Consider the following 52,105-nt stretch of genomic DNA (forward strand, 5'->3'; position numbering starts at 1 on the left):
GGTCACACTCGGCTTGTTGAGTCTTAAGAATTTCCGGGTTTCAGACTCCTGAGCAGATCTTTACATTCACCACAAAAGAGGAAGAATGCCTCACTCATACGTGTTGTTGATCAGAATCTCCGTGAGTTGCTTCCTCTGTCAGTGTGTAATGTACAGAACAGGCAGTGATAAGACTGAGCACTGAGCACACTGACTGTAGCTGGGGGTCCGCCTGCCATGTCTACACTGTGGTCCTATCTATTGATCGCCGTCTTTCTCCTCCACCAAGTTACGGCAGAGGGCAACCCTCCAATGGAGGAAGGTAAGATACAACGATTTATATTTTCACCGGCTAAAACCAGTTCTTTATATATTATTTTTAGTGATCATGGAATTATATGTGTATGTAGCGCTACCCCCGGAGGAGCTGCTGAGTAATTTTGGGTGGCACGTTACCTCTATGTTCTCGCTGTCCAGGGTAAAGTGAGAATCTGAAGAATTTTAATGTCCACACAATGCACTTCCTTTTCTGGGATTTATTTGCAGAACTTCAACAGAAAGAAGTGGAAAGGGGTCGAAAGGGTAGGTAGATTAAGGTGTATGGTCACAAATAGGAAACACTCCTGCTTCCAGCAAACAGTTCTCGTTGCCACTCCAGCCAGAGTGGGTATTGCTCACCTGGATAGGTCCCTCTCACTGGCCTAGCAGCCAGAATGGCGCACGGAATAAAGTACAGTCTCTGCCACAGACCTTCCTTTATGAGGAGACACTTTTGGTCCAGAATCCCCTGCCACAGGATTCAGCACCCGGAACTCTCCAGTAGAAATTTAGACCCAACAGGCGACACTGTCAGGCCTCTCAGTGTATGGTGCATCCATCGATGAAGTCTCCAGGCCTTCTCCCAAGGTACCAGCCTCTTGCATGGCCCTCTCCAGGATAGGTCCTCCCCTGGGTTCCTTCATCAAATGGCTTCCTCCCGCAGGACGGACAGCACAGGATCACCTCTGAAAAAGAGCAGGCACCCCGTCTGACTACTGGGCCTACCAGGCTGAAGCCACGCCCCCGGACCAACGTGGTCCCTGAGCCAGGATTCAGGACACCCAGCCCAGGCGGGCCACGAGGCGCGTGGGACGACAGACCCCCACCAGTGGCGTCTGTCCCTTAAGTACCCCTCCCCAGCATGCAAAGCGAGGCAACCACTCCCACTGATTCGCTGCCGAGGGGGACACCCAATACACCCTGACTTTGCTACTGCCACCCTTGGCCTGGGGGGGTAATGGTATAAAGGCAGTGTCTTTAAGTGACGTGTCCGAGATAAGATGGGCTTCCGCCTGCTCATTAATCCTGCAGATACACGGGTTCTTGGAGACAGTATGTCCCTGCAAAGGCTCTTAAATGTTTGCAACCAGGTGTGAGGTGCCCAACTGGCAACCTGTAAAACCAAAAGTCCAGCGATAAATGCGTGGGTGTAATGTAGATATAGACGCGATCAGCAATGCCGTAACAGGGACAACAGCCCTGCACCCAACAATGCGGCTGTCAGGATGAGAGGTTCCCAGCTCTGCCTAGGCCTGCCAAACAGCACCCATAGTGACAACCTCTCACTCTTGCAGCTCTGAATCCTGGGTACCAAGAGAGCGAGACAATGTATCTGCTCACCCAGAGTTCCTCAGAATTCTCAGCACACTAGAACTTGCAGTTTTTAACAGTATGAGGTCTAATATAAATCCAGGTGACCGGACTATGTGTGCCACAATCCTCTGCAATCAGTAATTGGTTTCTCCTCTGCAGTCAGGAAGTGATGCGATTGTTCTCAATGTTGGGCACTAGGAGGAAGGAGCTCCATGCATAGCCCACGGAGGAGTGTCCCTGAGTGAAGATAAAATAACAGTCAGCATTTGACTACATATAAATATCTAAACACAGCTTTAGTTTAAAGTGGATGGGCTACATAAGTAGAAGAACAAGTCGGGTTCCACTCCTATCGGCTAAAAACACAAAGCTGAGGCCACAGTGAGCACAGGATCACACAAACCAAACAGTGGAAGATTGGAAAAATGTAACCAGGTCTGGTGAATTTCCACTTCTGCTGAGGCCTGCAGATGGTAAGGTCAGAATTTGGTGTCAACATCATGATTCCACAATATGGAAAGATGTTTTTGGCCAAATTGGCCTTTTATTAACAAACATTCAAAGATAGCATTCTTTAAATCAGAAAACAATAATAATAATCAGATAACCATGCCATAAAGGTTGTTTACTGTTACCAAAAATGTTAACACCTCCGAAGACCCCAACCGCCAAGGCCCTATTGCCATCACTAAAACAGATCCAAACTCAGGGCAGGAAGGTGGAAGATTCCTTCACGTCCGTTGGCTCCACCTGCTTTCCGCCTTTTGGGCTCCACCCTATATATCCCCTGCAGGCCACCTCCTCAATTTAAATTAGCCAATCAAGGTACATAACTACTCCTCCTATGCTTTTTCTGCTTTAACCCTATCCTTCCTTGTTTCTCCTGCCCCCCTATGCTTATTTTTTTTTTGCTTCAGGCCAATCTGAATGCCACAATCAGTTTGAAGTATAAATGCTGACCATGTATGGCTACAAATATACTATAGTGTTTCTAACAAAGCTCTTGGTAAGTGGAAGTACTTTTGTGGTTAGTTTATTTAGCAGAAAAGTCATGTTGAATGATGTAAATGGCCATAAACCAAGGAAGTGAATGGTGAGAAAATTGCATAAAGACTGAGACCAAAATTGTATCTTTTGCTGCTTTCTTCCATATGCTTCCATGAGAAAATTACTCAGATGTGAATTAGGCTTTAGTTTTAGTTAGCAATACAGTCTTATAGGTGATGGTCAGATATTGCTACAGCCTGGAAGGGTAGGTGATGGTAGGAGATAGCTACAGCCTGGAGGGGTAGGTGATGGTAGGATATCGCTACAGCCTGGAGGGGTAGGTGATGGTCACTGATCTCTAGAGCCGGGAGATGTAGGTGATGATCCCAGATCTCAGCTGCCAAGAAGGGAATGTGATGGTTACCAATCTCTAAAGCCTGGATTGATAGGAGATGGTCACCGATCTCTGGTGCCTGGAGAGGTAGGTGATGGTCACTGATCTCTACAGCCTGGAGAGGTAGGTGATGGTCACTGATCTCTACAGCCTGGAGGGATAGGTGATGGTCACTGATCTCTACAGCCTGGAGAGGTAGGTGATGGTCATTGATCTCTTCAGCCTGGAGGGGTAGGTGATGGTCACTGATCTCTACAGCCTGGAGGGGTAGGTAATGGTCACTGATCTCTACAGCCAGGAGAGGTAGGTGATGGTCACTGATCTCTACAGCCTGGAGGGGTAGGTAATGGTCTCTTATCTCTACAGACTAGAGAAGTAGGTGATAGTTCCAGATCTCAGCTGCCTAGAAGGGTAGGTGATGGTCACCAATCTCTGAAGCCTGGAGGGATAGGAGATAGTCACCGATCTCTGGTGCCTGAATTGGTAGGTGATAGTCACTGATCTCTACAGCCTGGAGAGGTAGGTGATGGTCACTGATCTCTACAGCCTAAATTGGTAGGTTATGGTCTCTTATCTCTACAGCCTGAAGAAGTAGGTGATGGTCCTAGATCTCAGCTGCCTGGAAGGGTAGGTGATGGTCACCAATCACTAAATCACCATTCCTTGGTTCCACCCCCTACCCACCTGTGAGCATCAGCATCAATAGACCCTCCAATACACTCCATCACTCCTTGCAATTACATATATTCAGAGCTGGAGGTGCCAGAACTGCGTTCCTGCTGAAAAAAAGCCCTGGCTATAGGTATCACTACAGTAAGTTATATTCCCTGACCACTTGTATAGAGGCTACCATTACTGTAAATTGGTTTTGATCCAATTGGTTGATTTTTGTACTAAACAAAATACAATATCCAGAATATAATCTGTAGTATCCCCATACTAAGGAGGAGTAGCAGAATGTATTTTGGGGTACAATTATAGATATGCCTAAGCTTTGTGTGAAAAATATTTGATTACATTTGACAACTTTGCGTATAAAAATTAAATTCATTTTTCTTTCCGTATTTACCAAAATCCTGTGGCAATAAAACCGAAGTCTTCAAAAGACTCACCATGCCTCCTAGAAAATAACTTGGGGTGTTACTCTGAGGTCATTTTGTGGGTGTTTCCTTGTCCTCTTTTGGCAGTGTACCGATTTTCTCTACACCATATAGCCTGGAATTCAACAAAATCAGACAAATTGTTACCAAATACCTTCCCATTTTGTACAATGACGCGGCTTATCAAGAAATACTGTCCGAGGGCATCAGAACAGTGTCGCATAGGGCACCCACATTGAGGGGGGGGGGGGTACCCTTTCACCAAGTTAATTTTAATCCAAACCAACGGAGGCAAATTGGCTACATTTCAAGGGTACCTTCAAATGTGGAGTGAAGGGGTGCAATTACTGCCGTCACATTACATCATGGGCAATTTGTACACTCACATGCCAGTGATAAGAGCTTTAAAATACAGCGGTTCATTAACTGCAATACCAGATACATAGTATACGTTATCAACTGTGATCTGTGTAAGATTCAGTATGTGGGTCGCACCATTCGAAGACTTAGAGACAGATAATATAACCATCTGTACGATATAGAAAAGAACCACAATACTAATGTGGCAAACCACTGGAACACCGTACACTCAAAAGATACATCTAGTCCAAGGTGTAGAAAAAATTACTGTTCCAATAAGAGGGGGAGACAAAGTCAGAAGGTTATGTAAGCGTGAGGTCTATTGGATATTCTTTTTAGATACTCGTATACCGAAGGGGTTTCCCATTGTTATGATTAGTAGTTCAGTGGACCCCGCGCTTACGATGCCTTCATATTCTCTCTTTCTCTCTTTTTTCCTTTCTACATTTTTCCTTCATCTCCTTTTAACATAGATACAAGCGTCATTTATTTATCTACAAATATATACCAACCAGCACTCTAAATATTCTTGGATTTTTTCCATCTAAGTTTATTGAATCGGGATTAATTCATCAGACTTTGCATAAATATATTGTCCTCTACAGGGCCGGCCTTTGGGGTGTGCGAGCTGTGCGGTCGCACAGGGCGCCATGGGCAACAGAGGCGCCGTGCGGCTATCCAGAGGCGTACTAAAGGGGGGGCGAGCCGCCCCCGGGTACCACACACTGGGAGGGTGTCAGACTGGCACCCCCCTCCGCGATTGTATTACACCCGCGGTGGCAGCGCCGCGGGTTTAGGCAGCGGCACACTGGCACAGGCAGGGAGAGGCGAGCTAGCTACAGTGGCGAGGGGGATGGGGTGTGTGAGGGGGTGGTGCAGGGTGACACCGCTGCACCTACGATCCCCTCCTCAGGCACAGCCGAGTGAAGCCACCTCCCCCTCCTCTCTGTTTATGTGTAAACAGGGGGAGAGGACCTGCTGTGCATGTGCCGCCACGCTGATCTGAGGTACTGAAGGGGGACTGCACTGAACGGGGAGGGGCTACACTGAACGAGCTTTAACACTCTTTGCAGTTGAATATAAAAGGACTAGCCACGTCGGGTCGTGTATGCATATGTTGGGACATTTATATCGCATTTATATCGCATAGCTAGGTCATGCATCACTGTGATCCCTGATTACACGATCACGAGGCTCTAACATGAAACAAAGATGTTGTTTTTCTATGCGCTCTCATCCATCTGTGCAGAGTTATGTGTTATGTTTTATGTATAGAAGAAATACGTATTTATGATCCTTTTTATTTCATTTTGTCAGGTATTGTACATGATTAGATAGGTCTAGATCTGTTTTAGTGATTTGGTCGAACCTCCACATGCGATCCGGATTTTGGGCACAAGTGGAGGTTTCTTACGATTTTAACAAACTTATACTATGTACACTGACACCTATCTCGATTTTTCCACATATAAGCACAGAGATATACATATATATATATTTTATCTACTTCTATATATCTGCTTATGTAACGGTATGGCCCGTGGTCAATAGAGTGTGTCCTTCAATGTGGAACATAGACTGTTGAGATGTTAATTGATGTTAATCGCCTCCAGCTACCTGGCTGTAGTGATGAAAGCTTGCTGTGATTGCATTCTATTGTCTATTGTGTTAATTAAGTCTGGCTCCTAAGATATTTCATGGTGCTATGCTAACTAACCCTGTATTGTGTGAAAGTTCTATTGATGCTAATATGTGTTGTGAGTTAACACACTCTAAGGCCCCGTACACACGAGAGGATATATGCTGGAAACGGTCCGCCGGACCGTTTCCAGCGGATAAATCCTCTGGCGGATTTGGATCTGATGGCTGTACACACCATCAGATCGAAATCCGGGCGGAATACATCCGCGGTGACGTGTCGCGCCGTCGCCGTGACAATGACGTGGCGACGCTGGAAGGTAAATACTTCCACGCATGCGTCGAATCATTACGACGCATGCGAGGGAGGGGAGCGGACGGTCTGATCCGGTGAGTCTGTACAGACGACCGGATCAGTCCGCTGGACTGGATTCCAGCGGATAGATTTCTTAGCATGCTAAGAAATTGTTATCCGCTGGGAATCCGTCGGCTGGATTTTTATCCGCCGGGAAATGTCCGCTCGGACGTACACACGACCGGATCTATCTGCTGGAACTGATCCCCGAATCAATCCCAGCGGATAGATCCGGTCGTCTGTACGAGGCCTAAAAGTCATGATGTCTGCCATGTCAGCTATAGTAATTGACTCATGTAGATTCGGTACCAGAAAGTCTGACTTACATCTAAAGGAATGTGTATTAAAGTTCCTTGTGTCATGTTGTGGGTGGAGTTGAGTCATTGTCCATATTTGGTTGCTAACTGTATAAAAAGAGCTGAGTTTACCATTAACCACTTAAGCCCCGGACCAATATGCTGCTAAATGCCCAAAGGCATTTTTACAATTCGGCACTGCATCGCTTTAACAGACAATTGCGCGGTCGTGCGACGTGGCTCCCAAACAAAATTGACGTCCTTTTTCCCCACAAATAGAGCTTTCTTTTGGTGGTATTTGATCACCTCTGCAGTTTTTATTTTTTGCGCTATAAACAAAAATAGAGTGACAATTTTGAAAAAAATTCAATATTTTTTACTTTTTGCTATAATAAATCTCCCCCATAAACATATATAATTTTTTTTTTTCCTCAGTTTAGGCCGATACGTATTCTTCTACATATTTTTGGTAAAAAAAATCGCAATAAGCGTTAATCGATTGGTTTGCGCAAAATTTATAGCGTTTACAAAATAGGGGATAGTTTTATTATTATTTTTTTTTACTACTAATGGCGGCGATCAGCGATTTTTTTCGTGACTGTGACATTATGGCGGACACTTCGGACAATTTTGACACATTTTTGGCATCATTGTCATTTTCACAGCAAAAAATGCATTTAAATTGCATTGTTTATTGTGAAAATGACAGTTGCAGTTTGGGAGTTAACCACAGGGGGCGCTGTAGGAGTTAGGGTTCACCTAGTGTGTGTTTACAACTGTAGGGGGGGTGTGGCTGTAGGACTGACGTCATTGATCGTGTCTCCCCTATAAAGGGGATGACTCGATCGATGCAGCTGCCACAGTGAAGCACGGGGAAGCCGTGTTCACATACGGCTCTCCCCGTTCTTCAGCTCTGGGGAGCGATCGCGACGGAGCGGCTATAAACGAATAGCCGCGCCGTCGTCCCGGAACGCTCCCCGCGGGAATCTGACCGCCGCATGTAGCAGAGGGGTTCCCGATCTGACCCCCGACCCGCGGAAAGGCAAGGACGTACCTGTACGCCCATTTGCCTGTACGTGCCATTCTGTGGACGTACATATACATGCAGCGGTCGGGAAGTGGTTAAAGTAGTCATTCTGTTTGGAACCAGAGAACAGAGCTTGTGTCTCGTTATTCTGGGAAAATCCATATGGATCGTGTCTGCTGGATTGTGGAGTGTCGGATAAGCTGTCTTGGGTTGGTGGAATGGAATATCGTAAACAGCGTTAACCCCTGACCGTTACAGCTTATTTACATGGAGATTGGTTTATCAGTGACATATTTTTGCCTTTAAATTACTAAATATAAACTATATGTTAATATAAGGCTTTAAAATTAACATATTCTAGACACCACAATTTATATCACGCTGACATCAGAGTCACGCTATACATTACATCTAGTACGTTTTTACAGTGAGATTATAGCCATTAAGCCAATCTCTCACATAACACACTACTAATTAATTAATTTGTTTAAATTTAACTAAATCTTTATACATTTAAAGCAGGGCTCCACCCTCCCCCTGATCAGAACCCCCCCTCCGGTGTCACATTTGACACCTTTCAGGGGGAGGGGGGTGCAGATACCTGTCTAAAGACAGGTATTTGCACCCACTTCCGGCCACACAGTCTGCGGGAAGACTGCGGGCAGGACGTCACCTCCCATCCCCCCATCCCCCGTTGTGTTCTGGGAACACTCGGCTCCCAGAGCACAGCGGGAGCCAATCAGCAGGCGCAGCACGACTCGAGCATGCGCCGTAGGGAGCCGGGCAGTGAAGCCAGAGCGCTTCACTTCCTGGTTCCCTCACGGAGGATGGTGGTGGGGGGGGCAGCAGATTGGCGAGCGATCGCTCATCCTCTGCTGCGGATGGCGCTGGACTCCAGGACAGGTGAGTGTGCCGATATTAAAAGTCAGCAGCTGCAGTATTTGTAGCTGCTGACTTTTAATTTTTTTTTTTTCAGCGGACATCCGCTTTAAGATATATTTCTTTCTCATTATATAGATTTGCACATTTTGCTGTATTAGAACTTTTATGTATTCACATGTCTCACATATATAAAGATCACAGTTGTATCTTTATTCACCGTCATGTTTTACCACGGATACACATTTATGCTTTTATAGTTGATGATAATCTTTTTATAGGTATCACCTTCTGATATTTATAGGCCAAGGGGTAGATCCACATACAACGGCGCATTAATTGCGCCGGGCGTAGCGAATCTAAGATACACTACGCCGCTGTAACTTACTTTTTTTTGTTTGAATCCTCAACGAATTTGTGCCGTAAGTTACGGCGGCGTAGTGTATCTGTTGCGGGGTAAGGGCGCGGAATTCAAATGGAAGTGATGGATGCGTGTTTTATGTAAATACGTCGTGACCCGTCATAAACAAAGTTTTTTTTAAACTGCGCATGCGCCGTACGTGGGGGTATCCCAGTGCGCATACTCGAAATTAACCCGGAACAAGCCAATGCTTACGACGGTGACGTCATTCTACGCAAATTCCTATTCGCGAACGACTTACGCAAACGACGTAAAAAATTCAAAATTGTACACGGGAACGATGGCCATACTTAACACTGAGTACGCCTCAGAACAGCAGCTTTAACTATACGCCGGAAAAAGGCGAACGCAAACGACGTTAAAAAATGCGCCGGGCCGACGTACGTTCGTGGATCGCCGTAACTAGCTAATTTGCATACTCGACGCGGATTTCGACGGGAACGCCACCTAGCGGCCGCCGATAAATTGCAGCTTAGATCCGACGGCGTACTAAGACGTACGCCTGTCGGATCGATCCCAGATGCCGTCGTATCTTGTTTTGAGGATTCAAAACAAAGATACGACGTGGGAAATTTAAAATTACGCCGGCGTATCAGTAGATACGCCGGCGTAATCCTTTTGTGGATCTGCCCCCAACTGTTTAAGTGGGTTACACTTCCAGTTTTATACACAGATTTCATTCCACACCAATATACAGTCATGCATTTTTGTATCATGAATGTTAATATAACACTTATAATTTGTTTTATATATAGATATATATTACACAAGGATTTATTCCTTGCTTTTTACACTATTTTCACATCTTTCCATAACCTTCCATATTTGTGAAGGGTTAATGGTTTAAAGTATGTTCACACCCTTAAGTGTTATCTAATCAGTGAGCATTTTTGATGTTCATTGATTGGGTACAATTTTCCATTGGTCGGGGCTGACTATATGGTCTTTGTTTGATACTGTAATGGTCACCACCGTTTACGATATTCCATTCCATCGCCCCACGACAGCTTATCTGACAATCCAGCCGGCAGGACCCATTTAATTTCCCAGAATAACGAGACACACGCTCTGTTACTGGTTCCAAAATGAATGACTACTTTTAATGGTAAAACTCAGTCTTTTATACAGTTACAAGCATGTGACAGTTAATCACAGGAACAAAGACACACTCCACCCACCACATCACACAATGGGCTTCATCTTTTAGATAATGACATTCAGATGAGTTAATTATCCCCCAGACGTCCTGACTCCGACAATAAGCTATTCACCTGCATAATACACATTCCTATGTCAGACGTTCTGTCTCCGACAATAAGCTATTCACACCTGATACACAATGCACAGACGTCTGACCTTTAGAGGGTGCTCAGTCACATTCCACATCTTATCATTAATAGACTTTTCAGACCATACAGTGTCATTAGCATCCACAATGAAAGGTCTTTCAGAAGCCAGACCCAATTAACACCTCAAAGTTACAGACTTAATTAGTACAATAGACACAAAACAGTATTAGGATTGAAAGAGACACTCTTATTGACCGGTTGGGGGTCAGAATGAAATCACCTGTAATATTTCCAGATCTCCTGCAATACATGAATTATGAGTAATGTCCCATCTCATGTAATTTATGATATCATTTCTCAGTCATCCTATGCCCAAAAGGGACATAGGATGACCCTAGACCCAAGAGCCATTAGTGAAGCTGGCACAGGAGTACCCCACATCCTTCAAAAGTCTCTGGGTGTCACGGGCCATTCCGTTACAGATACAATATATTTGTTGTGCATTTTCTTATATGTTAGCTATGACTAAGCACTAACCAATAGTGTGAAACGCGTCAGCTGCATCCCCTATTTTTTTGCTGTGACATGTGGTGTTTTAATTTTTTTTACCAATAAAAGGCAACCGAAAGGTTTTTCCAGAGTGCGGCTGTCCAAACATTCTTTCTAATTTTGCTTCGTGCATTGCTGGTTACCTGGGCTTTTCTGAGAGGACACGGGTTGTTTCAACACACCCATCTGGAGCGGTAACTCTATCTCTCTATTTTGTTTCCTTGTCCTGGTGCTCCAATGCCACCAAAAACGTGTCAGGTAGTCCGGAAATTGGATGCAACATTTATGCTCCTTGGAAGCCCAAAGGTGCTCCTTGGATTTTGGGTGTTCGGTTGTGAAAAAGTCTCACACATGTGATATCCTCATACTCAGGAGGCATAGCTGAATGTGCTTTGGGTTCTAATTCTAAGTAAGCCTATGCTGTGTGTGAGAAATAACCTAAGAAGGGAGGACCTCCACCATGCCATCATCCAAATGTTGGAGAATAAGGATTGAAAGAGCAGCTAGGACTCTCTCAAAGAAAAGCAGACTTTCTGGGCACAACACGGGGCAATAAGTATAAGAAATATGTCTATTACAAAAATGTTAAAACCACACATATATTCTAAAACAAAAAGAACACTATCTACTAGACAAAGGACAACAGATATCCAATTACAGACATGGAGGCATGGATCCTTTCATTGAAACAGTGAAAAGTCCATCAATGCGCAGAAAAGAGGTGTAGATAATTATCAAAATGTCAGGTCCATGAACTCCTCCATGCTTGCTTGTCAACGTGTTCCACATCCAATTGCCTAGTAGAGGGCGTTGTTTTTGTTTTATTATATGTGTGTTTTTTTAAAAAAATTGTAATAAAGACACATTTCTTATACTTAGGCCCCGTACAGACGAGCGGACAGTCCGATGAAAACGGTCCGCCGGACCGTTTTCATCGGACATGTCCGCTCGGAGATTTCGGTCTGATGGTTGTACACACCATCAAACCGAAATCCGCGCGGACAGACAGCGCGGTGACCTGGCCGCGCCGTCGCCGCGACGATGACGCGGCGACGTGCGCGACCCTGGAAGGTCAATACTTCCACGCATGCGTCGAATCACTTCGACGCATGCGAGGGCTTTCGGTCGAGCGGACATGTCCGGTAAGTCGTACAGACGACCGAACATGTGCGACGGACAGGTTTCCAGCGGACATGTTTCTTGGAAACCTGTCCGATCCGCCGGAAAATTGTCCGGTCGGACGTACAGACGACCGAACATGTCCACTGAAACTGGTCTGCGGACCAGTTTCAGCAGACATGTTCAGTTGTGTGTACGAGGCCTTACTGCCTCGTGTTGTGCCCACAAAGTCCGCTTTTCTTTGAGAGAGTCCTAGCTACTCTTTCAATCCTTCTCTGAGAAAAAAATTAAATGACAAACTTTGTGAAAAAAATATAATTTAATTTCTTCACTTTCCCAAAAATTTGGACAAAAAAAATTTCAACTTCAAAAAACTCACCATGCCTCTTACTAAATACTTTGGACTGTCTACAAAAAAGGGGGGATATTTCTCAGGTCCCTCACCAGCGTTCCTTTCCCCTCTTTCTCTCCAGTGCCCCCATGGAAAGCCACTTCGCATAGGGGCACGCGTGCCTTCTCGCCCCTGAGCCCCGCTGCTGCGTCCATTGAGAGAGACAGTGGGACTCGGCCCCTCCCCGCTCTCTCGTCACTCATTACTGGCTTTGATTGACAGCACTGGGAGCAAATCAGCCAATCCTCAGTCAATCCCTTTTTTTAAAAATGAGATTAAGAAATTGGTGAAAAACCACATAGAAAAAAGTCTATGAAGACAAATCCAATAAGGTCTTGAAAGTGAGATTACGTCACAGACTTGAAGGTGCCATCAGAAATACTGAATATAATTTCACACCACAAAACACTCGTGATCCACCACCGTAAGGATTTTGGGCCAGATTCACAAAAGGGATATGACGGCGTTTCTTCTGATACGCTGTCGTATCCCTGTTTCTATCTATGCGACTGATTCATAGAATCAGTTACGCATAGATATCCCTAAGATCCGACAGGTGTAATAGTTTTACACTGTCGGATCTTAGGATGCAGTACCGTGGCCGCCGCTGGGGGGAGTTTGCGTTGTAAACCAGCGTCGGGTATGCAAATTAGGAGTTACGGCGGATCCCCGACTGATTTTCGCGTTCGCTACGTCGCCGCTAGTCTAGTTTCCCGTCGCAAAGTTAGTCGTCGTTTTAGGTGCCCTAACTTTAGTCAGCAAACGTATTGCTGTCTAAAGTATGGCCGTCGTTCCCGCGTCGAAATTTAAAATTTAACGTCGTTTGCGTAACACGTCCGGGAATACGGAAGTACGCTACGCATGTCGCCGTTCGAAAAAATGACGTCACAGCGTGCAAAGCACAGCGGGAGTTAGGAAACGGAGCATGCGCAGTAGGTCCGGCGCGGGAGCGCGCCTAATTTAAATGGCACACGCCCATTTGAATTGGCCCGCCTTGCGCCGGAGGCCGCGGGCGTAGTTTTCATCGCAAGTGCTTTGTGAATCAGGCACTTGCGATGAAAACTTGCGGCGGTGTAACGTATCTACGATACGTTACGCCGCCGCGATTCTACGTGAATCTGGCCCTTTGTGCTTACCAGAACAAACTGGTAAAACAGCCTGTATAATTAGACCTGCGGGTACCAGTCACACTCCTCCGATTCAGACAAAGGCTGCATAATAGTTGAACTGCTAACAGAGATCACCGCCATTCCACCAAAAAAAATTAAAAAGCTCACATAGCGTAATACAGTTAAAACCAAAGATATTTATTCAAATGACAAAATGTGCACTTACAAACTGTCATTTAAAAGAAGCGTATTGTCAAGAACGTTCGTATGAAAAGCCGGCCGGCATACAATCGCCCGTCTCTTTTGCGATGACGTCAGCACGTCTATCCTCCCGACGTACGTTTCGTCTCAATTAGACGTCGTCACTGGGAAACAGTCTACACTTATCCTGTAATGGTCGGTCACCATGATAAGTGAATATGAAGACTCACTACTGCAAATTAAGATCTCTGTGCATGTAAATGGCCACATGACTCCATAATCTCTGTATATAAGATACAGCCATTTCTATTACTGCAACACTCATGGTATGCGGCCCCCAAACTCCAACAACAAGACACATGAACATAAATATGAATGATTTGCTCTTCTGTATACATCGCTATACGTTCTCCTTCTTCTCATGATGCAAAAATTCAAATCTTCACATTTGTGTTTCTCTCTCACACATCATCACATAGCAGGAAAACCACAAGTTTCAGAATCACTTCACACCGGAGAAAAGCAAAGCTCATGTCTGTAGATTTACAGTACAGCCGTAATTCTATGACTGTATCAGGAGGATCAACGTTTACAAGTTCTAAATACAGAATATTAATTACATAAAAGTACAGTGCCTTGCAAAAGTATTCACCCCCCTTGGCATTTTTCGTGTTTTGTTGCCTGGAATTAACACGGATTGTTTGAGGATTTGCATCATTTAATTTACAGAACACGCCCACAACTATGAAGATGTTTTTTTTTAATTGCTCAACAAACAAATAGGACAAAATAACAGAAAAAGTCAATGCACATAACTATTCACCCCCCTAAAGTCAATACTTTGTAGATCCACCTATCACAGCTCCAAGTCTCTTTACATAAGTCTCTATGGGCCATATCCTCAAAAGAGATACGACGGCGTATCTACTGATACGCCGTCGTATCCCTGTTTCTATCTTTGGAACTGATCCACAGAATCAGTTTCCCATAGATAGGCAGAAGATCCGGCATGTGTAAGGGACTTACACTGTCGGATCTTAGGATGCAGTACCGCATCCGCCGCTGGGGGCATTTCGCGTCGAAATGCCGCTTCGGGTATGCAAATTAGCACTTACGGAGATCCACGAAGCTTTTCAGCTTCGTTTTTTCTCCGTAAGTATTAAGTTGCATGTGTAAAATTAGGGCTGCTTTTACAAAGTGTAAACTGTTTACACCTTGTAAAAGCAGACCCTTCTGTCCAGCGACGCGTTTTTTTTTTTGTTTTGAATTTTTTTTTTTCGCCGTATCTTTTTTTTTTCCCGACGCAACTTTATTGACCCATCGCGATCCACAAAGCACGGCGTAACGTAATTTCACGCTATGCACGTCTGGAAAATGACGTCACGAGCATGCGCAGTACGGCCGGCGCGGGAGCGCTCCTAATTTAAATGGGAATCGCCCCCATTTGAAGAGGAACGCCTTGCGCCGGCGGAATTTAAGTTACACAGCCGAAAATTTCTAGGTAAGTGCTTTGTGGATCGGGCACTTAGGTAGAAATTTTAAGGCAGTGTAACTTAAATGGGAAATTTTAGGTTACGCCGGCTCTTTGTGGATCTGGCCCTATGATCTTGCCACATCTTACCACTGGGATTTTTGCCCCATTCCTCCTCCTTGCAAAACTGCTCCAGCTCCTTCAAGTTGGATGATTTGCGCTTGTGAACAGCAATCTTTAAGTCTGACCACAGATTTTCTATTGGATTGAGGTCTGGGCTTTGACTAGGCCATTCCAACACATTTACATGTTTCCCCTTAACCACTTGCTTACTGGGCACATATACCCCCCTCCTGCCCAGGTGAAATTTCAGCTTTCGGCACTGCGTCGCTTTAACTGACAATTGCACGGTCGTGCGACGTGGCTCCCAAACAAAATTGACGTCCTTTTTTCCCCACAAGTAGAGCTTTCTTTCGGTGGTATTTGATCGCCTGTGCGGTTTTTATTTTTTGCGCTATAAACAAAAAAGTGCGACAATTTTGAAAAATAATACAATATTTTTTACTTGTTGCTCTAATAAATAGCCCAATTAAAAAAAAAAAAAAAAAAAAATTCTCAGTCTAGGCCGATACGTAGTCTACATATTTTTGGTAAAAAAAAAAAAAATCGCAATAAGCGACTGGTTTGCGCAAAAGTTATAGCGCCTACAAAATAGGGGACAGAATTGTTTTTATTTTTATTTTATTTTTTTTACTAGTAATGGCGGCGATCTTCGATTTTTATTGGGACGGTGACATTATGGCGAACACATCGGACACATTTTTGGCGCCATTCACATTTATACTGCGATCAGTGCTATAAATATGCACTAATTACTGTATAAATGTGACTGGCAGGGAAGGGGTTAACACTAGGGGGTGAGGAAGGGGTTAAATATGTTCCCTATATAGTGTTCTAACTGTAGGTGGGGGGGTGACTGGGGGGGGGTGACAGATCTGTGTCCCTATGTACAAGAGACACAGATCGGTCTCCTCTCCAGAGACAGGACGCTGTCTCTGTGTGAGCCGGCAATGAGAAATTATCTCATATGTTTACATATGAGATCATCTCTCATTGGCCGCACAGATCGCATAGCAAATGGCCACTCTGATTGGCCGTTCTCCGCGATCTGTGATTGGCTGTGTCCAAGGGACACAGCCAACACAGTGTTTCCCCGCTGCGCGCCGGGAACGCCAAAAGGGGCGGACATCAATTGACATCAATTGACCCCTCAAGTGTTGCTTTAGCAGTGTGTTTGGGGTCATTGTCCTGCTGGAAGGCGAACCTCCGTCTTAGCCTCAAATCACACACAGAGTGCTACAGGTTTTGCTCAAGAATATCCCTGTATTTTGCACCATCCATCTTTCCCTCAACTCTGAACAGTTTCTCAGTCCCGACTGCTGAAAGACATCCCCACAGCATGATGCTGCCACCACCATGTTTCACAGTGGGGATGGTGTTCTTTGGGTGATGTGATGTGTTGGGTTTGCACCAGACATAGCGTTTTCTTTGATGGCCAAAAAGTTAAATTTTAGTCTCATCAGACAAGAGCCCCTTCCTCCATACATTTTGGGAGTCTCCCACATGCCTTTTCACAAACTCAAAACGTGCCATTTTGTTTTTTGCTGAAAGTAATGTCTTTCTTCTGGCCAGTCTGCCATAAAGTCCAACTCTATGGAGCGTACAGCTTATTGCCGTCCTATGTACAGATACTCCAGGCTCTGCTGTGGAACTCTGCAGCTCCTCCAGGGTCCCCTTAGGTCTCTGTGCTCCTCTCTGATTAATGCCCTCCTTGCCCGGTCTGTGAGTTTTGGTGTGCGGCCGTCTCTTGGCAGGTTTGCCGTTGTGCCGTGTTCTTTCCATTTGGTGATGATAGATTTGATGGGGCTCCTAGGGATCATCAAAGATTTGGATATTTTTTTATAACCCAAACCTGACTTGTACTTCTCAACAACATTGTCCCTTACTTGTTGGGAAAGTTTCTTGGTCTTCATGGCAGTGTTTGGTTAGTGGTGCCTCTTGCTTAGGTGTTGCAGCCTCTGGAGCCTTTCACAAAGGTGTGTCTATGTAATGACTTAGATTGCACACAGGTGGACGTCATTTCACTAATTATGTGACTTCTGAAGGTACCGTATTTTCCAGCGTATAAGACGACCCCCTAATTTTCCAGGAAAAATTTTGGTTTTGGTATATACTTACTGTATAAGACTACCCCCTTCTTACTAGTGTTTCTGGAAGCTGAGGGGTAGCCAGAACCGCTGACAGAAACAGGCTTTTTCAAATCTCACTGTGCCATTACAATCCTCACTGTGCCATTACATTGCATGCCCCCACTGTGCCATCACTTGCCCCTCACTGTACCATCACTTGCCCCCACTGTGTGATCACTTGCCCCTCTCTGTCATCCCTTGCCCCTCTCTGTGTCATCATTTGCCCCTCTCTGTGCCATCACTTGCCCCCACTGTGCCATCACTTGTTGCCCCCACTGTGCCTGAACTTGCTGCCCCCCCCCCCCCAGTGCAATCACCGCAAACACTCACTTTTTTTGCCGGCGGTGACAGTCTCCGTACTGCGAGCGCTAGCGTCAATGATTTGAAAGCCGCCCCTTCTCTTCAGAGTGTTCTGTGATAGGCGGAACACAAATTTCCCCAGCAGCGCCTCTGTTCTGTGTTCCGCCTATCACGGACGTTTTCTCATCTCGTCCGAGGATGAGAAGGCATCTGTGATAGGAGGAACACAGAACAGAGGCGCTGCTGGGAAGATTTGTGTTCCGCCTATCACAGAACACTCTGAAGAGAAGGGGCGGCTTTCAAATCATTGACGCTCACGCTCGCCGTATGGAGACTGTCACCGCCGGCAAAAAAAGTGAGTACAAAGACCGTACCCGGCGTATAAGACGACCCCCGACTTTGGATGCATGTTTTTGCATCCAGAAAGTCGTCTTATACGCCGGAAAATACGGTAATTGGTGGCACCAGAGCTTTTAATGGGCTTCATAACAAAGGGGGGTGAATACATACACACATGGCAATTATCAGTTTTTTATTTCTGAAAAATAGTTTTATGTATTTTTCTAATTTTACTTCACCAACTCAGGCCTAGTACACACGAGAGGATTTATCCGCGGATACGGTCCACCGGATTTCCGCGGATTTTGATCCGATGGAGTGTACTCACCATCGGATCGAAATCCGCGCCGAAATCCCATCGCGATGACGTGTCGCGCCGTCGCCGCGATGATGACGCGGCGACGTGCACGACGCTGTCATATAAGGAATTCCACGCATGCGTCGAATCATTACGACGCATGCGGGGGATCCATTCGGACGGATTGATCCGGTGAGTCTGTACAGACCAGCGGATCAATCCGTTGGGATGGATTCAAGCGGATAGATTTTAAAGCATGTCTTCAAATTTTTATCCGCTTGAAATCCATCCCAGGGGATAAAAATCCGCGGAAACAGATCTGCTGGATTGTACACACCAGGGGATCTATCCGCTGGAGCCGGTCCACGGATCAATTCCAGCGGATGGATCCTCTCGTGTGTACGGGGCCTTAGACTATTGTGTTCTGATCCGTCACATATAATTCAGATAAAAAAAAACATTCAACTAAAAGCTGTAATGCAACAAAATAGGTAAAAAGCCAAGGGGGTGAATACTTTTGCAAGGCACTGTAATATCCATCTGTCAATGGTATTGGACCTCAACTCGTTTCAACTCATCAAGAGGAAGACAATGAAGTAAAAAGGCCAATGATGCATAATAAAAGGGTGAGTGCATATCCAAGGGAAACCCTGAGATGTGTCCTCCATTCACCGATACCAGATGTTGATGAACATATGATTATCTACTTTTGGAGGCTCTTCTGTCATACACTATACTGTCAAAAGTATTGGGACGCCTGCCTTTACACTCGCATGAACTTTAATGTCATCCCAGTCTTAGTCCGGAGGGTTAAATATTGAGTTGGCCCGCCTTTGCAACTATAACAGCTTCACCTCTTCTGGGAAGGCCGTCCACAAGGTTTAGGAGGGTGTCTATGGGAATGTTTGACCATTCTTACAGAAGCGCATTTGTGAGGTCAGGCACTGATGTTGGATGAGATAGCCTGGCTCGCAGTCTCCACTCTAATGCACCCAAAAGGTGTTCTATCGGGTTGAGGTCAGGACTCTGTGAGGGTCAGTCAAGTTCCTCCACCCCAAACTCGCTCATCCATGTCTTTACGGACCTTGCTTTGCACACTGGTCCAAATCATTTGGTGGAGGGGGGCCTCATTCCCACAACCCTTGGCCGGTTGTTGTGGGGGTATGCGGGTGTGAGGCTTATCAGAATCTGAAAGCCCCCTTTAACAAGGGGTCCCCCAGATTCCACCCCACCAAAAAAAAAGTGTAAACAAATTTAAAATAAATGAAAAACTCTGCCTCGATGGGAGGAGTCCCACCGATAGCAGCCTTTTTGCGATGACAGTTCTTATATGGCCAAGAGCAGGGCCAACCGCTTACGTAAATGGGTGACCCCGCCCCTATGATGTCACATGACTTCAGAAGGGGGCGGGGTCACCCGGTTATGTCACTTGGCTATATAAGAGTTGTCATCGCCAAAAGGCTGCAGTCGGCGGGAAAAGGGCCCGACTGCCCCAGAAAATACACCAGGCATGGCAGCAGTGCCGGGACAAGGTCACCTAGAGCCCAGGGCAAACATGCCAAACTGCCCCCCCCCTCCCAAGATTTATAAGCATTATGTGTCAGCAAAAATGAACCCCCCTACAGAAAAAATAATTGGGCACTAATCTGCATGATTACCTCCTAAGCATAATTTCCCCCTAATCCCAGTACAAATTGCCCTCCCCTGCTGATATCTCCCCTCACAGCACAAGTCTTTGCCCCCTCCATTCCCCAAACCTCCCAAAAATTCCCCCTAGTACAAATCACCCCCCACCATATCACCTCTTCTGGCACAAACCCACAAATGATCTTCTCCCACCCCCCTCCTATCACAAATCCTTTTGAATCACCACTCCTAGCACCCCCCCCCCCCAAAAAAAATGTTTTACCCTCCACCCTCCTAGAACAATTATTTTTTCCTTCTGCCCCCCCTAAGTTTCTCTGCCCAACACAAATCCCCTCCCCCCTCAATCTCCTTGCGGTGCTCCCCCCACCTCACATGATACCATAGTGCCCAGGGCAGGTTCCCCTCCTGCCCACCCCTGCATGTCAGACATAGTAAGAAGGAAGGGAATCCCTAGTATATGACTTGTAAGTCTGAGATCTGGTGGTTCCTGCTCAGGAATGGCCCTTTATTAAGAGAGGGATGGACTCCAGAGAGAGAGATATCATCTGTACAAATCATTAGTAAGACCTTATCTGGAATATGCAGTTCAGTTTCGGGCTCCAGTTCTCAAAAAGGATATCGGGGAACTGGAGAAAGTGCAGAGAAGGGCAACCAAACTGATAAGAGGAATGGAGGAGCTCAGCTATGAGAAAAGATTAGAAGAACTAAATTTATTCACACTTGAGAAGAGGAGAATAAGGGGGGATAGGATCAACATGTACAAATATATAAGGGGTCCATATAGGGAACTTGGTGTTGAGTTATTCACTTTACGATCATCACAGAGGACAAGGGGCACTCTTTACATCTAGAGGAAAAGAGATTTCATCTCCAAATACGGAAAGGTTTCTTCACAGTAAGGCCCCGTACACATGACCGGTTTTCTCGGCAGAATTCAGCCAGAAACTCGATGGGAGACGTATTCTGAGAAAAACGGTCGTGTGTACACTTTTCGCCGAGGAAACCAACGAGGATCTCAACGGGCCAAAAAGAGAACATGTTCTCTATTTCCTCGTTAGTCAATGGGAAAAGTTGGCTCGCCGAGATCCTCGGCGGCTTTACAAGGAACTTGACGAGCAAAACGATGTGTTTTGCCCATCGGGTTTCTCGGACGTGTGTACGGGGCCTCAGAGCTGTGAAAATGTGGAATAGACTCCCTCCAGAGGTGGTTTTGGCCAGCTCAGTAGATTGCTTTAAGAAAGGTCTGGATACTTTTCTAAATGTACAGAATATAACTGAGTACTAAGATTTGTAGGTAAAGTTGATCCGGGGAAAATCTGATATCCTCTCGGGGGATCAGGAAGGATTTTTTTTCCCCTGCTGTAGCAAATTGGATCTCATGCTCTGCTGGGGTTTTTCACCTTCCTCTGGATCAACTGTGGAGTTGGGTATATGTGATTGTAAAATATTTTTTTTTTTTTTATGGTTAAACTGGATGGACTTGTGTCTTTTTTCAACCTGACTACCTACGTAACTATGTAATGGAAGCTGACCTAGGCAGGTGCAGGTCGCTGTGTCTTTGATTTACGGTCCCACAAAGGGGTTTGGTTGGAGGATCTGCACTATGGAAATGATGAGAGAATCGGCTTACAAGACGATACAAATCCACAGATTGAACTTTATTATTCCTGAATCCATGGAGGAACCATTGTCCAATATACAGGGAATCCTGCAATTCTCCATGGATCAGTCCAAGCTACAAGGAGTTATTCAGAAAACTGACCAATAGGAGATTCTCCAGATTTCATCATTGAAGTGCGATCATCAATTTATTCCATCTGTTATATTTTTAATCTCGCAGAAGAAGAAACTGTAAAAATGAAACTAACAAATCTCACATTAAGAATATAAAACTGCCGAAGTTGCACAACTATGTGCTGAAAGATATAAATATAAAGCCTTCTGCCGTGTGAAAAGCAGAACTCCCCAAATGCATCTTTTTTTTGTTTAAACAATAAGTCTCATAAAGCATTTGTTTCTTTATCGTTACATCACGGGACACAGAGCGGCATTCATTACTATATGGGTTATATGGAGTACCTTCAGGTGTAGACACTGGCAATCTTCAAACAGGAAATGCCCCTCCCTATATAACCCCCTCCCATAGGAGGAGTACCTCAGTTTTTACGCCAGTGTCTTAGGTGTTAGTCATGGTTTAGCTTGCCTCCGCATCCTTGGGATTAGGTGAGCTACCGGTTCTGTCCAAAAAAGCCTGAGCGCTAAAGTGGTCAGTAACCGGACCCCAAACCCTTGGGGTATAGCCCATAATGCTTTCTTTTTAAGAGAGCTGGACCCTGGGCCCAGAACTTAGAAAACCTTTGGGCGCCTAATGTTTTCTGTTTGCCAGGGTGCTGTATGGGCCCAGGACAGTGGATCCTTCATGGAAGAAGAAGGTTCCCAGGGCCTGAAGGTCTAGACATCCCCACGGAGATGGGGGAAGATTGGGCCTCTTGCTTTGCAAAGTCCTGCGGCATGGAGCAGGTAAGTAAGGGGAAAACTTGCGGAACTTGGCTCTTAGCAAGTTTTTTCTGGGAGGTCACAGGGGACATGCCTAAAAGTTATGCATTGCATCTGGCAAACCAGTCACATATCATGAAGATAGGATGGCTCTATATGTTGTTATTCCCCTTAAAAAAGTGACCTCCCTGGTAGTATTGGAAAAGCTGTGAGTGGGGCCTTTTGTGTACAATGTATGTGTGTGTCAGAGAGCTATGCTTACCTGCAAGCCTCCAGGCGATGCTCTATCCAGTCCTCTTCCTCATGCCTGCAAGGCAGGCAGAACGCTGTCCTCCTCGTGTGTTCCAGGCCTGCGGCTGCAGGAACAGAGAGGCCCTTCCTCCCATACACCCCCCCCGTCGGCGGGCACGCGCGCGGCGCGCGTGCACGTGTTTATAGGCGCATTTGGCGCCGTTTTAGCTGGGGGGGAAGGGCGGGTCAGTGATTTAAGGAAGGGGCGGCCCTGCCTTGGATACCACAGCTCATTCAATACTATGGTTTGAGGGAGGAAGGACTGGAGTGAAGCACGGGGCGCTGAGGACACACAGTGGCCAGAAAGAATACTACAGTCTTCAGAAGATTGTGGTTTAGCCTAGGAATAGGCTGTTTTTTCTTTTCCATCTCATAGTCTTTTCTTTGGCAATACTACTCAGGGGGATAGAATGTTTTTTCTTGCCTAGATTGAAAAAAAAAAAAAAAAAAAAAAAAAAAAAAAGTGTCATCTGGGGAAGAGGAAACATTTTTTATTCCCCCAACAGGTGTTTGGGCATTTAACTATTTATAAGTCCCAGGTACCAATAAGTAGCAGGTGTACCTCGGTATTGTACCATGGCATCAAAGAACAAATCAGAGGGTACAAAAGGTGGGGATTCCCCCACAGGGTCTGAGGTCTCGGATAGAGCTATGCCGCTGCTTTCCCCACTGGGAGCCGTTGGGCCATCGGGATCGGGGGCTGGAGCTGACGCGAGTCAACCCAATCCTAAGATGGTCACGGAGGAGGTGTTACTTACCTCTTTAAATGAGATGCAGAAAAGCATGGGAAAGATGATAGCCGCAGCTATGCGGGGTAGTAAGCGGAATAGATCTCCGTCACCCGTGCGCGGACCCTCGGAAGAGGAGGTCCTTTCCTCTGGGGAATTGGACGACCTCTTGGACAAGGACCAAGTAGGTTCAGGGATCGATGATCCGGATACAGAGGAGTCTGGGGCAGTCTCCCTGAGGGAGAGCTGGTGGATTCAAGACTTGACGGACTTGGTCCATAAGGCATTCAACCTGCCTATACCAGATCTCCAGGTATCGACGGTTTCAGCTTTGGGCTCACTGAGGGCGCCTCAAAGCAGGGCGGTGTTTCCGATCCATCCTCTATTGGAGGGAGTCTTGTTCCAAGATTGGAACAAACCAGACAAGGTTTTCTTACCACCTAAGAAATTTTCTGTCTTGTATCCTATGGAAGAAAAGTTTTCCAAGAGATGGGCTTCTCCTGCAGTAGACGCAGCCATCTCATGTGTTAACAAATCGTTAACATGCCCTGTAGAAAACATACAGGTTTTCAAGGATCCAGTTGATAAACGCTTGGAAGCACTACTTAAAAACTCCTTCACTGCTGCAGGGGCAGTAGTACAGCCAGCCGTGGCTGCGATTGGAGTCGCTCAAGCTTTATCGGATCAATTTAAGCAAATGCTTGAACTTATTCCTGCCGAGCAGGCAGAAGAATTTTCGGATGTCCCTAAGGCCATTTGTTTTACGGTAGACGCTATCAAGGATTCTATCCAGCAAGCGTCACGTTTATCGTTATCCCTTATCCATATGAGAAGACTCTTATGGTTAAAAAGCTGGGAGGCTGAGCCCCCATGCAAGAAGCTCCTGGTAGGGTTCCCCTTCCATGGAGGTCGGCTCTTCGGAGAAGACCTAGATAAATACATTCAGACCATTTCAAACGGCAAGAGTACTCTCTTGCCAACTAAGAAGAAGGTTCAGGGGCCTGCGTTTAAACGACAGTCCTCCCCTGGACAGGGGCCCTCTAATGCCAAGCAGTATCGACGGCCCCCTGCAAGAACAAACTTCGGCTTCAACAGCAGATCACAAAGACAGGCTGTTAGAGGCAAGAGGCAGTGGTTTCGCAAACCAGCAAAACCAGCCCCCAAGTCTACCTTATGAAGGGGCGCCCCCACCCACGAAGGTGGGGGGAAGGCTGCGACTCTTTTCGGAGATTTGGGAAGCCAGCATTCCCGACGAGTGGGTACGGTCTTCCGTGGCCACAGGCTACAAGCTAGAGTTCCTAAGGTTTCCTCCTCCTCATTTCCAGGAGTCGAGAATTCCAAACGATCTGGAGAAAGGAGCCGCATTAAGATCGGCTCTAGATCATCTACTTTCCCAGGAAGTAATAGTAGAGGTACCAGTCCTGGAACAGGGACTGGGTTTCTACTCCAACCTATTCATCATCCCAAAGCCCAATGGAGATGTCAGGCCAATTTTGGACCTAAAGATGGTAAATGCATACTTAAAAGTCCGCTCATTTCGGATGGAATCCGTGCGGTCAGCAGCTGCCACACTCCAAAAGGACGACTTCATGGCGTCCATAGACATAAAGGATGCCTACCTTCATGTTCCAATTTATCAGCCACATCAAAGATATCTACGCTTTATGGTGGCTTCGCGTCATTTCCAATTCGTGGCGCTTCCCTTCGGGTTGGCTACGGCCCCCCGTGTGTTCACGAAGGTTCTAGCTCCAATCCTAGCCAAGCTAAGGATTCAAGGGGTCACGATCCTAGCATACCTGGACGACCTCCTAGTCATAGACCACTCGTCTCCCGGCTTGGAGCGAGCAGTGGCCCTCACGGTCCAATACCTCGAGAGGTTCGGCTGGGTCCTAAACCGGGAAAAGTCAGCATTCCAGCCCACAAGGCAATTGGAATATCTCGGCATGAGATTAGACACAGAACAACAAAGAGTGTTCCTACCTCTGAGGAAGGTCGAAGCCATCAAGGTGTTAATCCTACTGGTTCTAAGCAAGAAAGAACCGACTATTCGCCTATGTATGAGACTACTAGGCAAGATGGTGGCTACCTTCGAGGCGGTGCCATACGCCCAGAGCCACACTCGCATCCTGCAGGCAGCCATCCTGTCAGCATGGAGCAGAAGGCCACAGGCCTTGGATATCCCGTTGCCACTCTCATCAAGAATCCGGCAAAGTCTGTGTTGGTGGTTAGACCCTCAGAACCTACTGAAGGGAAGGTCTTTCAGCCCAGTGGCTTGGAAGATAGTGACCACAGACGCCAGCCTGACGGGCTGGGGAGCAATTGTGGAGGGTTCCACTCGCCAAGGTATTTGGGCAAAGCCAGAGAAGCTGTTACCCATCAACATCTTGGAGCTCAGAGCTGTTCGACTAGCCCTCAGGGCTTGGACGTCGAAATTGCAGGGGTTCCCGGTGAGAATTCAATCAGACAATGCCACGGCAGTGGCATACATAAATCACCAAGGGGGAACCAGGAGTCAGGCCGCTCAGAGAGAAGTGAGCTTGATTCTCCTATGGGCAGAGGCTCATGTGCCCTGCATATCGGCAATATACATTCCCGGAGTGGACAACTTTCAGGCGGACTTCTTAAGCCGCCAGACTCTATGGCCGGGGGAATGGTCTCTGCATCCACAGGTCTTTCAAGCACTCTGCCAAAGATGGGGAGTGCCGGACGTGGATATCATGGCATCGAGACTCAACAAGAAGCTAGACAGGTTCATGTCCCGGTCAAGGGATCTGATGGCCTGCGGAACCGATGCTCTGGTTTGCCCTTGGCATCAGTTCAAACTTCTTTATGCGTTTCCCCCGCTCCAGTTACTACCCCGCCTGCTGCGCAGGATCAGGGTGGAGCGCATACCAGTCATCCTGGTAGCTCCAGCATGGCCCAGAAGGGCATGGTACTCACTAATCCTAAGGATGGTAGTGGGAAACCCTTGGACTCTGCCTCTAAGGCCAGACCTGCTATCGCAAGGTCCGATCCTCCACCCTGCCTTACGGCATCTAAATTTGACGGCCTGGAAGCTGAATCCTTGATTCTCAGGGGTAGAGGTCTGTCTCAGAAGGTAATCTCTACCCTAATCAGAGCCAGGAAACCGGTCTCTAGGGTGATTTATCACAGGGTCTGGAAGGCCTATGTAGGCTGGTGTGAGTCCAAGCTATGGCTTCCTCGCAAATTCACCATTGATAGAGTTTTAAGTTTTCTCCAGCTAGGAGTGGATAAAGGATTGGCATTAAGCACAATCAAAGGACAGATTTCTGCTCTGTCAGTGTGGTTTCAGCGGCCGCTGGCCACCCACTCGCTGGTTAAGACCTTCCTTCAAGGGGTCTTACGTATTAAACCTCCAGTTAAATCCCCGCTTTGTCCGTGGGATTTAAATCTTGTCCTGTCAAGTTTACAGAAACAACCGTTTGAGCCGTTGGCTGAAGTTCCTTTGATTCTACTGACAAGGAAGTTGGTATTTTTGGTTGCCATAGTTTCCGCAAGAAGAGTTTCGGAACTGGCAGCCTTATCCTGTAAGGAACCATATCTTATATTTCATAAGGACAAGGTCGTTCTCCGCCCTCATCCTTCCTTCCTACCGAAGGTCATATCCAGTTTTCATTTGAACCAGGATTTGGTATTACCATCCTTCTTCCCTAAACCTACTTCCAGAAAGGAAGGGTTGCTGCATACCTTGGATATTGTCAGGGCCATGAAGGCCTATCTTAAAGCTACAGAGAAGATCCGAAAAACAGATGTGCTGTTTATTCTACCGGATGGGCCCAAGAAGGGGCAGGCAGCTGCAAAGTCCACCATTTCTAGGTGGATCAAGCAATTAATCACTCAGGCCTACGGCTTGAAAGGGTTGCCTCCTCCAGTATCATTAAAGGCTCATTCTACTAGAGCCATGGGCGCCTCCTGGGCAGCACACCACCAGATCTCTATGGCTCAAGTTTGCAAGGCGGCAACCTGGTCTTCTGTCCACACATTCACAAAATTCTACAAGTTGGACGTAAGAAGGAATACTGATACTGCCTTCGGGCAGGCAGTGCTGCAAGCTGCAGTTTGAGACCCTCGGATCCCGGGGGCTCCTCTTTTTTTGAGTTAAATTTAAAATTTAAGATTATTTTTCTCAAATAAGTTGGATTTATTATGATTTGAGTATATCTCTAAATTAAATCCTTTTGTCTTGGAGATGTTCTCCCTCCCCTCATTGTAAGCATTGCTTTGGGACATCCCATATAGTAATGAATGCCGCTCTGTGTCCCGTGATGTAACGATAAAGAAAAAGAGATTTTTAATACAGCTTACCTGTAAAATCTTTTTCTTGGAGTACATCACGGGACACAGAGCTCCCACCCCTCTTTTTGAGGACCATTTTGGGAGGCATACTGCTTGCTACAAAACTGAGGTACTCCTCCTATGGGAGGGGGTTATATAGGGAGGGGCATTTCCTGTTTGAAGATTGCCAGTGTCTACACCTGAAGGTACTCCATATAACCCATATAGTAATGAATGCCGCTCTGTGTCCCGTGATGTACTCCAAGAAAAAGATTTTACAGGTAAGCTGTATTAAAAATCTCTTTATTGGTGTGCTGTAACCAGAGCTAAAAATTTGGACGAAACAAGATGGACTTTTAAGGTGCCAACACGACTGTGACAGGAGTCACTTTGGGTGGGGGGTTTGTGGAACTCAGCCTACCCTGGAGAGCTCTGGAAGCTCTGTGTCCAGCTTCCCCGACCCCTCTTATGTGTACATCACCCTGTGTCTCTAATAGGGGCACAGGGTGACCGAGAACCCCACTATGATCTGTGCTAGTCACACTCAATGCTGTATATTGTGTGCTGTCTCATGCTGTTGTGGACTTTTTGCTGTGATGGTTTGGGGTGTGACTGTATTCTATTGTTCTATTGTGGCTGTCTGCCTCAACTATAATGGGATGTGTAAGGCCCGGATTCACATACATTGGCGCATATTTATGCCGGCGTAGCGTATCTAATATACGCTACACCGACGCAGCGCAGAGAGGCAAGCACCGAATTCACAAACCACTTGCCTCCCAAACTGCGCTGGGTTCCCTCGGCGTAAGCCGGTGTAGGTGGAAGTGGGCGTGAGCCATGCTAATAAGACATGACCCCATGCAAATGATGGGCCAAGTGCCATACGAGTACTGAAAACGAACGGCGCATGAGCCGTCCCGTGGACGTATCCCAGTGCGCATGCTCAGAATCACGTCGGAACTACTCCCTAAGATACGACGAATCACTGCCTACGACATGAACGTAACCTACGCCCAGCCCTATTCACGTCCTACGTAAACGACGTAAAATACGACGGCTTGTGTTCCCTGGTCCATACCTTAGCATGAGTTGCGCCTCATATATGGGGAATAACTTTACACCGGACGTACGACTTACGCAAACCGCGTATATTATGCGCCGGGCGCAAGTACATTCGTGAATCGGTGTATCTCCCTCATTTGCATATGTGCATAGAAAATCAATGGGAGCGGCAAATGCGCCCAGCGTAAATATGCGCCCACGATACGACGGTGTAGGCAAGTTACGTCGGTCATAGGAAGCCTATTTTTAGGCGTATCTTAGTATGTGGGTCGGCGCATAGATACGACGGCGCACATTTGCACTCGAGATACGTCTGCGCAAGTGCTTTGTGAATCCGGGCCTAAGTGTGTTTGCTGTGAGGAAAGAGGGAGCCCCCCTGCTGATAAGACTGTTAACTGATGAGAAGTTTGAACACACCTGACCTGTGTGTCCATTGTCATTGGACAGTTTAACCCGCCCTGTTTCCAAGGGTGGGGGAGGGGAGAGTCTCTGAGTTATTTATCTGTTGTGTCCATGTGTGATAATAAATCAGTTTGTTGTTTGCCACTCTACACTGTGTTGCGGCTGGTGATTGGGTGGGCTAAAGAGTCTTGGATAGTGCTGGTTCTGGACAGAGGAAGCATTTACGGCGGACATAGTCCGGTGTGAGGACGAGGGTTCTTCATAACGACAATTATAAAAATATAAATCTGATAACTCAAAAGTAAGCAAAGGGCTTACCTCAGCCGGCTGATCATCAGAAATTCCCGGATCGTCTCAAGCTCCTCGTTTCGGGTTCTCAGGGTCACCTTTAAATTCCCTCCTAGGCAAAGCTCGCCAAATGTTCTGGAAATGTTATAGATAGGACAACTCCTATCCTCATATTGATATATTTAGTGGTTCCAAATTAATAAGAATTACTGCAGTAGGGAACAGACACAACAAGATACACTCAGCATCTTTCCAAATAATTGTTCTGTGTATTTGGAGCTTTTAATGGTTTTTATACACATGATTATGTAGGTATCACATTAATATTACAATTTTATTTTCATGGTAACAAGGGGCGTAACATAGGCAGGCCAAATTCTAATCAGGACTCAAAAGAACAAGACCAACAAAAGAACTCAGGACTCAAAACAACAACATGTAATGAAAACATTATTAGTGCCGTGTGCAATACAGGCAAAGCAGACAACATAGAATACAATTTACCATTTCCTTTTTCAATCTCCCCTCTTTTGATCAATATTTTACATAATGATCACTGATCATCAGGGCCGCCATCAGGGGGGTACAGGCAGTACACCTGTAAGAGGACCGGAGGTCCCCAGGGGCCCGGAGATCCCCAGGGCCCTGAATGACAACCCCCCTTTTTTTTATTTAAAAAAAAAACTTTTTTATTAAAAAAAATACTTTTTTTATATATATATATATATATATTTATTTTATTTTATTTTATATATATTTTATTTCTTTTTATTAAAGGGCCCAGAGTTTTTATTTTTATTAAAGGGCCCAGAGGTCCCAGATGGCAACCCCCCATTTTTTTTGTAATTTATTTAAAAAAAAAAAAAAAATATATATATATATATATATATATATATATATATATATATATATATATATTAAAGGGCCCAGAGGTCCCCAGGGCCCCGGATTGCTACCCCCTTTTTTTTGTATATATTTTTCTTTATTTCTTCTTTTTTTTGTAAAGCCCCCCCCCCCGCTTCTCAACTTCAGGCGGCGGCAGCACCCGACCCCCCCCCCCAGTTCTCTGCTCCAGAGGGCCCATGCCTGAAGCTGTGTAGTAAGGGGCCCCATAACTCCTGATGGCAGCCCTGTTGATCATACCTGCTATCACCCTCAACCTGGAACCTCCATAGGCTTAGGCAGAGTCTCAGCCAAGGAAGCAACTCCACCGGGGAGAATATAATAGCTGAGAGCTGCTATATTATTACAAAATGATCTTTCATTGTGATTGAAACTTACATAGAAAAACAAATGACTGATAAAAAAAAACAAAAAAACGTATTTTTCGCTCCATAAGATTTACCTTACCATAAAACGCGCCTAGGTTTTAGAGGAGGAAAACAAGAAAAAAATATTTTGAATCAAATGGTGTACGAAAATATTTACCAGTGCCCATGAAATGCAGCCTTACCTGTGGCTATGAAATGCAGCCTTACCTGTGCCAATTAAATGCAGCCTTACCAGTGCCCATGAAACGCAGCCTGACCTGTGCCAATGAAATACAGCCTAACCAGTGGCAATTAAATGCAGTCTTACCAATGCTCATGAAATGCAGGATGACCAATGCCAATTAAATACAGTCTTACCAGTGCCCATGAAATGCAGCTTGACCAGTGCCCATGAAATGCAGCCTGACCAGTGCCCATGAAATGCAGCCTGACGGATTTTAATATGCGCCTCCTCATACACCACGTCCCGCATGTCCCATGCCATCCTAAGGATCATTTCTTTTTGTTGGTACCTGTGTAACCGGCAGATTATGTCTCTTGGCCTTTCTAAGTTTAAGGATTTCGGGCCAGGAGTTCTATGGGCCCTCTCAATTTCAGTCTCCTTTTGCGGGATTTTCAATATCATTTCAAAAATAGACCTAATTTTCATATCCAAGTCCTCATTTTCTGCTGGTTCAGGGACCCCCCTTATACGTACGTTCTTCCTACGACTCCTGTCCTCTAGAACCTCCACCTGTAATTGTAGGTCAATTACTGCTTCTTCTGCCATGTCTGCCCTTATGTGCTGTCTCGCTTCTAATGCCTTCTCCAAAGCCCCCACTCTTTGCGTAATAGAAACAATAGTCTCCTCTCTCAGCATTACTTTTTCCGTCAGCGCGTTCAAGTCATGCCTTACCGCTTGCATCTCCTGACGTTGTGTCTCCTCCACCCGAAGTATCAGTACCTCAATCTCTTGTCTAGTAGGTAATTTCTCGATATCCTGTCTGGTAGGGAGAGCTGCCAGCATGGCTTTAATTTCTGCCAGTTCCATCTCCATTGGTCCCAGCTGCTTCCGGGTCTCTGCTGCGGTCTCTACCGTCGCTGTCTGTATCTGTGCTAGTAAGCCTCCTGCTCCGGAAGATCTTCGTTGCGGGGCCAGCCTTTCTCTGCTGACACAGCTCTCCCCTCCGCCTCCACGTCCTCGGGCACCTCTGTTAATGGACCCACTCGCGGCTATAGTCACAGGAGAAGCCGAGGTAAAGTAACTCTGAATGTCACTCTGTAGACCAATTATTGAGCTATTTGTTGGGTTATTCGTCGCCGGGGCAGTCTTCCTTAGGTCCGCCCGCGTTACGTACTTGCGGCCGTTAGGCATACCGCGCTATGGGGCTATGGGGCTATGGGGCTTCATTTGCTAAGCCAGCCCGACCTTCTGGGATAGTTCTCAGCGCATATTAAAATCCTCCCGGACGTGTCTCGCGCTACGCTTCAGAGAAGAGCATGTTTGCGTCCATTGCTAGATTTGGCTAGAGAAAATGGGTTCACATATAGGTGGGGATATCCTCTAAATGTAACGTTCCGTAAGCCTGGGGCTGCGTTCACGCTTAGAACTCCCCTGGAACTACCAGATCTGTTCCTGTTTATGGAAAAACCACCTATTCAGATACCAAACTGGCTATTCCCTATGTCGTACATGGGGAATAGAGGAAGACCCCCAACAAGGCCAGGACACAGACAAGGAAAACCCCCACAGACTTATACCCAAGAGGACACCAGCAGACAAGGTGACCCTGTAATTGGGCAGGTAGAGTAAAAGCCCAGACCTACAGAAGAAAAGAAGAAGAGATAACGAACAGCGGGGCTGGAAGGAGTAAATGAGGAGTTAATGAGTTAGTTGGGAAAACAGGGGGCCGGGATTAAATTACCCTACAACCTATTATTTTTAATTCCTTTTTTTTTTTTTTTTTTTTTTTGCTCCCTTTCCCGGAGGTACTTCATACATGACCCTGGCTCCCTATGCCCCCCCCCCTTCTTTTTTCCTTTTTACATATCTATATATATTTTTTCTGGAGGGGGAGGGGTTAGGGTGAGGAGGGACTGGTCGACAGGAGTTGAAAGAAAAGGGGATCCTATCCTTAGTACCTTGAAGTAGAATTATCGGGGCGGACAAGAAAAAGGACTAAATGGACTAAAAGGACTAAAACTTTTCCAACTGGGGTGTAATAAATAACTCAAGTGTTAAATATACAGAGGGTGGGGGTTGGTGAAATTATGTGAACAAGGGGTAGAACAAAGAGGGCATATTAAGGGCAGGTTAAGGGGGGGAGTAAAGGTGGTAGTAGGCGGGCGGACGGAGAGGGGGGAGCATAGAGGATTATATACTTTTTTTTTTTTTTTTTTTTTTTTTACTCACTTCCATTTTTCTTCTTTTTTTTAGGGGTTTTCCCCTTTTTTTTTTTTTTTTTTTTTCAGTTTGTAAGGCACTGGTTCTGCTACTAGGGTCAGTAGCAATACAACAATAATGGCATTAATAACTAATAACTAAATACACTTAATACACTCTAATACACTCTACTATCAAGACACAGACACACACAGCACATAATGCACATAACGCACAATTCAACAGGAAAGTCGCACACAGATTATAAACACCAACATTAGACACAAATAGGTCACATTAAGGGCACAATAGGCCACAATAGGCCACAATGGGTGGGGGGGGGTCTGATTGTGGGCCCAATCGCGGAGGTTCCACCCCCTTTTTTTTTTTTTTTTTTTTTTTTTTTTTTTCTCACCTGCACTAATGGAATACTACACAGGAATGTATACGCCCGAATTGGGGGCCACGAATAAGGGCTAGTGGGATGTGGCTTTTTTTAGAGGACACAGCACTCTTTCTCTAGAAAGGTTTTTGTTTTTTTTTTCTTCCTCTCTTCCTCTTCCCCTCCCCCTTTTCTTTCCCCTTGTATGCGGTATAGGTAGGCGTATGTGTTTGCGCGTTAAGGCGTAAATATATACAATATATATACACAATATATACACAATCCCCGATAAGCCACCTACCTGTAATGATCACATGGAAGTTAAGACTCAGTTGGGAGGGGGAAAGAAAAAGGAAAAGTCCCCCCCCCTTTTTCTTCTCGTTTCTTTTTATCTATTTTTTCTGTCTGTTTTACGCGGTAACCATATCATTTTGTCTATCCCATTCGATTAGAAGGGGGAGTGGGGGAAGAGGGGGAAAATGGGACATGTATATGAGCGCATATTAAATGTATGCATAAATGTATATAAATGTATGTAAATGTAAATTTATTTAAATATATATCCCATAAGTTAAACATACTAATGTACTAGTAAGGGGATAGGGGGAGGGGGGTAAAGGCAGAACATGTAAAGGAGGGGATGATGTAGCAGAGAGCAAAGTGAATAAGGATTACTATTTGAATGTTTGGTTGGTGATAGCTCTCATGCTCTTTTGTGAATCTTGCTGACCCCCATCTTGTACTGTCTCTATATGCCACCCGGGCATGATGACATGTAAGGAAAATGGGTTTATTTTCCTCTCTTTTCTTTTTTTTTTTTTTATTAGAATGAGGATATGGGAGCCGGCCCCTCAGTACTCCTTTCAGTATCCTTCTTTTTTCTGTTTTTTTCTTTTTCTCTCTTCTCTTTTTTTTCTTCTCTTTCTCAGATGAAGCGAGGAATATAGAGCAACAAAGTGAAACATAGTGCATTATGACTATTGTTTCTGTTTTAAGGAGTCTAGAAGGGTACCGTGGAGAGGCCCAGCTCCAAGCTCTCTCTTTTTTTTTCTATTCTGTGGCTAGCCTGAATAGTGGTTCCGCTCTCTTTTTTCTTGTTTTTTGGTTTAGAGCCAGGGGAACTGCTGTTTTGTGCTGAACTTTTATTTTCTCTCTCTCTTTTTTGTCTCTCTCCTGGGGAGAAATACTCGCGCACGCCTGTGTTCAGAGGCCCTCGGATACCGGTTCAGCTTTATGGTGTGAACAGGCTCTTTGAGGGGGTTGGGACGCAGGGGGGCACGGGTTCTACCTGGGGTACACGCCCCTAACCATAGGCTGACGCTCAAATACCGTGTATACGGTGAGTGTTAATTAGCAGATTGCTAAATATTAGAGTTTGATCCTATTCTTTTTTTTTTTTTTTTTTTTTTTCTTCTCTCCCTTTTCCCTCTCTCCCATTCCCCCCTCCCGCCCATATCCTCCCCAATACGACTAAAGGGAATTGAGATGGAGGCTTTAAATATTCTGTCACTGAACGTAAAAGGATTGAACTCACCAGAAAAAAGGAGGGTCCTTATGCATGACCTGCAAAGACTAAGGGTAGACATGGCATATATACAGGAAACCCACTTCAGAGAAGATAAAACCCCGATCTTAAAAAACAGGTTTTACCCAACTGTATATCACGCTACAAATCAAGAGTCAAAGTCAAAAGGGGTATCTATCCTTATAGGAGGGAGAATTAAGTGGACATACACGGATATGATGAGAGACACGAAAGGGAGATATCTATTTGTGAAAGGTAAAATAGGAGGAATCGGGGTAACATTTGCCAACGTATATGCACCGAACGAGCAACAGGAAACTTTCCTGGGTAAAACGATTAAACGTCTTCAAGACTTCTCAGAAGGTCACCTGATACTGGGAGGGGACTTGAACATTCCGCTAGATCCCAAGATGGATACATCAACGGGAAAGTCATCTATCTCTTGTGGGGTTAGAAATCGTCTCAACCAAACTCTATTTAAAAACCAGTTGACTGATATATGGAGATTGCTACATAACAAAGAAAAAGACTATACATTCTACTCTTCACCACATAAAACCTACTCTCGAATAGATCTTTTTCTTATCCCACATGCCCAATTACATTCAGTACGATCAGCTAAAATAGGATCTATTACATGGTCAGACCATGCCCCGATTTTTCTGGAATATGAGATACAAGATTATAGACAGACTAGATCTAACCAGTGGAGACTAAATGAAAGTCTATTGCAAGACAAAAAAACTCTAGAAGAGGTAATTAAAGAATTGGAATGTTACTTTAACACCAACGATACCCCGGAGTGCGATCCCGGAATTATCTGGGAAGCACATAAGGTGGTCATTAGAGGGGTTCTAATTAAACATGGGTCTAGAATAAAAAGGGAACGTACGGAAAAACTGAAAAAGTTACTGGAGGAATTGGCCATGTTGGAGAGTAGACATAAGCAGGCAGGATTTACAACAGGAGAGGAAGAGGTGGTGAGGAAAAGAAGGGAAATTACAGATCTTTTGTACTATAAAGCTCAAGCAGCAATACAGAGGTGTAAAAAGTATGCATACGAATCAGGAGATAAGTGTGGGAAGGGATTGGCTAGATTATTACGTGAACAGAAGACGAGTAACTATATCCCATGTATTAAACCATTAAAGAAACAGAAAGTTTTTAAACCAAAGGATATAGCGAAAGAGTTTCAAGAATATTATAGCTCTCTCTATAATATAAAAAGTAAACCCCCGATCAAAGGAAAGATCGACCAGTATCTTATGGAATCAGCAATACCAAAACTAATGGAAGCAGATAAAGAGAAGCTAGATGCCCCTATAGTTGAAGAAGAAATCAAAGTAGCAGTTAATTCAATGAAACAGGGGAAAGCGCCTGGGCCCGACGGGTATACGGGTCAATACTATAAAACTCTATTCCCATCGCTATTGAAATATATGACGAAATTCTTTAACGCATTAGGGACATCAGCTAGCTTTACGAAAGAAACTCTACTGGCCTATATTTCGGTGATACCGAAAGAGGGGAAAGACTTGAGTTTGTGTGAAAGTTATAGGCCGATTTCGTTACTAAATTTAGACGTGAAAATCTTCGCTAAGATCCTGGCAAATAGAATACAACAATATATCCCAGAACTGATACATTTGGACCAGGTGGGATTTGTCCCCACACGGGAAGCACGCGACAACACGATAAAAGCCATTAACTTAGTACAGATTGTAAACAAAACACAGACACAATGTGTACTATTAAATACAGACGCAGAAAAGGCCTTTGACAGGTTGAATTGGAGCTATATGAGGGCAGTTTTACAACATGGAGGTTTTGGAGATAAAATGATAAAATGGATACTGTCTATGTACTCTGGCCTGACGGCCCAAGTTCGGGCCAACGGAATAGTATCAGAACCCTTCCAGATATGGAATGGTACAAGACAGGGGTGCCCCCTGTCCCCGCTCCTCTTCGCCCTGTCGCTAGAACCCTTCCTGTGTACCGTACGCTTAAATAAAAATATATCAGGAATACACATAGGAAAAAACCATTGCAAAATATCTGCATACGCAGATGACATGCTGTTCACACTCACGAAACCACTGATCTCTATCCCGAACCTAATGAGGGAATTCGAGAAATATGTCTCTCTCTCGAACTTAAGTATTAACTTCAATAAATCAGAAGCAATGGGAATTAACGTCCCACAAACATTAATAAATCACTTAAAACAAAAATGTAAGTTTAAATGGACAGAAAAAGCATTAACATACCTGGGTATACAACTTTCAGGGAGAGTAGATAAGATTTTTGAATTAAATTTTCCACCATTGCTTCAGAAGGTGAAGATACTACTGGATAAGTGGAACCAGGGGTTCCACACCTGGTTAGGCCGATGTAATGTCATTAAGATGAGTATACTTCCAAAAATCCTTTACTTATTGCAAACATTACCAATCCATATCCCAGCGCAGTTTTTCAAACAATGCCAGAGAGTCATCTTCAAGTTTATTTGGGCACACAAAAATCCCAGAATACAAAGAAAACAACTAATGTATACCAAACAACAGGGAGGTCTGGGAGTGCCAGATATACGGAAGTACTACTATGCTGCCCATTTGAACAGATTAATAGACTGGAATAGGCACGCAGACACTAAACTCTGGGTACAAATTGAACAATCCCAATCTAAAACGCCATTAGAAAGGGCACCATGGTGGTATGCTTCATTTCCAAAAGAACTTAACAAAAACCCGATACTGGGAAATACAGTGAAGATATGTGTAACAGCTTTTTCCATGATGGGCATGGACCCTAGGACCTCTCCACTATACCCAGTACTGGGAAACCCCCTTTTTCCCCCGGGAGATGAGGATGGAGTTTTCCGAGACTTAAGGGAGGGGGGGTGTAGACAGGTAGTGAGTTATATACGAAGGGGAAGATGGCTCACAATAGCTGAACTGATGGAACAAGGGGGGGGATTCCATCTAAAGTTTTGGAATGCACTCCAGATGGTTCACTTTTTGAATACATTACCAAACCCAGGGGTTTTCAAAAGACCAATTACGAGAATTGAAAAAATGTGTAGCGAGAGGGGAAGATTACAACATACACTATCATTATGTTATGATATATTGACACAGTCAGGGAATCATCCTCTGAAATGTGTCCAGGATTGGGAACAGGAACTAAAAAAGGTATTTAGCACGGAACAGCGACAATAACAACACGATATCATAAAGAAATCTTCAAAGCCAAGAAACATCATTTTTCTATGGCGATTAACAGCGCCCTAAACCGCCCCCGCGAACTCTTCAAGATGGTCACCCAGACCATGAATCCAGGATGTCTTGAAGTCCCCAACTCAGACACCCAAGAGTTCTGCAATGAACTATCGGATTTCTTCATCAACAAAATTGAAAGAATCCGGGAAAGCATCATGCAAAACAATACCCCCCTCAACCCCACCGTCAATCAACCACAAAACACCCACAGAAACGCTCTACAATCAACAAAGTTCACTCTGGAACCGATCTCCATCGATACCACAAAAAATATCATTGGTGCTTTGCGGAACAGCACATCGCCCAATGATATCATCCCCACCAAACTGCTGAAGGAATGTGCCGACATCCTGGCACCACCCATCACACAGCTTATAAACCAGTCATTTAAGGAAGGCACAGTGCCATCCCTGTTGAAAGAGGGCACAATCCAGCCCATCTTGAAAAAACCTAACCTGGATCCCAAGGACCCAACTCACCGCCGTCCCATAACAGGCCTAAATGTTCTCTCCAAGATAATGGAGAAAGTAGTGGTACAACAGCTGCAACAGCATCTAGATACCCACAATCTACTAGATCCATTACAATCAGGCTTCCGTCCCGGACACGGGACAGAAACGGCCTTACTCAAAATATGGGACGATGCCCTCGAGGCCGCAGACGAAGGAGAATCTTGTCTCCTGGTTCTGCTGGACCTAAGCGCAGCCTTTGACACGGTAGACCACAAACTGTTACTAATGCGACTAGCCAAGGTAGCAGAAGTCGCAGAAGGTGATTTACCATGGTTTTCTTCCTTTCTTGAAAACCGATCACAAACAGTTAAATTGGGTTGTTTCACGTCGGAAAAGCGCACGGTGTCATGTGGAGTCCCCCAAGGATCCCCCCTGTCACCGGTGCTATTCAACATCTATCTTCGCCCTCTCTTTGATATTATCAGTAGCCAAGAACTACTCTATCACTCTTATGCAGACGATACGCAACTGTATTTTCGCATCTGCAACAAAAAGGATCATCATCTCAGTTTAGAGAAATGTCTCTCTTTGATAGAAAACTGGATGACTAAGAGTTATCTTAAACTCAACAGTTCAAAAACAGAACTCCTTATGTTTCACGCCAGCCGAAAGAGTCAACTGGCAACAACATGGACTCCCCCGCCCATTCTGGGCCAAATCATCACCCCTAGCTCCAAAGTCAAAAGTCTCGGGGTCATCTTCGACACCTTCATGACAATGGACGCACAAATAGGGTCAGTAGTCAGCGGAGCGCACCATCTGTTGCGCCTACTACGCAGACTTATTCCATTTATCCCCAAAGAAGACGTAGCAGTCGTGGTGGGAACAATCGTGAATTCCAGACTGGACTATGCTAACGCCCTGTACCTCGGACTCCCAAAGTACCAAATCTCCCGTCTGCAAGTCGTTCAGAATACGGCCGCCAGACTGGTGACTGGGAAAAAAAAATGGGAATCAATCTCACCTTCGTTGAGAACCCTTCACTGGCTGCCAGTAAAAGACAGAATTGCATTTAAAGCACTCTGCCTGACACATAAGTGCATCCATGGGAAGGCTCCGCAATATCTTTGCGACAAGATAGAACCTCACAATTCGAATCGCGTTCTGCGATCCACCGACCAAAATCTGGTCAGGGTACCAAAAACCAAATACAAGTCCAAAGGAGAAAGAAGGTTTGCTTTTCAGGGTCCTAGACTATGGAACGCTTTACCAACCAGCATTCGGTTGGAGGAAAACCACCTGACTTTCAGAAGACGGATCAAAACTCTGCTCTTTTAATGTCATGAGACACGAACAACTAGCGCCCAGAAGCGATTCAGTTCGCATGCGCCGCGCTTTATAAGTTTTTCATTCATTCATTCATTCATTCATTCATTCATTCATTCATTCAATGCATATATAAACGAATACATAAAACATCAATATGCGCAAGGACACAGGAGACAAATTATAAGATATTCGCGAGGTGGTACAGGACACCGGAGAGATTAAACAAAATCTTCCCGGAGGTGTCAGATAAATGTTGGAGGTGCCTGGGGAATAAAGGGACGTTGTTACACATATTCTGGGACTGCCCTTTGATAAGGAGCTTTTGGCTGGAGATTAAAAGGATACTTCAGATATGCTCAGAATATGAGATACCGGAAGATCCAGAATTCTACCTCTTACATGTGAACCAAATACAAGAGAAAGCATATAGGGAGACAAGTCTAGGTCATCTATTAGATGCTGCAAAAATGTGCATAACAAAAAAATGGAAGTCCTCAACATCACCCACAATAGAGATGTGGATAAATAAAGTAAAAGAAATCAGTAAATTAGAAGAATTAATACAAACAGCACAACACCAAAAGGAAAGATATTTAAGAATTTGGACACCCTGGAAATCTTTTATAGACTCCAGGGCTTGAGGGTGTGGGATAATGGAGAGAGTATGGGCGAATTTTTTTTTTTTTTTTTTTTCTCCTTTTCTTTATGGTTTTGTTCTCTTTTCTGGTTTATATATCTTTTTTTCTCTTTCTTTTCTTCTCTTTGCTCCTCTAACAGATGGGTAGGAGTGTTTAGGATCACATCCATAGGTTAGAGGGGATACGCTACAGAACGCAGTGGCAAGGTCAACCTATGTGAATTGTATATATATATAATGAAGATGTGTACAACAACAGTATCTTAAAAGTAATAAGCACTGCTATAATTGTATAATGTATAATGTTTTATTAATGTGTATCTAAATAAAACAAAATAATCAGAAAAAAAAGAAATGCAGCCTGACCAGTGCCCATGAAATGCAGCCTTACCAGTGCCCATGAAATGCAGCCTGACCAATGCCCATGAAATGCAGCCTGACCAGTGCCCATGAAATGCAGCCTGACCAGTGCCCATGAAATGCAGCCTGACCAGTGCCCATGAAATGCAGCCTGACCAGTGCCATTGAAATTCAGCCTTACCAGTGCCCATGGAATGTAGCCTGACCAGTGCCCATGGAATGCAGCCTGACCAGGGCCCATGAAATTCAGCCTGACCAGTGCCCATGGAATGCACGGTTTAGGAGATATTCCCCTCCCAATGCGCCGCTGCGCATGCGCAGGGGGGATCTACGGCGAAAAGCCCGGCAGCCGGCGGACCTTGCCGAGTTTTAAATCTCCCGCGCGCACGAGTGACGTCATCGCCGCTCCAGCCAATCACAGCGCTGGAGCGGCGATACCCAGAAGACACGCCGAGGCAAGATGAAATCTCACTCGGCGTGAACCAGGTAAGTGCTACGCACCTCGTTCCGAGGTAAGTATTTCATAATGAGCTAATATGCGGTGCATATTAGCTCATTATGACTTTTCCCTTACAGGAGGAAAAAAAATAAAAAAAATTCATGCGGGTTTACAACCGCTTTAATATATAACAATACTGTGTGGTCATGCAGAGATGTCTGTAAATCCAAAGTTTTCCTTAAACTTACCACGGCACTTAGAAGGAAAAGGGAAACATCATTTCACAATTCACACATTCTGCTGTGGATTTCAAAAATAAAAATAAATAAAAAACAAAAAGTACCAACAATCTTTATATGAAAGAACAGAAAAATCATCGGCAAAATCAAAAGACTATAAGACAGCTGGCTGCAGGGAGTATCCATCCTAGGAGGGTGTGGACTTGGCGTGATGGATCTGTTATATATATATATATATATTTTTTTTTTATGTAATCTTTATGAATGTTAAACATTTCTACAGACAAAAGAGAAAAAACAAAACACCATTACAAATCCTCAAAATGACCAACTGTTCATTGAGACAAAGAGAAGGAACAGCAAAAAAAAAAAAGAAAAAAAAAAGAGAGAATTTTTTTTCATAATTCTATAGTACTACAAGGTAAAGTAAATATTCCCAAATACACAATGAGCAAAAGTTGGAAATTCAAAATTCTCTCCTCTTCATGCAATAGGAGACTAATAACTCCTATTCGCTATGCTATGATAGATCCATGGTTCCCATTTAGTGTAGAACTCTTCATGTCTATTACTATAGGTACAGACCCGTTTCTCATCTTTCATTATATCGTGAACCTGTTTCACCCAATGTTCTATAGTGAGCACTTGTTTTTTTTTTTCCAAAAGCCGAAATTAGTCCTTTAGCTGCATCTAGGGCCCCGTACACACGGTCGGACAAAACCGATGAGAATGATCCGACGGACTGTTTTCATCGGTTCACCGCTGAAGTGGCCTGATGGTCTGATGTGTGTACACACCATCGGTTCAAAATCCAATCGGGTCAGAACCCCTTAGACGTAAAACACACGACGTGCTGAATAAAACGAAGTTCAATGCTTCCAAGCATGCGTCGACTTGATTCTGAGCATGCGCGGGTTTTGAACCGATGCTTTTCTGTACTAACCATCGGTTTGGTCCGATGGGGCAGCGGTCCATCGGTTCGGTTTTGAAGCATGTTTTAAAATTTTGGACCGAAGGAAAACAGACCGATGGCCTATACACATGGTTGGTTTGGTCCGATGAAACTGAACTTCGGTTCATTCTCATCGAACCAAACCGACCGCGTGTACGGGGCCTAACAATTGTGGGACTATACTCTTCTTATATGCCCTGATGGAGCCTTGAGTTCAATGAAAAAGGCACTGCACAGGGTGATCCTTAACCAGGACCATGGTTGTTTCAAATATTAGATTCCTAAGCTCTACCCAGAATGGCCTGATCTTGGGGCACTCCCACCAAATATGAATATAGCCCCCAACCCCGCCAGCGTCTATCTGAGGCTGAGGGGTATGCAATAACCAACATCTTCAGGACCCTGTACCACCTAGACAGGAATTTATAATTAGTCTTCTGTATTTTAGTACATATCTAAGATGTATGTGCCAATCTTAGCGTATTTCGTTTCTGTAGGTCTGTAAAATGGCCGTTCAACTCTGCTTCCCACTCCTTAAAGAATCGAAGGCCTGTAGATACATTACATTTATTCAGCAGTTTATAAGAGGTAGATAGCAAGCCTCTGTCCGTAGGCTGTTTATACCAAAGAGATTCAAAGTCGGTGAGAGGTTCCACCATTTTACTACCCCGTAGGTGAGCAGTGCAGAAGTGTTGTAATTGTTGGGATCTTCAGGCACCCATTGGAAACTCACCATATACCTCTCTAAGGTCCCTCAATGGGTTCAATCTCCCATTCTCTGCCAGTCGCCGAGGATTTTTTTAAAAGACAGCGACTCTTCCGGAGGGAACCAACAGAAACCACCCAACGTTAGTAGAGAGGAAGTTAATGGAGAGAGAGCTCCTTCTTTTTTATTAATTAAGTCCCAAAGCTTTAATGCCTAAAGAGTTTCTTCACTGGAACTAAGGGGCTGAGGCAAAGCCCAATCCCTGAAAAACAACCCCCACACCATAATTCCCCTCCACCAAATTATTTGGATCAGTGCACAAAGCAAGGTCCATAAAGACAAGGATGAGCAAGTTTGGAGTGGAGGAACTTGACCGACCTACACAGTCCTGACCTCAACCCAATAGGATGAACTAGAGCAGAGACTACAAGCCCCGGCCTTATCTTCTGGAAGAATGGTCAAACATTCCCATAGATAATGGCCAAACATTCCCATAGACACCCTCCTAAACCTTGTGGACGGCCTTCCCAGAAGAGTTGAAGGTGTTATAGCTGCAAAGGGTGGGCCAACTCAATATTGAACCCTACGGACTAAGACTGGGATGCCATTAAAGTTCTTGTGGGTGTAAAGGCAGGCATCCCAATACTTTTGGTTATATAGTGTATTTTCTAGCTCTTCTCTTGCACTGGGCATTTTTGAGGGTCTCTTACCCTTCATTCCCTTACCCATAATGACTGGTCAGTCTTCTTTCTCCTTTGCTTGTGCCTATACCCCTTTGCCTCTAAACTACTATTACAGCAGATGTGTGCTTCATATAACCTGTTACCAGCACTATTCTTCCCTTTCTTAACTATAACACTCCAATGGACAGTAGATAGTGACACAATAACATATAACCTCCAATCTATACAGTTCGATTAAGTGGAGTAAAATAGGTCCCCTTTGTCCCAAAAATGACTTACCGATCAAGGAAGTCCCATAACTCAAATGTAAGCAACTTACCTCAACCGACTGATTATCAGAAATTCCCAGAACATCTCAAGCTCCTCGTTTTGGATTCTCAGGGTCCCCTGTAAATCTCCTCCAAGGCAAAGCTCGCCAACTGTTCCAGGAAATGTTATAGATAGGCAACTCCTATCCACATATTGATTAGTGGTTCCAAATGAATAACTACTGCAGTAGGGAACCGACACAAAAGATACACTCAGCATCTTTCCAAATAACTGTTCTGCTTTATGACGCAAATTAGGCTTTTTATACACATGATTATGTAGGTATCACATTAATATTACAATTGTACATCTATGGTAACAAGGGGCATAACATAGGCAGGCTAATTCTAATCAGGACTCGAAATAATGCAAACAGTATTAGTGCCGTGTGCACAATGAGTGCCGTGTGCAATACATAGGCAAAGCTTACAAAATAGAATACAATTGTATACAGAATTTACAATTTTCTTAACAATTGTTACAACATCCATACAAACATTGTTAAAAACATAAAATATATGCAATACATAAAGAACCTCTCCTAAATTCCTCCTATAGAGTATATGAGGCCAACCCATAACCACATGCTGAATACTAAATTCAATTCCTAAATCCTATTGATAGGTAGGTGTCCTCTGTGGGCAGGCAATTCCTCAACATGTTTCATGGGAGTGACCTGCTTCTTCAGGAGGTGAGGGGCTACAAAGATTAAAGCAGGGATTCACCCTAAAAAAAAATTCTAACATCACATCCAGCATACGAACGACATTTACAGTATGCAGGTCTTTTTTTTTTTTTTGCCGTACATACCGATATATTGTGATTTTCTCCCCGGCTTCCGGGTTCTGATTCCCACAGGACTGGGCATTCCTATCCCTGGGTTAGATGATTGACGTGTTGTGAAAAAGTTCCCATGTCGCACAAGGCGCGTCACCAGTTTTCCGTAAATAGCCGAGCTGCGAGTCGGCGCTATACGGCCCTGTGCCCGCCGTGTAGAGCTGACTGCGCAGGCGGCGTATAGCGCCGACTAGCTCGGCTATTTTTTTTTAGGGTAAACCCCCGCTTTAAATAATTAAACAATTCAAAGTACAAAGTAATTACTACACTTATTATACTTACAGTATGTAAAACACACAACAACATATCGCTCATCAAGTCAAGGAAGTCCAACACCAAAAAAAAGGAAGGCACGATAGTCTGGTCCAGTGTTACTCAATCTTTCTTTATGCACCCTTTTAACCACTTAAGCCCCGAGCCTGTTATAATGGCAACGAGGGGCCTTGGGCATAGTTTGGGGGTTTCAGTTACAGGTTACCCACGGCACTGCCTATAAAATGTGGTGTACAGGACTCAGGGCCGTCTTAAAAGCATCATGGGCCCCTGGGCAAAGTAATGCACTTGGGCCCCTACCAGCTTACCCCAATTTATGCACCTACTTTTTAAGAAATAAAGTATAAATAGTTGATAGAATTAAACATATTATTCATTAGTACATTCAATAAAATCTTTTTACAAAAGATAAACATTCCATAAATCAAAGACTAGTCAACACAAAGGGCACAGTACAGGGGGGCACAATACTGGGACCAGGAGGGCACAGTATAGGTTCTGGGATGCTTCCTGAGACACAACCATATCGGTACAGTTTAGTAAAAAGCATGACTGTCCCAGCAAACCCGGGACAGTTGGCAAGTATGATGTAATGCAAGATTATTGTGGGGCCCCCCATGTACCTGGGGGGCCCTTGCATTAAGATGGCCCTGACAGGACTCAGGAGTCATCGTAGAATTGGAATTCAAATTCTGATTCCTCCCCAGAAATATGAAAATGTCTCTTCTGAACTCAGCAAAGCTGAGCCCCCTGACAACCTTTTGAACCTTTTGAAGAGTGAGGGCCACTTAGGCCACTTGGTCAGTGGCGGCGCATCTATAAGGGAGCACAGGTGCCACCCCCTCTATGACCAATGTATGGATTCATGCATAGCATGAATCTGTCAATTGGCCACCACTCCCACCCCCTATTCAGGCGTCTGGACCCTTTTCGGCGGTGTGGTGGGGGGGGGGGGGGGTTTGAACCACCTGATTAGAGCTATAGGCTTTAATAGGCTTCAAAATAGGTGAACTGCGAGTGCCATGATTGGTGCTTGCAGTTTATCCAGGTGTGTTAGAACAGTGAATGAATATTCGCTTTCCTAGCACTGAACCGCCTCCACGCCAATCAGCTGCTCAGGTCTGTTACCCGTCACCTGATTGGCTGAAATGACAAGCGCTGTGATTGGACGCCTATCAGGAGGAGAGGACAAGAGGAGAGGACGGGAGGAGACGCATGGAGGACATCGCTTGCCGCCGTCACCTATTGCCCCATCGAGACAGGGTAGGTGGTGGGCAGACGGCAAGCGGGTGGGGGGTAGGGTGCCCACATGTCCTGGATTGCCCGGGACTGTCCCGCAATTGACATGTCTGTCCTGGGTCCCGGGCACCTTCATTCCGGGACAATACAATGTCCCGGAATGAAATAGAGGACACAGCCACCCCCTACTAACTACATTTCCGGAACTGGTTGCTAGGGCCGGCTCTGCCTGGCATCTTGCAACCGGTGACACTTTACTCCCAGACAGTGAGGCCGGGAGCAAGGCCTGCGCCTAGTGCAGCACTGCTGTCCCCACCCACCTCAGCACCTGCTTCTCTGGCACCCAGTAGTAAGCAGCAGGGACTGGTGTGATCTTTACTCTCCAGATAGTGACTCCATGCCTTTCCTTCTATGCATGCGGCTCATGCAGAGGGAGTGACAGCAGCACTGCATCTGGTGGCAGGCTATGGGTGGCAAGTGGCACTGCATGTGGTGGCAGGCTATGGGTGGCAAGCGGCACTGCATCTGGTGGCAGGCTATGGGGAGCAAGCGGCACTGCATCTGGTAGCAAGTGGCACATTCACCTGACAAATAACCCGGCGCCAAATTCCCCATCAACCCCGAGACTACATTTCCCCCCGCCCCCCTCATCTTTTTTTGGTTAAAGGTGAGAGAGGGGGTGTGTCCCTGAATGGCACTTTGGAAATGTGGCCACCCTAGTGGGGGGTCACAGTGGTGACATCCGATGGGGCACAATGGTGGCATTTAATGGTACAGTGGCGGCATTCAATGGGCACCGTGGCGGCATTCAATGGGCAAAGTGGCTGCCTTTGATGGGCACAGTGGCAGCATTTAATGGGCACAGTGGCAGGATTTGATGGCACATTGGCTGCATTTGATGGCACAGTGGCTGCATTTGATGGCACAGTGGCTGCATTTGATGGCACAGTGGTTGCATTTGATGGCACAGTGGCAGGATTTGATGGCACAGTGGTTGCAATTGATGGGTGCAGTGGCTGCAATTAATGGGCACAGTGAGACTTCAATATATGTTTTTTCTTTCAGAATTTTTCAGTTTGTTTGCGCCCCCCCCCCCCCCTAAAAATTTGAGCACCGGCCACCACTGGACTTGTTAACCAGAGGTGGGCCACAATGAGCGAAATGGGTGGATGACAGGTCTGTTTCCACTCTGCATATTAACCACTTCCAGACCTTATGCCGCGTACACACCATCGTTTTCTGCGATGGAAAAAAACGTCATTTTCAAAAACGTCAATTTAATTGACCGTGTGTGGGCAAAAACGTCGTTTTATGTCTTCTAAAAAACGACAGAAAAAAATTGAAGCATGCTTCAATTTTATGTGTCGTTTTTGGCCGACGTCGTTTTCTGTGTTCTAAACATTGACCGTGTGTACGTAAAAACGTCGATTTAAGCCCGCGCATGCTCAGAAGCAAGTTAGGAGACGGCAGCGCTCATTCATGTAAAACGACTGTTCAGAATGGAATCAGCACATTCGTTAAGGTGTTTTTCAGCTTATAGACAAGAAAAGAAAGCGCTTCTTTAACCCCTGCTTTTAACTGCTACCCAGAAATGGACGTTTGTTGCGGCTGATCTTGTTGCATAGTTATGACAAGCTTTTAATTAGTTTCTTTCTTGTTTGATAATGTTTATGTTTGTGTTCTGTTATTTAGTTGTATCTTCCATCTTAAACATTTTAAATATATATATTGGTCCACCTTTTATTTTTTTTTAAAATTTTTGTCACCAATTTGATTAGTAATCTCTATTTTGTTTTTATTTAGGAGTGTGTGAAGTGTCTGCAACAACCTAATTTTTTAGTTTACTCACCCACAAGCATGTTTTTTTACCTTGTTAATGTTTGCATTATTTTTTTTGTAATGGGTCTGCCCACTCAATACTGATCTCTCAAATCTACAATAAAGAAACATGTTGAAATTTGGCAGAAAAATTAATTTTTATTTTAGTCTTCATAAAAATTTAGAAAAAAAAAAAGTGGCAACCCAAAAACACAACATAATAAAAACAAAGATGCCAGGGTAGGCAGCACTTTAGAGCATGCTTGTTTTTTTCTGAAAACAAGGGTCCCCGAAGCCACAAATACAGCCTGTGAGTCCACATAAAAATTCCATCAGGGGCACCGTATTATTTCTTCGCCCTTTTCTTCCCAGCAGCCTTCCCTGCAGTCTTCCCTGCAGCCTTCCCGGTAGCCCGAGTCCTTGGGGGCTGGGTTCCTGGAGGAGATGAGGTGGCAGGAGCCATAGCAGCCTCATGAGGTGGAGAAGCAGGAGCAGGTGGAGGAGCAGGAGCAGGTGCAGGAGCAGGAGCAGGAGCAGGAGCAGGAGCAGGAGGAGCAGCAAGGACAGGAGGAGCAATCCGCACAATGTGGGTGTCGTCATCGAGCTGCCCCAGGGATGCCATGGTTATGGCTTCGAACATGAGGAGTTCGCAGAGCACACGCTGGCTCTGCTCCAGATTGTACAGCTTGGCTGCAATGAGCGCTGCGAACCCCTCAACTTCACTGGGTGGCTCTCGGATGGCTGCAGTAGCTTGGCGAAGCAGGCCCTGGGTCTCCTCCTCCATCTGTCGCATACTCCTGAGACGTTTATTGGGATTGCGGAATGGAGGGATCCGGGAGATGGTATCCCGCCGGCGTGCCTCCTGGGTCCCACTGGGGCCTGCCACCTCCTGGCTCCCAGTGGGCTCTGCCACCTCCTGCCTTGCAGTTGGCCCTGGCTCCTCCTGGCTCCCTGTGGGCCCTGTCTCTTCCTGGCTCCCTGTGGGCCCTGGCTGTTCCTGGCTCCCTGTGGGCCCTGGCTGTTCCTGGCTTGGGTCTGCCTGTGTATGAAAAAAAGGAACATATGTTATTTGTGTTTGTCATTAATCACACACATTTTTACAATCATGAGTGATGCAAATTGAATGTCAATATATATTACACACAGGGTCGCCATCCTTAATTATGTGGCCCCTTAAACACCTTCAGACATGGTCCCCCTGGAATTATGTGGGTTTTTGCATGCCTAATTTAGTAAATAAGTGGCCTTTTCCCCAAAAATTTATTTAATCAATTTAGTGTCAACTAGATAGTACTAAAAAAGGGTGTCTTCCATCTGGGACCCCTTGCAGGTGTATTGCGTTACTCCCCCCCTACTGGCCTATCTGAAAATGCCACCCACTCCTTCATCAACATTATTAATTTGCCCATTTTGACCCCATCATGTTTTCCCACTACTGACTATTGATCCTATCCCTAAACTTACGAGATTCACATAGAATTTAGAACAATAGTAACATACATTTACCATTATTACTATACTTGTCATATACTAACTAAATTCAAACAAAAAACACATACCATTCTCCACGGCTCACAATTGGGGTCCTCCAGGAACTCTTCCTCTTCCTCCGAGCTTGTCTGCTCTTGTCTGCAGGGAAGACTGGAGGATTGGCTGCTGGGAAGCTGGGAGCTACCTCTTGGGGGAAGGGTAGACATGGATGTCCTGGTCTCAATGTGGTCGTCCAGGAACTGCAGCTGACTATAGTACCACAGGGTTGGTTTGTATATGGAGTCAGCTGCAGCCCCAGACCTCATTGAGGCCAGGACTTGGACCCGTTGGGCCCTGTAGGTGCCCCTGATGGAATTGATTTTATTTTTCACAGTGGCTGTTGTGGCGTTGGGGACCCTTGTTTTCACAAAAACAAGCATGCTCTGTCTAGCTTTCTCCCTGGCATCTTTGTTTTTATTTAGTGTGCTTTTGGTTTGCCACAGAACTGGATGTTCCTTCCATTTTTGGATGAAGTCTGTGAGGAAGTCCGCATCCTTGAAGGCATCCATTCTTTCTGCACATGAAACAGAAGCCAAAACATAATGTAATTAAAGGCACTAGCTTACTTCCCCTAACTAGCCCACAAACTCATTCCCTATTCACTATAATAAAGTCGGAATTAAAAACTTACGTCTCGTCGTTAGGAAAGATCGGGAATTACGACTTCTTCCACAGACTATGCAGGCCGTTTCCAAACACGTCCCATCCCTTTTACACTACGCACGCGTGACGCTCCGCACGACACCCCGCCCCTGACGTTCGGTATCGTCCTTTCCACGCCCCTTCTCTGTCGTTTGGTGAGGGAGAAAAGATGGACAACATGGAGGTGTATTCCAGCTCAAGCCAGGAGGCAGGCCAGGCCCAAACACGCCGCAGATTCCGCTGCAGAGCCTCCAACATGAGCTTTAATGAAATGGTGGAGATGGTCACCATATTGAGGAGGGAGGACTATGATGCCAAGCATGGCCCCTACATGCATCCCAATAAAGTAAAAGCACAAATTATGGAGAAGGTCATCCGTAGGCTCCAGCGGAAGTTTGGGAAAACCAGGAGCAGAGAGCACCTGCGCAAAAGGTGGTCGGATTTGAAAAAAAGGGAACCCCACCAACTTTACCGAATTAATAAGGTGATTCGAAGAAGAAGTAAGTTTTTTCCATGTGTATTTAATTATTTTTGTGTGTTCTTTGTGCCATTTTTTTTTTTGTGCCAGGTTGACCATAAAATGAATATTATGAATGTGGACGCATGATGCAGTCGTCGTAGTCGTCGTTCATTCGGTGACTTTCAATAATCCTATACCATATTAATGAGAAATGGCATCATGCCTAGTTTGCATGTGCAAAGGGGAGTTGAAGCACTGTATCTGAACAAAAATCGTAAATGTAGGAATTGTGGGCGAATGAACGACGACTCCTATGACCAATTAGTCGACACAAATATGAAAGTTGTGACATTTTTGGGGGCTTAAAAAAAAGGTGTATTCAATTCTGGAATAGATGGAAATGTGTTTCAGCTTATTTTAGAAGAAACGTAAAAACCTTGAGATTCACAAAAAGGAGCGTTTGCTACTCCTTTTTTTATTGAACATGTGTACTCAGTAGCACAATTGTTTGTCACAATCACAACCTATGTTGGGTCACACACAGGGGTGAGCAGATCCAGGGGAGACTTGTTTAGCTTACATATCTAAAAAAAAAAATTGGGTTAACAGATTTGACATTACTTTGTGAATGGATTAAATACTGGTCTATTTTCTTGATAATTGTTTAAAAATCAACAATAGTGACCTTTTGTTTATCATTTATTAATTTTTGGGTGTCATTTCATGCCGCTCGTAATGGTTGAACCTCATGTTTTCCCTTTCTTCAATCTTGTAGGGCACAATGAAGCA

The 52,105-nt window shown here is 45.1% G+C and overlaps 1 long non-coding RNA gene across 1 annotated transcript; it reads right to left on the reverse strand.

Moving 5' to 3' along the window:
- Positions 1 to 1,196: 1,196 nt before the first annotated feature.
- LOC120924688 lies at positions 1,197 to 29,803 on the reverse strand. The gene is made up of 3 exons (XR_005746404.1): positions 29,624 to 29,803; positions 4,105 to 4,207; positions 1,197 to 1,848 (listed from the first exon to the last, which is right to left on the reverse strand). It is a non-coding gene; the product is annotated as an uncharacterized LOC120924688 (long non-coding RNA).
- Between the last annotated feature and the right edge of the window lie 22,302 nt (positions 29,804 to 52,105).

Source organism: Rana temporaria, chromosome 1 (assembly GCF_905171775.1).
Source record: "Rana temporaria chromosome 1, aRanTem1.1, whole genome shotgun sequence".
NCBI classification, from domain to species: domain Eukaryota; kingdom Metazoa; phylum Chordata; class Amphibia; order Anura; family Ranidae; genus Rana; species Rana temporaria.